General features: G+C 37.8%; 3 protein-coding genes across 8 annotated transcripts in view; 2 read left to right on the top strand and 1 right to left on the bottom strand.

Annotated features, from left to right (window-relative positions):
* Nucleotides 1–9,150, top strand: part of LOC148188607 (abl interactor 2-like) — a 39,716-nt gene extending 30,566 nt beyond the window's left edge. For 3 of the 6 annotated variants that reach the window (XM_088083805.1, XM_088083806.1, XM_088083804.1), the window contains 5 exons: nucleotides 1,468–1,779; nucleotides 3,576–3,740; nucleotides 4,005–4,085; nucleotides 4,485–4,661; nucleotides 5,140–9,150. In XM_088083805.1, coding sequence (XP_087939931.1) covers nucleotides 1,468–1,779; nucleotides 3,576–3,740; nucleotides 4,005–4,085; nucleotides 4,485–4,661; nucleotides 5,140–5,315 — 911 coding nt within the window. In that variant the 3' untranslated portion in view covers nucleotides 5,316–9,150. The remainder of the gene's footprint in view (nucleotides 1–1,467; nucleotides 1,780–3,575; nucleotides 3,741–4,004; nucleotides 4,086–4,484; nucleotides 4,662–5,139) is intronic. The other 3 variants (XM_088083808.1, XM_088083809.1, XM_088083807.1) reach the window with 1 other exon arrangement.
* A 981-nt stretch (nucleotides 9,151–10,131) lies between these two features.
* On the top strand, nucleotides 10,132–17,263 carry cnot11 (CCR4-NOT transcription complex, subunit 11). Its single transcript, XM_088083803.1, has 7 exons — nucleotides 10,132–10,859; nucleotides 12,705–12,869; nucleotides 14,218–14,370; nucleotides 14,443–14,645; nucleotides 15,123–15,325; nucleotides 15,480–15,576; nucleotides 16,918–17,263. The coding sequence occupies exons 1-7, from the start codon at nucleotides 10,541–10,543 to the stop codon at nucleotides 17,113–17,115; spliced, it is 1,338 nt and encodes a 445-aa protein (XP_087939929.1). The 5' UTR covers nucleotides 10,132–10,540; the 3' UTR covers nucleotides 17,116–17,263.
* A 1,312-nt stretch (nucleotides 17,264–18,575) lies between these two features.
* lcp1 (lymphocyte cytosolic protein 1 (L-plastin)) lies at nucleotides 18,576–70,546 on the bottom strand. Its single transcript, XM_088083802.1, has 16 exons — nucleotides 70,402–70,546; nucleotides 64,169–64,250; nucleotides 63,405–63,553; nucleotides 62,466–62,589; nucleotides 61,843–61,975; nucleotides 60,606–60,687; nucleotides 59,527–59,692; nucleotides 58,710–58,852; nucleotides 57,722–57,817; nucleotides 56,679–56,874; nucleotides 55,735–55,813; nucleotides 55,223–55,337; nucleotides 54,714–54,847; nucleotides 54,352–54,472; nucleotides 53,208–53,332; nucleotides 18,576–19,078 (listed from the first exon to the last, which is right to left on the bottom strand). The coding sequence occupies exons 2-16, from the start codon at nucleotides 64,233–64,235 to the stop codon at nucleotides 18,946–18,948; spliced, it is 1,863 nt and encodes a 620-aa protein (XP_087939928.1). The 5' UTR covers nucleotides 64,236–64,250; nucleotides 70,402–70,546; the 3' UTR covers nucleotides 18,576–18,945.
* Nucleotides 70,547–71,648: the final 1,102 nt, after the last annotated feature.

The raw sequence follows: 71,648 nt of genomic DNA, 5'->3' as shown, positions 1-71,648 counted from the left end.
TGTGTGTTTGTGTGTGTGTGTTTGTGTGTGTGAGTTTGTGTTTACTGTCGACGTGTTCAGGCTCCAGGTAAAAATATCTGTTTTAATGAAACCTACAATGATTTCAGGATTCATACTGTCATTAAAAAAAAACCTGGAAAAGTCATGGAATATGTAAATAGCAATTTCCAGGCCTGGAAAAGTTTTGAAAAACTAAATATACCTTGGAAGCTTTGGAAAAGTCTTAGAATTTTTTTGACAGACGGGTATAATAATGCAGGATGTGTTCAAGGACAGTCTCTGTTCGTGCAGCTGCTGGCTCTGATGAAATGCGTCATTTTTTGGTGATTTGTTGATTTTGATGATCAATAAAAATGTATAACAAAGAAAACCTTTTTTTCTTTAAGAATCACCAAATTTTTTAATTAAAAAAATGGCCAAAAGTTTTCCATTACAATTACATTTAAATCCAAATTTGAAGTTGTATGTCCTCCCCTAAACCAAAATAACAAACACAAGTCCCTCCCCCAAAAACGTCACGAAAAAATGGCCGAAAAATTCGTCGTTCCAAATGTCAAAAAAAGTCATAGATTAGTATTTTGAAGAATTTTATTTCGTGCAGAATTTCAGTCCAAAAAGTCAACATTTAAAATGTTGAAATAAGTCATACTATAACATTTGGTAAAAACGGTCAAAAGTCGTTGATGTCGATAAAAGTTATGTCACAGCGTTTAACGTGTCGAAGTTTATCGTGTCGAATTTAAAGAGCGGACCAAAAATTCAACATTTAAGCCCTTATGTGGTGGAGTCTGTGTGAGCCGTTTTTAGTGTTTACGAAAAGAAAAATGGTGATTGATTCGTCTCATCGTGTCTGAAAACAGGATTCCCACCGATCCTTAAAAAGTCTTAAAAAGCTTTAAATCCATTAATCCAAAAAAATTAGCCTTAATTTGTATTAAAGAGTCTTAGATAGATATTTCAGAAATCTTAAAAATGACAAGAAAAGTAATATTTATTATTATTATTATAAGTTGTTTTTGTAAAATATTAAAAAAATCCTCTCTTGCATTAATGTCACCAAAAAAAATCATATTTTATGTGATAATTAATATTTATTTTATCCTTTCACTTATTTCCTTCAGTTTGTGCTGCTGTAAAATTGTCTTGAATTTAATTTTGTCTAGTGACGCTTAAAAAAGTCTTAAAAAGTTTGTCGTAATGAAAATTAATTTTTATTTTTATATTAAACTGCAAAAACAGATGATTAAATCACATAAACAGCTGATATTTCTGGTTGTGATGTTTCACTTTAGTCGAGATGCCTTCAGTAAAGTTGTGGTTTCCTCACTCCCTGCCTCCTTCCCTCTTTCCTTCCTTCCTTCCTTCCTTCCTTACCTCCTTCGTTCCTTCCTTCCCTCCTTCCTTCCTTCCTTCCTTCCTTACCTCCTTCCTTCCTTCCTTCCTTGCCTCCTCTCCTCCTCCTGGAAGTTTCTCCGACTGCTGGACCTGCGAGCTCCTCCTCCACTGCTCCTAACTCCTCCCCCTCGCCCTCCCCCACTCCTTCCTCCTTCTCCTCCTCCTCCTCCACCACCACCTTAACACAACCCAACGCCGCCCTGCCGCCAAACTCACCCGCGCAGCACGCCGACTCACCTCCTCTGACACACACGCAATCAAACGCACCCGCCGCCTCCTCTAACCCCGCCCCCGCCTCCTCTGACGTGGAGCTGTCTCTCCTCCCTCCTGCTCCTCCTCCTCCTACACTCTCCTCCTCCTCCTCCTCCTCATCACCTGCTGAAGGTGAGTTCCTGTCACTGCCTCTTTCTTCCTCTTTTCTCTGTTTTCCCACAGAAAAGTGTCACAGTTGGATATTTTTTTTATAGTTTTTGTTCACTTTTTTATCTCCTCAGCATCAATCCTCAGCCTGCTTTTCTTAGGGGCCGTGTTTAAAAAATGATTCAGGAGGTCAGGTTTTTTTTTATTTGTTTTTAAATTTTTTTTTACATTTTTCTACAAGTTTAGGATTTTCTAGGATTTTTGTAAAAGTTGAATTTTGTCTGACAAACCTGTAAACAACACGATGTGTTCAAGGACCGTCATGAATTTAAAACACCAACGATGATTTCTGTTCATATAGTTTCGAGGTTGTGATATATGGTGTCATTTTTGGTGATTTTTATTTTGTTTTTTTATTTTAGTTTAGTTTAAAACACGTTTTCTTTAAAAATCACCCAAAAAAAGTCAAACAAATTCTGACAAAAAAGGCCAAAGTTTTTAAGTTGTGTGTGTTTTCTTCTGAAGAAATGTCCACATTTTTTTAAGGAAAAAAAATCAATTTTTTTAAAGAAAACTTGGTGGTTTGGAAGGCATGTTTTTGTGGGGAAAAAACATTTTTAAAATGTTTTCTTTAAAAATGGCCAAAAGTTTATAAGGGGGAAAAATGCCATTTTTTTTTAAGAAAACATGCCCGAAGGTTTGGAAAGAATTTCAAAATAAAAAAAAAACATTCAAAGAAAATAAAACAAAGAATAAAACACCAAAAATGTTTTATTTAAAAATCACTGAAATCATTAAAAGGAAAAATAGAGTGAGCAAAAATTTTGGAGGAAAAAAAGCCAAAACTTTCTTTAAAAAAAACGAGAGAAAATGTGTAGGAAAAAAGAAGATCCTCACCCAGAGGGGACAGTCCACCGGTTTCCGGCGGAGAACAGCGGCCTCAGATTTGGACTAACCGGACCTCTTCCTCCCCCTGGCTGCACCTTGAGATCCTGTATCAGAGACAAGGGACATCCCTGCGGAGACAGACACCCTCTGAGAACCTGTTTGACTTCACGCCAAGTCTGCGGACACACCTCTCACCGGGTTGTACAGGGACTGGATGGCTCGCAGACACGACCCCGGCACCCCGTACTCCCACAGGACCCCCCACAGGACTCCCCACAGGACTCCCACAGGACCCCCACAGGACCCCCACAGGACCCCCACAGGACTCCCACAGGACCCCCACAGGACCCCACAGGACCCCACAGGACTCCCACAGGACCCCACAGGACCCCCACAGGACCCCCACAGGACTCCCACAGGACCCCCACAGGACCCCCACAGGACTCCCACAGGACCCCCACAGGACCCCCACAGGGATGCGATTTAGGTCTTCTCCAAGTCCACAAAGCACATGTCTACCATCGTTCTTCAGGGGGACTTCACGATCACGTGGGCCATGACGGAGAAACCTGATTGGGAGGACCGGCCTGGTGATCTGAACCCGGGTAGTGTTTTGTTTTTGGACTTTGGTGCCGGTCGTGGACTTCTGTAGCTGCCGTGATTGCGTGGTCGTACCACGATTGCGTCGTTAAAATCATGTTACAGGACGTCCGTACGTTTGCTTTTCAAGCTTTTCTGTGTTTGTTCTCTGAATAATTTTCGGGTAATGGTTCGGAAATTTTCTTCTACTTTTCGTTCATTTCTTTTAATGTTTTGCTCATTTCTTTTGGGGAAAGTTTTTCTCGTTAATGTTTCCTGTTTACGACCAGTTCTGAACCGGATTCACAAACGTGGACCTCACGTCCGTCCCCGTCCTGTGTCCTCTGTCTCAGGTCCCATCGTCCCTCAGTTCTTCAGTATGAACCGTCCTCAGCCCCGACAGCAGGCTCCTCAGGTCGGGGGGTCGCTGCCATACCGCCGCCCCCCCTCTGTGACCGGCCAGCCAATAGAAACGCAGAACCAGGTCAACGGGGGCCCCTACTTCAACCAGAGCCCAGGTACACACACACACACACACACTCACAGGACACACACACACACACACACACACAGGAGACACACACACACACTCACAGGACACACACACACACACACACACACAGGAGACACACACACACACACACACACACACACACACACACAGAGGAGACACACACACACACACACACACACATGGATGAACGGGGTTAATTATTTTATTATTTACACAGCTTTAATGTGTGTGTGTGTCTCGTGTGTGTCTCGTGTGTGTGTGTGTGCAGCGTCCCCCCCGCCCCCCTCCCTCCTGCAGTTCACTCCTCAGCTTCCTCTGATGGGATTCGTCGCTCGAGTTCAGGAGTCCAGTAAGTCTCAGAGTTTTGTTTCATTTTGGAGATTTTAAGTTTTTACTTTTTATTTTTATTTATTTATTTTTAAAGTTTTACTTTAATCAGTTCATATGTTTACTTACTTACAACATGACTTATATTATTTCTGGGTGTCATTCTGGGATTTTGACTATTTTCCACCTGATGAGGTCATTTTGACCATATTTGGCATATGGAGGAAATACATGCTATTTCCACTAGGTGACCTGTCACAGTCAATGTAGCTGCTGATCTGTGTGTGTGTGTGTGTGTGTGTGTGTGTGTGTGTGTGTGTGTGTGTGTGTGTGTGTGTGTGTGTGTGTGTGTGTGTGTGTGTGTGTGTGTGTGTGTGTGTGTGGTTTTTTTTGGATGTTTGACGTCTTTTCTCCCCTCCAGTCTCAGACGTCCCTCCTCCCCCGGCCCCTGAGAGCCAGTCAGGTCCCGAGGAGCCCCTGCCGACTCCTCAGCCGGTGGAGGACGGCGCTGAAGAGGAGGACTCTGCAGTGGTGGAGTACAGCGACCCGTACGCTGAGGAGGACCCGCCGTGGGCCCCCAGGAGCTACCAGGAGAAAGGTACGGAGACACGGAGTCCCAAATCAGCTGCAGCAGGGAGGCACAACCTGCTTCACTGGGGGCCACTATTTAAAAATGACAGGAGGCCAGGGGCCAATCACAGCAGCCTCATGGATTTTAGGACATTTCTAAGATTTTAGGACGTGTTCCTGATTTTAGGGCATTTTTTGGATTTTAGGACAGTTTTAGGATCTCAAGATGTTTCTTGGATTTAAGGACATTTCTAGGATGACCTTGACCCTGTCAGGGGCCAGATTTGGCCCTCAGGCCATAAGTTGAGTATCACTGATTTAAAATGCTCACTGATTCTGCAGGACGAACTCAAAGTGTCCTCCCTGCGTGTCCTCCCTGCGTGTCCTCCCTGCGTGTCCTCCCTGCGTGTCCTCCCTGCGTTTCCTCCCTGCATGTCCTCTATCAAATCGATCTGAAACACATTGTTGATTATGAATGATATTTTGGGCTGTTTGTCGCCCCCCAGTGGTCGCCATCTACGACTACACGGCGGACAAAGAGGACGAGCTGTCGTTCCAGGAAGGAGCCATCATCTACGTCATCAAGAAGAACGAGGACGGCTGGTACGAAGGCGTGATGAACGCCACCACCGGCCTCTTCCCCGGAAACTATGTGGAGTCCATCATGCACTACGCCGACTGAGGACAGAGAGGACGTCTCCGCGGCGTCTCACTGCGGCCCGCTGTCTCCGATCTGAGCCGGGAGGGAAAAAAGACGACTCGGCTCTGTTTGTTTTTCAGTTTAGATTCACAATAATCGATCATGAGCAGATCAGAAAATCACTAATAATTTAACGTGAGTGTTCGTTCTGTGAGCTGCAGACGTCTCTGTTTTTACCCATCAGGCCTTTCTTTCAGGGCGTCTCTGCTGAGTCAGTGTTGATGAGCTGTTGGAGGACTGAGCGGCGTTTCAGGTGTCTTCATGTTTCAGCTCAGAGGAGACGTTTTTCTTTTGATCGCAACAACTTTAAATCAAAGTCGTAAAACTCACCAAAAAAACAGAGAAACACGTCGAGACTCGATAACGAGAAGCAGAAAAAAACTTTAAATCACATCCTGACGGCCGTGGAAACGTTTTTTTTTTCAGCTAAATTTTTCAGTCTTGGAAAAATAATCTCACACTTGCAGGAAAACAAATGTATTAAGTTAAGATTTTTTTTGTTGTGATCAAAAAAAAAACATTGAAACACAGTTTGTCTCCTCTGGGCTTCCGTATTTGTGTCCTCTTGTCCGTCCCTCGACCCTCAGCAGAGGACGCTCAGTGTTTCTGCCCGAAGTGACGAGATTATTTTTAGTTTCAGCATATCGGAGCCCAGATTAACGTTTAGAGATTAAATAGACAGAATGAAATGAAGCTATGCAAAAGACACTTTTCATCAAACACTAAATTCAGAGATTTTCTCGACATTAACGATTTACTCTCGTTTTTTACTCTCCTGCTCGTTTTCTCTGCAAACAGTAAAATCCAAACAGTTATTTCGACTCTTTTCATCAATTAAACTTTTAAAAAAAATCAAAACTTAATTATAGAAACACTGAAGTTCGCTTTACTGACAATCACACACTGTTTCCTGTGGCTGCGTCACAATAAAAGCCACCAGATAAAGCTTTTAACCCTTTGAAATCTGAAATGACACCTGAGAAAATTTGATTTGATTTGTTTGATTTCTTTTGAAAACTTGTCTAAAAAGGCAATGAGCAACTTGGCAAGAAATGTCACACAAATTGCAAGAAATTAGGAAAAGAAAATTGCCTAAAAATTAGTTTTAAAAAAAGGGAAATAATTCAAAGTTAATTATAACTGAATTAAATTATTAGAAATTAAGGGGAAAGAAATATAATCAAAAATATTTTTTAACTTTTTTGATTATTAAGTTTTTTTATGTCTATTTGTTTGCATTTTTATTTTCCTTTCCTTTTCTTCTTTTCTTTCTTCTTCTTATTATCATCATTGTTGCTAAATTCCAGGTTATTTTCTTGTAACTTGTAACTTGGTTTTAAAGGGTTAATGTGAAGCAGCAGCAGTAACAGCACCAAAATTGAATCTTTGTAAATATTTCTTTGTAAAGAAAAAAAATGAAATATTTTTTAAGAAGGAAAAATCAGCATTTATATCTTTAGATTATTTTTTTTTAAGAAAACGTTAAACTTCAACTTCCGTTCAACGGAGGCCATGTTTTGTTAATCACCCCAAAAAAGATTGTCAGTCTTTTTTTGTGTGCCAAAAATGGCTTTTTTCCCTTTAAAATCGACAAATATTGTAAAGGGAAAATTGCCTTTTTTTAAAGTTCGCAGTAAAATAAATACAAATTGAAGCCATTTAAAGCTGTATACTCGTCCCCTAAAGTCAAGCCCCTTTTTGCGTCCGTCCCGCTCTTAAATAATGAAAAAAATGCCTTAAAGTCCTGAAAGAAATCCTGGAAACTTAAAGGTAAAGATGTGACTTTGTGTTCGGATTAAATCAGCTCAGAGGTTTTCCTCCGAAGCGTTTGCGCCAAACTTCAGAACACGGACCGATTGAAGTCAATCTCAGGCGTGTTTGAAGCGTCCTCCTCTCCGTCCTCTCCGTCCTCCTCACCGTCCTCTCCGTCCTCCTCTCTGTCCTCTCCGTCCTCTCCGTCCTCTCCGTCCTCTCTGTCCTCTCTGTCCTCTCAGTCCTCTCTGTCCTCTCTGTCCTCTCTGTCCTCTCAGTCCTCTCTGTCCTCTCCGTCCTCTCTGTCCTCTCTGTCCTCTCCGTCCTCTCTGTCCTCTCAGTCCTCTCTGTCCTCCTCTCTGTCCTCTCAGTCCTCTCCGTCCTCTCAGTCCTCCTCTCAGTCCTCCTCTCTGTCCACCTCTCTGTCCTCCTCTCCGTCCTCTCAGTCCTCTCCATCCTCCTCTCAGTCCTCTCCGTCCTCTCTGTCCTCCTCTCTGTCCTCTCTGTCCTCTGTCCTCCTCTCAGTCCTCTCCGTCCTCTCTGCGCGTCGGTCGTGGTGTTGTCATGGAGACGTGGCCCTGAACAGAGCGCCTGTGCCGGTGTTGAAGTTTACAGTGTGTTTGCCTGCATGCCTGAATATATAACTGACATTTTTATTCACAGTGTTTCATATCTTTATATTTTTTATTTCTGGTGTTTGTTTGACGAGCTGGAGGTGATGATGATGTTTCTGTTCTGTGCTGTTTGGTTGTAAAAAAGCCCTTTAAAGAGACGTCCAGCTGACTGTCCGCTGCAGCTGGAGGTTATTGTGCCATATATATATATATATATATATACAGGTGTGTGTGTGTGCGTGTGTGTGTGTGTGTGCGTGCGTGCGTGCGTGCGTGCGTGCGTGTGTGTGTGTGAAGCAGTATGAACCAAACGTTCCCTCGTGGACTGACGTGGACCTGAAACAGTGTTTCCTTGTTGTACAGTTTGATATTTAAGAGGCTCAGAAACTGAAGTGTGTTGAAGTCTGAGAGCGAAAATTAATGTTTTACAGCCACAAACTGAGTCTCTGTGTTCACTGAAGAGCTGCAACTGATTATTTTCATTCTTGATTAATATGCCAATAATTTCTCCATTAAAGGTTTTAAGAAAAATCTAATATCCAATATTCATTCAATCCAATAAATCCAATATTTTCAAAAAAAAAGCAAAAAACACCCATATTTTTAAACAAAAAAATTATCACTGAAATGTTTTCTCCAAAAATTGCCTTTTTTAAAAAAATGGCCAAAATTCTAATTTTACAGAGAAAAGGTTTCTGTCAAAAAATGTAAAGAAGAAAAATTTCTTTAAAAAAAATCTTTGAAGAAAATGTTTTTCTGTAAGAATTACCAAATGTTTAAAAGAAATGGACAAAATTAAAAAAAATATTTTTTTTTTCCAATTATTTATTTAATTATTCAAATTTCTTAATTGATTATCAAATTAGTTTAATAGTTGGCAACTAATCAATAAATCGTTGCAGCTCTAATCCTATGGAGAGCAAGTTTTGGCATCAGAAATAAAGTTTTGCATTAATCAAGAAAAAAAATGTTGCAGAAAAGAAATCATTGAAAAATAAAACAAGGGCATCCAAAATAATTATTTCACTTTTTCAATAACAAACTTGAGATTTCTTTTGTCAGTTAAAATTGCTAAATGTAAAGAATGACAGAAAGTTGAAACTGAAAAAAAACAACCTAAAATTAAAAAATAATCTGTCACTAAAAAAATTGACATGATTATCACAATAAAACAACAGAATTTAAAACAGCAAAATAAAATCAAACTCCTTTTTGATGCCCGTGTTTTATCTTCCAGAGTCGAACCTGAGACTCGCAGGTGTGTTTCAGGTGTCGTCTCGCTCTGGTTCGTGTTCGGCCGGCAGGTGTCCTTTAACTCAGAGTGAAGACAGAAATGAGACGGACGGCGTCTCTCAGGCTGCGGACGTTTCCCGCCTCTTCATCAGAGTTCAGACAGACTGTGGATCTGTGTGCACAAACTCATTAAACTCCAACAAAATTCAAATATCTGACCTTTAACCTCCCGCCTTTCTTTTTACAGCGTTCAGAAGTGAGCCGGAAACACGAGAAATTACTGAGAAAACGACAGTCATTAAAAACCGGATTTGGCAATTTTGCAAAACTATATATACCCTGAAAGTTTTGGAAAAGTCCTGAATTTTGTTCTACGAACCTGTATAATAACACATGGTGAGGGCCGTTTAAAGTTTGAAAATCCAGCGATAATTTCTGTTTTACAGTTTCTGGCTAATAATTCATTTTTGGTGATTTATAAAGAAAACATACTTTACAAACCTGCAGGTGGAAGGCATGTTTTCTTTTAAAAAATTACCCTTTTCCTCTTATAAATTACCAAGATTTTAAAGAGAAAAAACACCAAAACTATTTTAAGAAAAAAAAGGCATTTATTTCAATGATACAAAATAACAATAATAATTATCACTGCTAATGTTGTTGTTTTTTTTTTTATATAACCTATTTATGTCCATTTTAAATTATATATGTCTATTGTAATCATTGGTTTTACATTCCACGATAAATAATCATTATATAATGATGATATATTCTAATAATATGCATTATTATTGATATTTGAATTTAACTTTTTTTGTTTATAAATTTCCATATCATTATTATTATTATTTCCTTCTCCTTTACGTTATTTTTTGTATGTTGTTTTATTAATTATAATTGTTATATATTATAATCATTAATTTGGTTACGTTCAAGAAGTCCACGAGTTACAACTTTTACTTTGATAGCGCCGTGAACCGGAAGTACTTCGCGTGGGCTTATGGGTAAAGAAGTTGTCAGTGAGTCGATTTTTTAATTTATTTATTTCAGGTCAGTTTCAATTTTAAAATTAACTGCTGATATATTCATGATTAATGATGATTTAGTGCCGTTTAAAATCATTAATTGGAAGATTTATTTAAATTAAAAATGGGCGGGAAGTGAAACCCCGGAGCCGGAAACTACACTACCCACACTGCACTGCGCATGCGGGGTCAAACCAGAATTTAAACGGCTAACGTTAACGCAGGAGGTCCGTGAGGAGTCACTCCAACAAACTGGACTAAATCTGGGCGGATTTTTGAGCTCAGTCGGTGTTTTTCGGTTTTATAAGGCGGTTATGAAGCTACCGGAGCGGCGCGCGGAGGTTTTGTCGGTCGGGCTCGTCGGTTTGTGACATGTCTTTGCCGGGGTTTGTGAGTTAGCGCTGCTAGGCTAAGCTAACTGTTTGCTAACGCCGCTCGGGCTGTTTGTTGACATGTGTTAGCAGAGGAGGACAGGTGGACATTAACGCGCCACAGGTGAGGACAGGTGAACTGTCGCGACAGAAAATAGACGTTAATAAGACACCAGATCCCCGGAGAGCTAGCTGACCGAGGCGGGAGGACCATGACTCTCGCCCCGAAGGAGCTGTCCAACCTGCTGAGCATCATCTCGGAGGAGGCGTGCACCAACACCTTCGAGAGCCTGTCCACGCACTTCCACCACTACTTCGGCAAGGCGGAGCACTTCAGGGTGGGCTCGGTGCTGGTGATGCTGCTGCAGCAGCCCGACCTGCTGCCCAGCTCCCCGCAGCGGCTCACCGCCCTCTACCTGCTCTGGGAGATGTACCGCACCGAGCCGCTGGCCGCCAACCCGTTCGCCGCCGTGTTTGCTCACCTGCTGAACCCCTCACCTGCCGGGGAGGAGCCGGAGAAGGTGCTCTCAGGTACGTACAGGGTTTTTTTTTTACACGCTGACAACCCTCAGTGACTGTTTCTCATTTTAGTCTCTTTTCCTCTCCCTGTTGTGATAACTGTGTGTGTGTTGATGCATGTGTCCTAAATGTAGTCCAGATTGTGTATTTGAGTGTAATCAGTGAATTTGCAGCTCAGCTCCTACAATAAGTCTAAAATACACTGTGGAAACTAAATAGTTACATTCAGACTGTTCAGGTCCAAAAATGCTCCATTGAAACCCATTCAAACTGACATTTTTGATCCCACAGCCATCAGAGCAGAAAAACAGGACTTGTATTATTTCTGGGTGTCATTCTGGGCTTTTGACTCTGAATTTGTCATTTTGACTATTTTCCACCTGATGAGGTCATTTTGACCATATTTGGCATATGGAGGAAATACATGCTATTTCCACTAGGTGACCTGTCACAGTCAATGTAGCTGCTGATCACTGACATATCCCAGACTGTCAGCAGCTACACTCACACACTGACATATCCCAGACTGTCAGCAGCTACACTCACACACTGACATATCCCAGACTGTCAGCAGCTACACTCACACACTGACATATCCCAGACTGTCAGCAGCTACACTCACACACTGACATATCCCAGACTGTCAGCAGCTACACTCACACACTGACATATCCCAGACTGTCAGCAGCTACACTCACACACTGACATATCCCAGACTGTCAGCAGCTACACTCACACACTGACAGATCCCAGACTGTCAGCAGCTACACTCACACACCGAGGAGGAGACTGAAAAAAAGCTCTTTATTTTCTTTTATTTTAATCTGAAAACACAGTGGAATTATGAAACTTTGCATTTAAAGGGTTAAAATTCTGAAAATTAATGAATATTTGATTGTTATGATTAGGACTGATGTCAGTTGGCAAATACATGCAGTGAAAATAAAAAAATAATATTAATCTATATTATTTTTTAAAACTTGATTTTGAGAAGTGCATTTTGTGGGCAGAGCGTTATGAGTGTGTTTGATATTAAAGTGGGCCCTAAGGGGTTAAACATGAAGGAAACAGAACAAAGTTACAGGGTGGTTTTAATCTATGCCATATGCATCAACACAGCCAAAATGATCAAATCATTGACAATCCCAGGCTATCAGTAAAAAAAGTCATCTTTGCATGACAATAATTATTATTTTTTGGCGTGTGTGTGTGTGTGTGTGTGTGTGTTTTCATCTAAAAACATAATGCAATCATGACAAAAACCTGGCATTTAAAGGCTTAAAATTCTGAATATTAATGAATATTTGATATTTATGATTAAGGCTGATGTTGGTTAAAAAAATAAACTCAATGAAATCAGAGAATTATATAATAAAATGATACTAATATACAGTATTTTTTTTAAAGCTTTATATTTAAAAAGTGCATTTTGTGTGCAGAGTGAAACGATTGTGTGTGATATTAAAGCAAGCTCTAAGGGTTAATGTTTTCAATGCCACATCGTATTTAGGATCGAATTCACTCTTTTCTCGTCTCTAGAAATAAAAACAGTCTTAGATGTTTACAAAAGAAAAGAAATGTCATCGGTGAATCTCAGAAAAACATTATATTTCCTTTTTTGTAAACGTTGTATTTATTTGTGTACTTTTTTATTTACTTGAATATCTAATAGCAAAATGATGCAGGATGCCCAAATTCTGTTGAACAGCAGCACATGTAAAATAAAAGTGATGCTAAAACAGATATGAAGAACATAAAACGTTTTTTTTTGTTTTTTTTTCATGGAAAGGCCACGCGTGTTCTCCTTCAACATTTTATACCCATAAGTCTGTTCTGTGTCATGTGACCTCTCTGCAGGCTTCCTGCCTCCCATCACGCAGCCCGAGAAGTTCTTCCTGTCGCAGCTGATGTTGGCGCCGCCCAGAGATCTCTTCAAGAAGACGCCGAGACAGGTGTCCTGCATGGACGTCGGCAACATGCCGCAGGCCATCGATATCAGCGGGCTGCAGCTGGCGTTAGCAGGTCAGAGCGCAGCTGCACACGCGTCACACTTACACACGGCTGCACCGCTTTAAATGCTGTATTTTCCTTAATTTTATGCATTTTGTTGACTATTTTTAGCTTTATTTTTATGAATATTGTCTCAGTGGGTTTTATTTTCCATCTCATTATCTTACTTTTACTAGAATTATCATGTGAAGATGTTTTCTGTGTGTTCTGTTCTGATCTTCTGTCATTTTTATTTGCATGTTTCAGTATGTCTTTATGTCTTTTGATGTGAAGCACTCAGGACATGATTTTTTTCATTGGGCTGCATTTCTTGTATGAACGTTGCTATACAAATAAAGCTTATTATTTTTATTAGTATTATTATTATTACTAAAAGCGACAACACTCATGTTTAAAACTTTAGAACTGAAGGCAATCAAGGAATTACCCAAAAATTAGCAACAAATTAGAAAAAAAAGTGCAAGAAAATTACCTGAAAATTAGTAAAAACAAAAAAGAAAAGAACAAAAGTAAAATACAATAAAACAATGGATTGACCTTAAAAAAGGTCTAATTTTGTAACATATTTTGAAGTAATCAAGATATTTGTAAATGACATTTTTTTCTAGCTTTTTCCTCAGACATTTCCCCAGTTTTTTTAGAAATAATTTTCTAAATCTGCTAATTTATTAAAATTTGTGGAGCATCTCTTGCCGAGTTACTCTTTGCCTTTTTTCCTGATGTTTTTTTAAAAATTTGGCTGCGAGGAGCTTAAAAAGTAATGACCCCAAAAATAAGCAAGAAATTAGGGGGAAAAAGTTAAAAGGAAATGACCTAAAAAAACTAAACCAAACAAAAAAATGTAAAGTAAAAAATGACCCGAAAAACTGTCTAAAACTATAACTATTCTGTAAAAAAAATTATGATAATTATAAATATTTAGTTTTCTAGACACTTTCCCTCACTCAAAAATGATTTCCTGAATCTACAATTTATTTTGCAGTTTGCAGGACATTTCCTGCCAAGTTGCCTTTTTTTCCATGTTTTTGAGAGAAAATCGATGTCGCTCCGGGTTTCAGACAGTTAAAGGCAGAAACTTAAAGTGTAGCTGAAAATATAAAAAATACTGAAAGTGTATAAAATATAACTTGAGTTGAGTTGTTGAAGTACGTGAAGCGTCAGACAGAACGACTCATGACTGATCAACTCAAACACAACTCTTGTTTAAAGTGAATCATTTTGGATAATCGTCCGTTTTTAATCTGCTCCTCAGAGTTTATAAAGTAACTCAGTGAGCAGTTTGTCCGCCGTCGGCCCTTTTTTATTTTTTTTATGTTTATTGAAGTATTAAAGGTTGTTGCTTGTTGTGTTTGTGCCGCAGAGCGTCAGTCGGAGCTGCCCACTCAGAGCAAAGCCAGCTTCCCGAGCATCCTGAACGACCCCGACCCAGACTCCTCCAACTCCGGATTCGACAGCTCCGTGGCCAATCAGATCATAGAGTCTCTGGTCACGGGGCCCCGCCCTCCTCTGGAGAGTAAGTGTTTCTGGTGAACGAGTTTTTAATATGAAGAAAACAGAACAGTCACAAGGCTTTCTCCGTCCGCAGGTCACTTCCGCCCCGAGTTCATCCGCCCGCCGCCGCCGCTCCACGTGTGCGAGGACGAGCTGGCGTGGCTGAACCCCACCGAGCCGGACCACAGCGTCCAATGGGATCGCTCCATGTGTGTGAAGAACAGCACTGGTGTGGAGATCAAACGCATCATGTCCAAGGCCTTCAAGAGCTCGCTGTCCGCCCAGCAGCAGTCACAGGTGAGCGCGGGTCACAGGTGAGAGCAGGCCACAGGTGAGCATGGGTCACAGGTGAGAGTAGGTCACAGGTGAGTGCGGGTCACAGGTGAGAGTAGGTCACAGGTGAGAGTGGGTAACAGGTGAGTGCGGGTCACAGGTGAGAGTAGGTCACAGGTGAGTGCGGGTCACAGGTGAGAGTAGGTCACAGGTGAGAGTAGGCCACAGGTGAGAGTAGGTCACAGGTGAGAGCGGGTAACAGGTGAGAGCGGGTCACAGGTGAACGCGGGTCACAGGTGAACGCGGGTCACGCTGCAGCAGGTCACATAATATTTATCCGTGCATGTGTTTCCAAGTGAAGGTCTGTTAGAAAATGATGATGTCATGATCGTGAAAAAACTAAATTATATAATTTAAAAAAAACAAAAGGCACTTTCTTCAAATTTGGACTCAAAAATTAACTCTGTCTTTGTCGCTGTCTCCGTCTCTCTGTCCGTCCAGCTGCTGGCGGAGCTGGAGAAGGACCCGAAGCTGGTTTACCACATCGGTCTGTCTCCGGCGAAGCTGCCCGACCTGGTGGAGAACAACCCGCTGGTGGCCATCGAGATGCTGCTGAAGCTGATGCAGAGCAGCCAGATCACCGAGTATTTCTCCGTGCTGGTCAACATGGACATGTCTCTGCACTCCATGGAGGTCGTCAACAGGTGAGGACGCCGCTCGCTTCGGCGTTTTTACATTTCACGATCAAATCGGTGAAGCTGCTGCGAAAAACACGCTCTGCTGCGTCGCGTCTGTGCTCCGCGTGTTTCGGTTCTTTCAGAGTTAAATCTGCTCTCTGTGGCGTTCGTGTGTCCTCAGGTTGACCACGGCGGTGGATTTACCTCCGGAGTTCATCCACCTCTACATCTCCAACTGCATCTCCACCTGCGAGCAGATCAAAGACAAATACATGCAGGTACAGTGCAACATTTTAACCCTTTCAAACCCAAACCAATTGGTTTGATCTCGTTCAAAAGCACAGAAGATAATCAGCAACTTCAGGAGAAAAGGCCGAACTTTGTTAAAAGAACTTTGTAAAAAGTTACAAAGAAATGACCTGAAAATAATCAAAGAAAATAAAAAATAAATAAGTACTGACAATTAATAATTAAAAAAGACCTTAAAAAGGACCGAAAATGATTTTAAAAATATATTTTAAATATGTAACTTCAAGATTTATTTTATTTTTTATTTTTTTAATTTCTTCTAATCACCTCCAGCTGTTTTTCAGGTCATTTCCTGCTCACCTTTACTATGTCTTTGTCATTTGTGGAACATTTTTTGCCAAGTTATCTTTACAAGAAATCACATTTTTGCAAGTTTGAGGGGTTAAAAACTTGTGAAAAGGAGGCTGAATACAGCACAAGAAAAGTGATGTTATGATAACGATGACAATATTGATAACACACAATAATAATACTAATAATAATGATGATGATGATGATGATGATAAAAATAATAATAATAATCACAATAACAATAATAACAATAGTCCTTAAAAACGATTTGATCAGATCAGAAAAGTCTTTAACCCTCAGAGCCGTTTTGATATCACACTCCTTCGTATCGTTCTGCACACAAAATCTTTTCAAAATCAAGGTTTAAAAATTATTATAAGTTGATATGAGTTTATTTTTTTAACCAGCATCATCAGTCCTAATCAGAAATATTAATTAATTTTCTGAATTTCAACCCTTTAAATGCCAGGTTTTTGTCATGATACCACTATGTTTTTAGATTTTAAAAAATGACAAATTCAGAGTCAAAAGCCCAGAATGACACCCAGAAATAATACAAGTCCTGTTTTTCTGCTCTGATGGCTGTGGGATCAAAAATGTCAGTTTGAATGGGTTTCAATGGAGCATTTTTGGACCTGAACAGTCTGAATGTAACTATTTAGTTTCCACAGTGTATTTTAGACTTATTGTAGGAGCTGAGCTGCAAATTCACTGATTACACTCAGATACACAATCTGGACTACATTTAGGACACATGCATCAACACACACACAGTTATCACAACAGGAAGAAGAAAAGAGACTAAAATGCAGCAAAAGGTTGGATTAAGGATCTTCAGGATCTCCGGTTTTAATGTTGAGTTTAAGTTTGGAGGCTGTAGATTTGACTTTTTTATATTTCTGTTGTTCGATGTTTGTCCTCACTGATGTTTGTCCTCACTGATGTTTGTCCTCACTGATGTTTGTCCTCACTGATGTTTGTCCTCACTGATGTTTGTCCTCACTGATGTTTGTCCTCAGAACCGTCTGGTCCGTCTGGTGTGTGTCTTCCTTCAGTCACTCATCAGAAACAAGATCATCAACGTTCAGGACCTGTTCATCGAGGTTCAGGCCTTCTGCATCGAGTTCAGCCGCATCCGAGAGGCTGCCGGCCTCTTCCGCCTCCTCAAGACCCTGGACACTGGAGAGACCGCGGCCGAGGCCAAACCTGCCAAATAACGATCCCCAAAGAGACGCTGCACAGACACGAGGCGCGGGCCAAGCTGCTAAATAACGCCCCCCTTCATCAGCCCGTCAGAGGGACACTCAGAGGGACACTCAGAGGGACACTCAGAGGGACACTCAGAGGGACACGGTTTGAATCTGGTTAAAAAAACTGTAAATAAGCTGTGAGGTTTTTCGGGTCCTGCCTCTGAACTCTGCCACCTCCTTCACGTTTCTTTTCCACGAGTCAAAGACGGATTAACTCGCATCACCTCCTCGTTTTTTTACCGGTGCTCTTTCCTTTGGAGATCTTTTTTCTTTCATTAAACAGATTGTTTAGTTCAATCTCGTTGTTGTGATTTCATTCATGTTTATTTGTCGTGTGAGTGTCGTCCCCGTCCTGTTTGTCTCAGCTGTGTGTGAATGTTTCGTCCGTCCGTCCGTCATGAACGCGGCTCAGCATTCACACAAACCTCCGACGGCTGTGGTGAGTAACCGAAAACTTTCCTACGTTTGATGTTTTGGGAAAAGAGTTTTTTTTGAGTCAGATGTTCACGTTGATTCCACTCTCACGTCTGTGCGATAAACATGAAGCTGCAGCTCTCAGATATAAATATTATTCATAAAAATATTAAAACGATATAAAAAAAGATATAAATATATATATAAAGATATAAAAACGTTTTATATATATATATATATAAGATATATATAAAGATTCCTGTGGATCTTTCAGAAGTCTGAAAAGGCATCACGTTAGTCTAAAAATGCAAAGACATTTAAGGAAGGATTTTCTAAATTGCTTTTTTTCTGATGCATTGTGAAATTTCAAAATAGTTATAACATCTTTTATTTTTTTAGAAACATTATTTGGTGTGCTATACTTTGACATTTTTAATAAAAGAAATTTAGCACTTTACCATGATACCAATACTGTTGTGTTTTTTCAAATTTTTGCCATACTAATGATTTTTTTGAATACAAAAATGATGTCCTACTAAACTCTGAGTGCATGCTTTAGGATGAAGTTTTGAATGAAACGGCAAACAAAACTTTTACATTGTCACAATAACATCTTAAGAGTATAACCTTCCACAAAATGTTAACATGACGTATATATATACCAAATATTTGCTCATACAAAATGTTAATCATTACACTCAAATTTTAGTGATTCTCTAAATCTGTCAGTGACTCTGACACATTTTCGTGACTGTGGGCGCCCTGAACTCTATTTTTGGTTCTTGGAAAGTCAGCAAAGTTTCAAAATTCTCTCCATGAAAATGAGTGAAAACCTTGTTTTGCCCTCTGTGGTTAAAAGTTTCTGTTTAACGTTTGACGAGTGTCTCAGTGTCCTGGAGTGCACCTGTCCATCACCGCAGCCAGGTGAGACAATGAACCGCTGCAGGTCTGCAACTTAAATAGTTAGTGAGGTTAAAGGACAATCTCTTAAATAACACCATGAAACAACACAATTTTTAATACAAAAATCTGTTTATTTGTTGCAAACATTTGGCGTAAAGTTTTGAATTCGTGTGATCAAAGTGAAACACCTGAGCAGGTGAGACAAAGACAATCCTTCCTTAACCTGCAGATAACAGAAATGTTTTAAAGAAAAATTATATTGCAACAAAAATGGTTAAACAGATTATTTCTACGTCTTCATGTTTGCAGAATAACATCCAGAAGTCTTGTTTGAGTTGAAAGCCTGAAGCCTTTTTTAAGTACATGTAAAAAAATATCAGTAACAGACTGCTGTGCGTTTGCCTTCAGGCATCACCACACGTTTCACTCGTGATCCCTGTTGGAAACTTGTGAATCTAATATTTTCTGTCGTTGTGCTCTTTAGACTCTCTTCATGCCGCGCGCCATCAGGCAGGCAAACACTGTCATCACCATCTTAGGTTTGACCTCCACCAGGTCCTCAGGCAGCGCGTACACCCGGGCGCCGATCTTCCTCGCCATGGAGATGGCATACCTGGAAACACAACAGGGGACACACCATGTGGTGAGAAAAACGTCTTTGACTTTCATGGTTTGATTTACTTTTAAATGAAATTTTTCATGACATATTTTATAGCATACTACTGTGTTTTTCTTTCTACGGTTTGAACAAAATGCTATAGTTTGACTGTTTGACGCCATTCTGGACCACATGTAGTATGATGGGTTTTTTGGAGGGGGGTTAAAGATATTTTTACATAGCACAGTGTCCAAAATCCCGCCAAAAAGTCATACGACAGAACAGGGTCCAAAATCCCGCCAAAAAGTAATACTGTAGCACAGGGTCCAAAATCCCGACAAAAAGTCTTATGACAGCACAGGGTCCAAACTCGCACTCAGATCCTAACGCAGGCAGCTCATTCCCCATAAGGGAGATGAAGCCCTTCATGAACATGAACATGAGCATGTTGAACATGATCATGAATCAGCAGCAGCAGCAAATGTTTGAACAATCGTTAACAGGAAACAACATGTTTCTACTTGAACAGGCCACCGTTAGCCCAGCCAGTGAGGAGAGTCAGAGGGTGGTGAGAGTGATGAAGCCACAGACTTCCGGATAACAGAGGAACAGCAGATCAATGTATGTGCTTTTTGCCTTATCTTACCTGGACGCTGTTAGACAGGATATGTAGCTCCTGTAAATACCAGTGAGGTAACTGTTGTCTTTAACTTAACGCTTTGAAATTTTTGTCAATAAAGCCTGCCTTGAGCAGTTTTAACCTTTTTTGAATCCTTTGGTGTTCGCCTTTCAATCAGTGGGAAACACTGAGTATGGCGTTTTGGGTCATTTATTCGACCTGCTATTTTATTGTGTTGCAACATCCTATGCTATTGCATGTCTTGGCATGCTGACAAATGTCGAAATATGATATGTCCCAAAAACCACTTAAAACAGTTGAGAACTGGCACTGACACACCATAGAATAAAACGCTGCAAAAACGGCCAGACACTGCATGATGTGGCATGTTAAAGAAATGACCCAAAAAGCAAGGCTATAGTATAGCAAAAATATGAAAAATGCCATGTCCCAAAAACTGCTGAAAACAGTTTAAGACTGCAGTAAACAGCTTGTTTAGACATGCTATAGCATAGAAAGTTGCAAAAATGGCCAAAAACTTGAAAATATTTCATGTCGAAAAAACGACCCAAAAAGCAAGGCTATAGTATGGCGAAGATGTCAAAAAATGGCATGTTCCAAAAACTGCTGAAAACAGTTTAAAACTGCAGTAAATAGCGTGTTTAGACACGCCATAGTATAGAAAGTTTCAAAAACAGCCAAAAACAATCAAATTTGGCATGTCGAAAAAATGACCCAAGAAGCAAGGCTATAGTATGGCAAAAACGTCAAAAAATGGCATGTCCCAAAAACTGCTGAAAACATGTTAAAACTGCAGTAAATAGCGTATTTAGACACGCCATAGCATAGAAAGTTTCAAAAACAGCCAAAAAGGATAAAATTTGGCATGTCGAAAACATCACCTAAAAAGCAAGGCTATAGTATGGCAAAAATGTCAAAAAATGGCATGTCCCAAAAACTGATTTAAACAGTTTGAAACTGCAGTAAATAGCGTATTTAGACTCGCCATAGTGTAGAAAGTTTCAAGAACGGCCAAAAACAATAAAATTTGGCATGACGAAAAAATCACCCAAAAAGCAAGGCTATAGTATGGCAAAAACGTCAAAAAATGGCATGTTCCAAATACATCTGAAAACAGTTTAAAACTAGAGTAAACAACGTGTTTAGACACGCCATAGCATAGAAAGTTTAAAAAAACAGCCAAAAACAATTAAATTTGGCATGTCGAAAAAATCACCCAAAAAGCAAGGCTATAGTATGGCAAAAACATCAAAAAATGGCATGTTCCAAAAACTATTTAAAACTGCAGTGAGTAATGTATTTAGACTCGCCATAGCGTAGAAAGTTTTAAAAACGGCCAACAACACTAAAGTTTATCATGTCGAAAAATTACCCAAAAAGCAAGGCTATAGTATGGCAAAAACGTCAAAAAATGGCATGTTCCAAAAATATCTGAAAACTGTTTAAAACTACATTAAATAATGTGTTTAGACTCGCCATAGCGTAGAAAGTTTTAAAAACGGCCAAAAACAATAAAATTTGGCATGTCGAAAAAATGACCCAAGAAGCAAGGCTATAGTATGGCAAAAACGTCAAAAAATGGCATGTCCCAAAAACTGCTGAAAACAGGTGAAAACTGCAGTAAATTGCGTATTTAGACACGCCATAGCATAGAAAGTTTAAAAAACAGCCAAAAACAATAAAATTTGGCATGTCGAAAACATCACCTAAAAAGCAAGGCTATAGTATGGCAAAAATGTCAAAAAATGGCATGTTCCAAAAACTTCTGGAAACAGTTTAAAACTGCAGGAAATAGTATGTTTAGACATGCCATAGCATAGAAAGTTTCAAAAACAGCCAAAAACAATAACTTCTGGAATGTCTAAAAAAATCACCCAAAAAGCAAGGCTATAGTATGGCAAAAACGTCAAAAAATGGCATGTTCAAAAAACTGCTGAAAACTGTTTAAAACTGCAGTAAATAGCGTGTTCAGACACACCATAGCATAGAAAGTTTCAAAAACGGCCAAAAACAATAAAATTTGGCATGTCGAAAACATCACCTAAAAAGCAAGGCTATAGTATGACAAAAACATCAAAAAATGGCTTGTTCCAAAAACTGCTGAAAACTGTTCAAAACTGCAGTGAATAATGTATTTAGACATGCCATAGCATAGAAAGTTTCAAAAACAGCCAAAAACAATAAAATTTGGCATGTCAAAAAAACTACCCAAGAAGCAAGGCTATAGTATGGCAAAAACGTCAAAAAATGGCATGTCCCAAAAATTGCTGAAAACTGTTTAAAACTGCAGTAAATAGCGTGTTTAGACTCACCATAGCATAGAAAGATTCAAAAACAGCCAAAAACAATAACTTCTGGCATGTCGAAAAAATGACCCAAGAAGCAAGGCTATAGTATGGCAAAAACGTCAAAAAATGGTATGTCCCAAAAACTGCTGAAAACTGTTTAAAACTGCAGTAAATAGCGTGTTTAGACTCGCCATAGCATAGAAAGTTTCAAAAATGGCCAAAAACAATAAAATTTGGCATGTTGAAAAAATGAGCCAAAAAGCAAGGCTATAGTATGGCAAAAACATCAAAAAATGGCATGTCCCAAAAACTGCTGAAAACAGTTTAAAACTGCAGTAAATAGCGTATTTAGACTTGTCATAGCGTAGAAAGTTTCAAAAACAGCCAAAAACAATACAATTTGGCATGTCGAAAAAATGACCCAAGAAGCAAGGCTATAGTATGGCAAAAACGTCAAAAAATGGCATGTCCCAAAACCTGCTGAAAACAGTTTAAAACTGCAGTAAATAGCATGTTTAGACACTCCATAGCATAGAAAGTTTCAAAAACAGCCAAAAACAATAACTTCTGGCATGTCTAAAAAAATAACCCAAAAAGCAAGGCTATAGTATGGCAAAAACGTCAAAAAATGGCATGTCCCAAAAACTGCTGAAAACTGTTTAAAACTGCAGTAAATAGCGTGTTTAGACTCGCCATAGCATAGAAAGTTTCAAAAATGGCCAAAAACAATAAAATTTGGTATGTCGAAAAAACTACCCAAGAAGCAAGGCTATAGTATGGCAAAAACATCAAAAAATGGCATGTCCCAAAAACTGCTGAAAACAGTTTAAAACTGCAGTAAATAGCGTATTTAGACTTGTCATAGCGTAGAAAGTTTCAAAAACAGCCAAAAACAATAAAATTTGGCATGTTGAAAACATCACCTAAACAGCAAGGCTATAGTATGGCAAAAATGTCAAAAAATAGCATGTTCCAAAAACTTCTGGAAACAGTTTAAAACTGCAGTAAATAGCATGTTAAGACACTCCATAGCATAGAAAGTTTCAAAAACAGCCAAAAACAATAAAATTTGGCATGTTGAAAAAATGACCCAAAATGCAAGGCTATAGTATGGCAAAAACGTCAAGAAATGGCATGTTCCAAAAACTGCTTTAAACAGTTTAAAACTGCAGTAAATGGCGTGTTCAGACACGCCATAGCACAGAAAGTTTCAAAAAAAGCCAAAAACAATACAATTTGGCATGTCGAAAAAATGACCCAAGAAGCAAGGCTATAGTATGGCAAAAACGTCAAAAAATGGCATGTCCCAAAAACTGCTGAAAACTGTTTAAAACTGCAGTAAATAGCGTGTTTAGACTCGCCATAGCATAGAAAGTTTCAAAAATGGCCAAAAACAATAAAATTTGGCATGTTGAAAAAATGAGCCAAAAAGCAAGGCTATAGTATGGCAAAAACATCAAAAAATGGCATGTCCCAAAAACTGCTGAAAACAGTTTAAAACTGCAGTAAATAGCGTATTTAGACTTGTCATAGCGTAGAAAGTTTCAAAAACAGCCAAAAACAATACAATTTGGCATGTCGAAAAAATGACCCAAGAAGCAAGGCTATAGTATGGCAAAAACGTCAAAAAATGGCATGTCCCAAAAACTGCTGAAAACAGTTTAAAACTGCAGTAAATAGCGTGTTTAGACTCGCCATAGCATAGAAAGTTTCAAAAATGGCCAAAAACAATAAAATTTGGCATGTCGAAAAAATGAGCCAAAAAGCAAGGCTATAGTATGGCAAAAACATCAAAAAATGGCATGTCCCAAAAACTGCTGAAAACAGTTTAAAACTGCAGTAAATAGCGTATTTAGACTTGTCATAGCGTAGAAAGTTTCAAAAACAGCCAAAAACAATACAATTTGGCATGTCGAAAAAATGACCCAAGAAGCAAGGCTATAGTATGGCAAAAACGTCAAAAAATGGCATGTCCCAAAAACTGCTGAAAACAGTTTAAAACTACAGTAAATAGCGTGTTTAGACTCGCCATAGCATAGAAAGTTTCAAAAACAGCCAAAAACAATAACTTCTGGCATGTCTAAAAAAATAACCCAAAAAGCAAGGCTATAGTATGGCAAAAACATCAAAAAATGGCATGTCTGAAAAACTGCTTTAAAGAATTTAAAACGACAGTAAATAGTGTGTTTATACACACCATAGCATAGAAAGTTTCAAAAACAGCCAAAAACAATAAAATTTGTCATGTCGAAAAAATGACCCAAAAAGCAAGGCTATAGTATGGCAAAAACGTCAAAAAATGGCATGTCCCAAAAATTGCTGAAAACTGTTTAAAACTGCAGTAAATAGCGTGTTTAGACTCACCATAGCATAGAAAGATTCAAAAACAGCCAAAAACAATACAATTTGGCATGTCGAAAAAATGACCCAAGAAGCAAGGCTATAGTATGGCAAAAACGTCAAAAAATGGCATGTCCCAAAAACTGCTGAAAACTGTTTAAAACTGCAGTAAATAGCGTGTTTAGACATGCCATAGCATATAAAGTTTCAAAAACAGCCAAAAACAATAAAATCTGGCATGTCTAAAAAATGACCCAAGAAGCAAGGCTATAGTATGGCAAAAACGTCAAAAAATGGCATGTCCCAAAAACTGCTGAAAACAGTTTAAAACTGCAGTAAATAGCGTATTTAGACTTGTCATAGCGTAGAAAGTTTCAAAAACAGCCAAAAACAATACAATTTGGCATGTCGAAAAAATGACCCAAGAAGCAAGGCTATAGTATGGCAAAAACATCAAAAAATGGCATGTCCCAAAAACTGCTGAAAACAGTTTAAAACTGCAGTAAATAGCATGTTTAGACACTCCATAGCATAGAAAGTTTCAAAAACAGCCAAAAACAATAACTTCTGGCATGTCTAAAAAAATAACCCAAAAAGCAAGGCTATAGTATGGCAAAAATGTCAAAAAATGGCATGTTCCAAAAAACTGGTGAAAACTGTTTAAAACTGCAGTAAATAACGTGTTTAGACTTGCCATAGTATAGAAAGTTTCAAAAATGACCAAAAACAATAAAATTTCGCATGTCGAAAAAATGACCCAAAAAGCAAGGCTATAGTATGGCAAAAACATCAAAAAATGGCATGTCCCAAAAACTATTTAAAACTGTTTAAAACTGCAGTAAACAGCGTGTTTAGACTCGCCATAGCATAGAAAGTTTCAAAAACAGCCAAAAACAATAACTTCTGGCATGTCTAAAAAAATAACCCAAAAAGCAAGGCTATAGTATGGCAAAAACGTCAAAAAATGGCATGTCCCAAAAACTGCTGAAAACAGTTTAAAACTACAGTAAATAGGGTATTTAGACTCGCCATAGCATAGAAAGTTTTAAAAACGGCCAAAAACAATCAAATTTGGCATGTTGAAAAAATCACCCAAAAAGCAAGGCTATAGTATGGCAAAAATGTCAAAAAATGGCATGTTCCAAAAAACTGGTGAAAACTGTTTAAAACTGCAGTAAATAACGTGTTTAGACTCGCCATAGTATAGAAAGTTTCAAAAATGACCAAAAACAATAAAATTTCGCATGTCGAAAAAATCACCCAAAAAGCAAGGCGATAGTATGGCAAAAACGTCAAAAAATGGCATGTCCCAAAAACTGCTGAAAACTGTTTAAAACTGCAGTAAACAGCGTGTTTAGACTCGCCATAGCATAGAAAGTTTCAAAAACAGCCAAAAACAATAACTTCTGGCATGTCTAAAAAAATAACCCAAAAAGCAAGGCTATAGTATGGCAAAAACATCAAAAAATGGCATGTCTGAAAAACTGCTTTAAAGAATTTAAAACGACAGTAAATAGTGTGTTTATACACACCATAGCATAGAAAGTTTCAAAAACGGCCAAAAACAATTAATTTTGGCATGTCGAAGAAATGACCCAAGAAGCAAGGCTATAGTATGGCAAAAACGTCAAAAAATGGCATGTCCCAAAAATTGCTGAAAACTGTTTAAAACTGCAGTAAATAGCGTGTTTAGACTCACCATAGCATAGAAAGATTCAAAAACAGCCAAAAACAATACAATTTGGCATGTCGAAAAAATGACCCAAGAAGCAAGGCTATAGTATGGCAAAAACGTCAAAAAATGGCATGTCCCAAAAACTGCTGAAAACTGTTTAAAACTGCAGTAAACAGCGTGTTTAGACTCGCCATAGCATAGAAAGTTTCAAAAACAGCCAAAAACAATAACTTCTGGCATGTCTAAAAAAATCACCCAAAAAGCAAGGCTATAGTATGGCAAAAACGTCAAAAAATGGCATGTTCCAAAAACTTCTGGAAACAGTTTAAAACTGCAGTAAATAGCTTGTTTCGACACGCCATAGCATATAAAGTTTCAAAAACAGCCAAAAACAATAAAATCTGGCATGTCTAAAAAATGACCCAAGAAGCAAGGCTATAGTATGGCAAAAACGTCAAAAATGGCATGTTCCAAAAACTGCTGAAAACTGTTTAAAACTGCAGTAAATAGCTTGTTTAGACACGCCATAGCATATAAAGTTTCAAAAACAGCCAAAAACAATAAAATTTGGCATGTCTAAAAAATGACCCAAAAAGCAAGGCTATAGTATGGCAAAAACATCAAAAAATGGCATGTCCCAAAAACTGCTTTAAACAGTTTTAAACTGCAGTAAATGGCGTGTTTAGACACGCCATAGCATAGAAAGTTTCAAAAACAGCCAAAAACAATCAAATTCGGCATGTCAAAAAAATGACCCAATAAGCAAGGCTATAGTATGGCAAAAACGTCAAAAAATGGCATGTTCCAAAAACTGCTGAAAACAGTTTAAAACTGCAGTAAATAGCTTGTTTCGACACGCCATAGCATATAAAATTTCAAAAACAGCCAAAAACAATAAAATCTGGCATGTCTAAAAAATGACCCAAGAAGCAAGGCTATAGTATGGCAAAAATGTCAAAAAATGGCATTTTCAAAAAATTGCTTTAAACAGTTTAAAACTGCAGTAAATAACGTGTTTAGACACGCCATAGCATAGAAAGTTTCAAAAACGGCCAAAAACAATAAAATTTGGCATGTCGAAAAAAATCACCTAAACAGCAAGGCTATAGTATGGCAAAAACGTCAAAAAATGGCATGTCCCAAAAACTGCTGAAAACAGTTTAAAACTACAGTAAATAGCGTGTTTAGACTCGACATAGCGTAGAAAGTTTCAAAAACTGCCAAAAACAATACAGTTTGGCACGTCGAAAAAATGGCCCAAGAAGCAAGGCTATAGTATGGCAAAAACGTCAAAAAATGGCATGTTCCAAAAACTGCTGAAAACTGTTTTAAACTGCAGTAAATGGCGTGTTTAGACACGCCATAGCATAGAAAGTTTCAAAAACAGCCAAAAACAATAAAATCTGGCATGTCTAAAAAATGACCCAAGAAGCAAGGCTATAGTATGGCAAAAATGTCAAAAAATGGCATTTTCAAAAAATTGCTTTAAACAGTTTAAAACTGCAGTAAATAACGTGTTTAGACACGCCATAGCATGGAAAGTTTCAAAAACGGCCAAAAACAATAAAATTTGGCATGTCGAAAAAATCACCTAAACAGCAAGGCTATAGTATGGCAAAAACGTCAAAAAATGGCATGTCCCAAAAACTGCTGAAAACAGTTTAAAACTACAGTAAATAGCGTGTTTAGACTCGACATAGCGTAGAAAGTTTCAAAAACGGCAAAAACAATACAGTTTGGCACGTCGAAAAAATGGCCCAAGAAGCAAGGCTATAGTATGGCAAAAACGTCAAAAATGGCATGTTCCAAAAACTGCTGAAAACTGTTTAAAACTGCAGTAAATGGCGTGTTTAGACACGCCATAGCATAGAAAGTTTCAAAAACAGCCAAAAACAATAAAATTCGGCATGTCAAAAAAATGACCCAATAAGCAAGGCTATAGTATGGCAAAAACGTCAAAAAATGGCATGCTCAAAAAAATGCTGAAAACTGTTTAAAACTGCAGTAAATAGCGTGTTCAGACACGCCATAGCACAGAAAGTTTCAAAAAAAGCCAAAAAACAATAAAATCTGGCATGTCTAAAAAATGGCCCAAGAAGCAAGGCTATAGTATGGCAAAAACATCAAAAAATGGCATGTCCCAAAAACTGCTTTAAACAGTTTTAAACTGCAGTAAATAACGTGTTTAGACTCGCCATAGCATAGAAAGTTTCAAAAAAAGCCAAAAACAATTGAATTTGGCATGTCGAAGAAATGACCCAAGAAGCAAGGCTATAGTATGGCAAAAATGTCAAAAATTGCATTTTCAAAAAATTGCTTTAAACAATTTAAAACTGCAGTAAATAGCGTATTTAGACACGCCATAGCATAGAAAGTTTCAAAAACGGCCAAAAACAATAAAATTTGGCATGTCGAAAAAATGACCCAAGAAGCAAGGCTATAGTATGGCAAAAACGTCAAAAAATGGCATGTCCCAAAAACTGCTGAAAACAGGTTAAAACTGCAGTAAATAGCGTGTTTAGACTCGCCATAGCATAGAAAGTTTCAAAAACGGCCAAAAACAATAAAATTTGGCATGTCGAAAAAATCACCTAAACAGCAAGGCTATAGTATGGCAAAAACGTCAAAAATGGCATGTCTCAAACATTGCTGAAAACAGTTTAAAACTACAGTAAATAGCGTGTTTAGACTCGACATAGCGTAGAAAGTTTCAAAAACAGCCAAAAACAATAAAACCCAAAAAGCAAGGCTATAGTATGGCAAAAACGTCAAAAAATGGCATGCTCAAAAAAATGCTGAAAACTGTTTAAAACTGCAGTAAATAGCGTATTCAGACTCGCCATAGCACAGAAAGTTTCAAAAAAAGCCAAAAAACAATAAAATCTGGCATGTCTAAAAAATGACCCAAGAAGCAAGGCTATAGTATGGCAAAAATGTCAAAAAATGGCATTTTCAAAAAATTGCTTTAAACAGTTTAAAACTGCAGTAAATAGCGTATTTAGACACGCCATAGCATAGAAACTTTCAAAAACGGCCAAAAACAATACAGTTTGGCACGTCGAAAAAATGGCCCGAGGAGCAAGGCTATAGTATGGCAAAAACGTCAAAAAATGGCATATTCAAAAAACTACTGAAAACCTTTGAAAACTGCAGTAAATGGTGTGTTTAGACACGCCATAGCATAGAAAGATTCAAAAACAGCCAAAAACAATACAATTTGGCATGTCGAAAAATGACCCAAGAAGCAAGGCTATAGTATGGCAAAAAAAACGTCAAAAAATGGCATGTCCCAAAAACTGCTGAAAACAGTTTAAAACTACAGTAAATAGCGTATTTAGACTCGCCATAACATAGAAAGTTTCAAAAACAGCCAAAATCAATAAAATTTGTCATGTCGAAAAAATCACCCAAAAAGCAAGGCTATAGTATGGCAAAAACGTCAAAAAATGGCATGTTCAAAAAACTGCTGAAAACTGTTAAAAACTGCAGTAAAAGGCGTGTTCAGACACACCATAGCATAGAAAGTTTCAAAAACGGCCAAAAACAATTGAATTTGGCATGTCGAAGAAATGACCCAAGAAGCAAGGCTATAGTATGGCAAAAACGTCAAAAAATGGCATGTCCCAAAAACTGCTGAAAACTGTTTAAAACTGCAGTAAATAGCGTATTTAGACTAAGCCATAACATAGAAAGTTTCAAAACAGCCAAAAACAATAAAATTTGTCATGTCGAAAAAATCCCCAAAACAGCAAGGCTATAGTATGGCAAAAACGTCAAAAAATGGCATGTTCAAAAAACTGCTGAAAACTGTTTAAAACTGCAGTAAATAGCGTGTTCAGACACACCATAGCATAGAAAGTTTCAAAAACGGCCAAAAACAATTAATTTTGGCATGTCGAAAAAATGACCCAAGAAGCAAGGCTATAGTATGGCAAAAACGTCAAAAAATGGCATGTCCCAAAAACTGCTGAAAACAGTTTAAAACTACAGTAAATAGCGTATTTAGACCCGCCATAACATAGAAAGTTTCAAAAACAGCCAAAAACAATAAAATTTGTCATGTCGAAAAAATCACCCAAAAAGCAAGGCTATAGTATGGCAAAAACGTCAAAAAATGGCATGTTCAAAAAACTGCTGACAATTGTTTAAAACTGCAGTAAATAGCGTGTTTAGACTCGCCATAGCATAGAAAGTTTCAAAAACGGCAAAAAACAATAAAATTTGGCATGTCGAAAAAATCACCTAAACAGCAAGGCTATAGTATGGCAAAAACGTCAAAAATGGCATGTCTCAAACATTGCTGAAAACAGTTTAAAACTACAGTAAATAGCGTGTTTAGACTCGACATAGCATATAAAGTTTCAAAAACAGCCAAAAACAATAAAATTTGGCATGTCTAAAAAATGACCCAAAAAGCAAGGCTATAGTATGGCAAAAACGTCAAAAAATGGCATGTTCCAAAAACTGCTGAAAACAGGTTAAAACTGCAGTAAATAGCGTATTCAGACACGCCATAGCACAGAAAGTTTCAAAAAAAGCCAAAAAACAATAAAATCTGGCATGTCTAAAAAATGACCCAAAAAGCAAGGCTATAGTATGGCAAAAATGTCAAAAAATGGCATTTTCAAAAAATTGCTTTAAACAGTTTAAAACTGCAGTAAATAGCGTATTTAGACACGCCATAGCATAGAAACTTTCAAAAACGGCCAAAAACAATACAGTTTGGCACGTCGAAATAAATGGCCCGAGGAGCAAGGCTATAGTATGGCAAAAACGTCAAAAAATGGCATATTCAAAAAACTACTGAAAACCTTTGAAAACTGCAGTAAATGGTGTGTTTAGACACGCCATAGCATAGAAAGATTCAAAAACAGCCAAAAACAATACAATTTGGCATGTCGAAAAATGACCCAAGAAGCAAGGCTATAGTATGGCAAAAAAAACGTCAAAAAATGGCATGTCCCAAAAACTGCTGAAAACAGTTTAAAACTACAGTAAATAGCGTATTTAGACTCGCCATAACATAGAAAGTTTCAAAAACAGCCAAAATCAATAAAATTTGTCATGTCGAAAAAATCACCCAAAAAGCAAGGCTATAGTATGGCAAAAACGTCAAAAAATGGCATGTTCAAAAAACTGCTGAAAACTGTTAAAAACTGCAGTAAATGGCGTGTTCAGACACACCATAGCATAGAAAGTTTCAAAAACGGCCAAAAACAATTGAATTTGGCATGTCGAAGAAATGACCCAAGAAGCAAGGCTATAGTATGGCAAAAACGTCAAAAAATGGCATGTTCAAAAAACTGCTGAAAACTGTTTAAAACTACAGTAAATAGCGTATTTAGACCCGCCATAACATAGAAAGTTTCAAAAACAGCCAAAAACAATAAAATTTGGCATGTCGAAAAAATGACCCAAGAAGCAAGGCTATAGTATGGCAAAAACGTCAAAAAATGGCATGTCCCAAAAACTGCTTTAAACAGTTTAGAACTGCAGTAAATAGCGTGTTTAGACATGCCATAGCATAGAAAGTTTCAAAAACAGCCAAAAACAATAAAATTTGGCATGTCGAAAAAATGACCCAAAAAGCAAGGCTATAGTATGGCAAAAACGTCAAAAAATGGCATGTTCCAAAAACTGCTTTAAACAGTAAAACTGCAGTAAATAACGTGTTTAGACTCGCCATAGCATAGAAAGTTTCAAAAACAGCCAAAAACAATGAAATATGGCATGTCGAAAAAATCCCCCAAAAAGCAAGGCTATAGTATGGCAAAAACGTCAAAAAATGGCATGTTCAAAAAACTGCTGAAAACTGTTTAAAACTGCAGTAAATAGCGTGTTCAGACACACCATAGCATAGAAAGTTTCAAAAACGGCCAAAAACAATTAATTTTGGCATGTCGAAAAAATGACCCAAGAAGCAAGGCTATAGTATGGCAAAAACGTCAAAAAATGGCATGTCCCAAAAACTGCTGAAAACAGTTTAAAACTACAGTAAATAGCGTATTTAGACTCGCCATAACATAGAAAGTTTCAAAAACAGCCAAAAACAATAAAATTTGTCATGTCGAAAAAATCACCCAAAAAGCAAGGCTATAGTATGGCAAAAACGTCAAAAATGGCATGTTCAAAAACTGCTGACAATTGTTTAAAACTGCAGTAAATAGCGTGTTCAGACACACCATAGCATAGAAAGTTTCAAAAACGGCCAAAAACAATTAATTTTGGCATGTCGAAAAAATGACCCAAGAAGCAAGGCTATAGTATGGCAAAAATGTCAAAAAATGGCATGTTCCAAAAACTGCTGAAAACAGTTTAAAACTGCATTAAATAGAGTGTTTAGGCACGCCATAGCATAGAAAGTTTCAAAAATGGTCAAAAAACAATAGAATCTGGCATGTCAAAAAAATGACCCAAAAAGCAAGGCTATAGTATGGCAAAAACGTCAAAAAATGGCATGTTCCAAAAACTGTTGAAAACAGTTCAAAACTGCAGTAAATAAGCGATATAGACACGCCATAGCATAGAAACTTTGAAAAACAGCAAAAAACAATAAAATCTGGCATGTCGAAAAAACTACCCAAGAAGCAAGGCTATAGTATGGCAAAACGTCAAAAATGGCATGTCCCAAAACTGCTTTAAACAGTTTAAAACTGCAGTAAATAGCGTGTTTAGACATGCCATAGCATAGAAAGTTTCAAAAACAGCCAAAAACAATAAAATTTGGCATGTCGAAAAAATGAGCCAAAAAGCAAGGCTATAGTATGGCAAAAACGTCAAAAAATGGCATGTTCCAAAAACTGCTTTAAACAGTTTAAAACTGCAGTAAATAACGTGTTTAGACATGCCATAGCATAGAAAGTTTCAAAAACAGCCAAAAACAATAAAATTTGGTATGTCGAAAAAACTACCCAAGAAGCAAGGCTATAGTATGGCAAAAACGTCAAAAAATGGCATGTCCCAAAAACTGCTGAAAACGGTTTAAAACTGCAGTAAATAGCGTATTTAGACTCGCCATAACATAGAAAGTTTCAAAAACAGCCAAAAACAATAAAATTTGTCATGTCGAAAAAATCACCCAAAAAGCAAGGCTATAGTATGGCAAAAACGTCAAAAAATGGCATGTTCAAAAACTGCTGACAACTGTTTAAAACTGCAGTAAATAGCGTGTTCAGACACACCATAGCATAGAAAGTTTCAAAAACGGCCAAAAACAATTAATTTTGGCATGTCGAAAAAATGACCCAAGAAGCAAGGCTATAGTATGGCAAAAACGTCAAAAAATGGCATGTCCCAAAAACTGCTGAAAACTGTTTAAAACTACAGTAAATAGCGTATTTAAACTCGCCATAACATAGAAAGTTTCAAAAACAGCCAAAAACAATAAAATTTGTGATGTCGAAAAAATCACCCAAAAAGCAAGGCTATAGTATGGCAAAAACGTCAAAAAATGGCATGTTCAAAAAACTGCTGAAAACTGTTTAAAACTGCAGTAAATAGCGTGTTCAGACACACCATAGCATAGAAAGTTTCAAAAACGGCCAAAAACAATTAATTTTGGCATGTCGAAAAAACTACCCAAGAAGCAAGGCTATAGTATGGCAAAAACGTCAAAAAATGGCATGTCCCAAAAACTGCTGAAAACTGTTTAAAACTGCAGTAAATAGCGTGTTTAGACATGCCATAGCATAGAAAGTTTCAAAAACAATAAAAACAATAAAATTTGGCATGTTGAAAAATGACCCAAAAAGCAAGGCTATAGTATGGCAAAAACGTCAAAAAATGGCATGTTCCAAAAACTGCTTTAAACAGTTTAAAACTGCAGTAAATGGCGTGTTCAGACACGCCATAGCACAGAAAGTTTCAAAAAAAAGCAAAAAACAATAAAATTTGGCATGTCGAAAAAATGACCCAAGAAGCAAGGCTATAGTATGGCAAAAACGTCAAAAAATGGCATGTCCCAAAAACTGCTGAAAACTGTTTAAAACTACAGTAAATAGCGTATTTAGACCCGCCATAACATAGAAAGTTTCAAAAACAGCCAAAAACAATAAAATTTGTCATGTCGAAAAAATCACCCAAAAAGCAAGGCTATAGTATGGCAAAAACGTCAAAAAATGGCATGTTCAAAAAACTGCTGAAAACTGTTTAAAACTGCAGTAAATAGCGTGTTCAGACACACCATAGCATAGAAAGTTTCAAAAACGGCCAAAAACAATTAATTTTGGCATGTCGAAAAAATGACCCAAGAAGCAAGGCTATAGTATGGCAAAAATGTCAAAAAATGGCATGTTCCAAAAACTGCTGAAAACAGTTTAAAACTGCATTAAATACAGTGTTTAGGCACGCCATAGCATAGAAAGTTTCAAAAATGGTCAAAAAACAATAGAATCTGGCATGTCAAAAAAATGACCCAAAAAGCAAGGCTATAGTATGGCAAAAACGTCAAAAAATGGCATGTTCCAAAAACTGTTGAAAACAGTTCAAAACTGCAGTAAATAGCGTATATAGACACGCCATAGCATAGAAACTTTGAAAAACAGCCAAAAACAATAAAATCTGGCATGTCGAAAAAACTACCCAAGAAGCAAGGCTATAGTATGGCAAAAACGTCAAAAAATGGCATGTCCCAAAAACTGCTTTAAACAGTTTAAAACTGCAGTAAATAGCGTGTTTAGACATGCCATAGCATAGAAAGTTTCAAAAACAGCCAAAAACAATAAAATTTGGCATGTCGAAAAAATGAGCCAAAAAGCAAGGCTATAGTATGGCAAAAACGTCAAAAAATGGCATGTTCCAAAAACTGTTTTAAACAGTTTAAAACTGCAGTAAATAACGTGTTTAGACTCGCCATAGCATAGAAAGTTTCAAAAACAGCCAAAAACAATAAAATATGGCATGTCGAAAAAACTACCCAAGAAGCAAGGCTATAGTATGGCAAAACGTCAAAAATGGCATGTCCCAAAACTGCTGAAAACTGTTTAAAACTGCAGTAAATAGCGTATTTAGACTCGCCATAACATAGAAAGTTTCAAAAACAGCCAAAAACAATAAAATTTGTCATGTCGAAAAAATCCCCCAAAAAGCAAGGCTATAGTATGGCAAAAACGTCAAAAAATGGCATGTTCAAAAAACTGCTGAAAACTGTTTAAAACTGCAGTAAATAGCGTGTTCAGACACACCATAGCATAGAAAGTTTCAAAAACGGCCAAAAACAATTAATTTTGGCATGTCGAAAAAATGACCCAAGAAGCAAGGCTATAGTATGGCAAAAACGTCAAAAAATGGCATGTCCCAAAAACTGCTGAAAACTGTTTAAAACTACAGTAAATAGCGTATTTAGACTCGCCATAACATAGAAAGTTTCAAAACAATAAAAACAATAAAATTTGTGATGTCGAAAAAATCACCCAAAAAGCAAGGCTATAGTATGGCAAAAACGTCAAAAAATGGCATGTTCAAAAAACTGCTGAAAACTGTTTAAAACTGCAGTAAATAGCGTGTTCAGAGACACCATAGCATAGAAAGTTTCAAAAACGGCCAAAAACAATTAATTTTGGCATGTCGAAAAAACTACCCAAGAAGCAAGGCTATAGTATGACAAAACGATCAAAAAATGGCATGTCCCAAAAACTGCTGAAAACTGTTTAAAACTGCAGTAAATAGCGTGTTTAGACATGCCATAGCATAGAAAGTTTCAAAAACAGCCAAAAACAATAAAATTTGGCATGTTGAAAAAATGACCCAAAAAGCAAGGCTATAGTATGGCAAAAACGTCAAAAAATGGCATGTTCCAAAAACTGCTTTAAACAGTTTAAAACTGCAGTAAATGGCGTGTTCAGACACGCCATAGCACAGAAAGTTTCAAAAAAAAGCAAAAAACAATAAAATTTGGCATGTCGAAAAAATGACCCAATAAGCAAGGCTATAGTATGGCAAAACGATCAAAAATGGCATGTCCCAAAAACTGCTGAAAACAGTTTAAAACTACAGTAAATAGCGTATTTAGACCCGCCATAACATAGAAAGTTTCAAAAACAGCCAAAAACAATAAAATTTGTCATGTCGAAAAAATCACCCAAAAAGCAAGGCTATAGTATGGCAAAAACGTCAAAAAATGGCATGTTCAAAAAACTGCTGACAATTGTTTAAAACTGCAGTAAATAGCGTGTTCAGACACACCATAGCATAGAAAGTTTCAAAAACGGCCAAAAACAATTAATTTTGGCATGTCGAAAAAATGACCCAAGCAGCAAGGCTATAGTATGGCAATAATGTCAAAAAATGGCGTCTTTCAAAAACTGCTGAAAACAGTTTAAAACTGCATTAAATAGAGTGTTTAGACATGCCATAGCATAGAAAGTTTCAAAAATGGTCAAAAAACAATAGAACCTGGCATGTCAAAAAAATGACCCAAAAAGCAAGGCTATAGTATGGCAAAAACGTCAAAAAATGGCATGTTCCAAAAACTGTTGAAAACAGTTCAAAACTGCAGTAAATAGCGTATATAGACACGCCATAGCATAGAAAGTTTCAAAAATGGTCAAAAAACAATAAAATCTGGCATGTCGAAAAAACTACCTTAGAAGCAAGGCTATAGTATGGCAAAAACGTCAAAAAATGGCATGTCCCAAAAACTGCTTTAAACAGTTTAAAACTGCAGTAAATAGCGTGTTTAGACATGCCATAGCATAAAAAGTTTCAAAAACAGCCAAAAACAATAAAATTTGGCATATCGAAAAAATGACCCAAAAAGCAAGGCTATAGTATGGCAAAAACGTCAAAAAATGGCATGTTCCAAAAACTGCTTTAAACAGTTTAAAACTGCAGTAAATAACGTGTTTAGACTCGCCATAGCATAGAAAGTTTCAAAAACAGCCAAAAACAATAAAATTTGGCATGTCGAAAAAACTACCCAAGAAGCAAGGCTATAGTATGGCAAAAACGTCAAAAAATGGCATGTCCCAAAAACTGCTGAAAACTGTTTAAAACTGCAGTAAATAGCGTATTTAGACTCGCCATAACATAGAAAGTTTCAAAAACAGCCAAAAACAATAAAATTTGTCATGTCGAAAAAATCCCCCAAAAAGCAAGGCTACAGTATGGCAAAAACGTCAAAAAATGGCATGTTCAAAAAAATGCTGAAAACTGTTTAAAACTGCAGTAAATAGCGTGTTCAGACACACCATAGCATAGAAAGTTTCAAAAACGGCCAAAAACAATTAATTTTGGCATGTCGAAAAAATGACCCAAGAAGCAAGGCTATAGTATGGCAAAAACGTCAAAAAATGGCATGTCCCAAAAACTGCTGAAAACTGTTTAAAACTACAGTAAATAGCGTATTTAGACTCGCCATAACATAGAAAGTTTCAAAAACAGCCAAAAACAATAAAATTTGTCATGTCGAAAAAATCACCCAAAAAGCAAGGCTATAGTATGGCAAAAACGTCAAAAAATGGCATGTTCAAAAAACTGCTGAAAACTGTTTAAAACTGCAGTAAATAGCGTGTTCAGACACACCATAGCATAGAAAGTTTCAAAAACAGCCAAAAACAATAAAATTTGTCATGTCGAAAAAATCACCCAAAAAGCAAGGCTATAGTATGGCAAAAACGTCAAAAAATGGCATGTTCAAAAAACTGCTGAAAACTGTTTAAAACTGCAGTAAATAGCGTGTTCAGACACACCATAGCATAGAAAGTTTCAAAAACGGCCAAAAACAATTAATTTTGGCATGTCGAAAAAATGACCCAAGAAGCAAGGCTATAGTATGGCAAAAACGTCAAAAAATGGCATGTCCCAAAAACTGCTGAAAACTGTTTAAAACTGCAGTAAATAGCGTGTTTAGACATGCCATAGCATAGAAAGTTTCAAAAACAGCCAAAAACAATAAAATTTGGCATGTTGAAAAAATGACCCAAAATGCAAGGCTATAGTATGGCAAAAACGTCAAAAAATGGCATGTTCCAAAAACTGCTGAAAACAGTTTAAAACTGCATTAAATAGAGTGTTTAGGCACGCCATAGCATAGAAAGTTTCAAAAATGGTCAAAAAACAATAGAATCTGGCGTGTCAAAAAAATGACCCAAAAAGCAAGGCTATAGTATGGCAAAAACGTCAAAAAATGGCATGTTCCAAAAACTGCTGAAAACAGTTTAAAACTGCATTAAATAGCGTATATAGACACGCCATAGCATAGAAAGTTTCAAAAACAGCCAAAAACAATAAAATTTGGTATGTCGAAAAAACTACCCAAGAAGCAAGGCTATAGTATGGCAAAAACGTCAAAAAATGGCATGTCCCAAAAACTGCTGAAAACTGTTTAAAACTGCAGTAAATAGCGTATTTAGACTCGCCATAACATAGAAAGTTTCAAAAACAGCCAAAAACAATAAAATTTGTCATGTCGAAAAAATCACCCAAAAAGCAAGGCTATAGTATGGCAAAAACGTCAAAAAATGGCATGTTCAAAAAACTGCTGAAAACTGTTTAAAACTGCAGTAAATAGCGTGTTCAGACACACCATAGCATAGAAAGTTTCAAAAACGGCCAAAAACAATTAATTTTGGCATGTCGAAAAAATGACCCAAGAAGCAAGGCTATAGTATGGCAAAAACGTCAAAAAATGGCATGTCCCAAAAACTGCTGAAAACTGTTTAAAACTGCAGTAAATAGCATATTTAGACTCGCCATAACATAGAAAGTTTCAAAAACAGACAAAAACAATAAAATTTGTCATGTCGAAAAAATCCCCCAAAAAGCAAGGCTATAGTATGGCAAAAACGTCAAAAAATGGCATGTTCAAAAAACTGCTGAAAACTGTTTAAAACTGCAGTAAATAGCGTGTTCAGACACACCATAGCATAGAAAGTTTCAAAAACGGCCAAAAACAATTAATTTTGGCATGTCGAAAAAATGACCCAAGAAGCAAGGCTATAGTATGGCAAAAACGTCAAAAAATGGCATGTCCCAAAAACTGCTGAAAACTGTTTAAAACTACAGTAAATAGCGTATTTAGACTCGCCATAACATAGAAAGTTTCAAAAACAGCCAAAAACAATAAAATTTGTCATGTCGAAAAAATCACCCAAAAAGCAAGGCTATAGTATGGCAAAAACGTCAAAAAATGGCATGTTCAAAAAACTGCTGAAAACTGTTTAAAACTGCAGTAAATAGCGTGTTCAGACACACCATAGCATAGAAAGTTTCAAAAACGGCCAAAAACAATAAAATTTGTCATGTCGAAAAAATCCCCCAAAAAGCAAGGCTATAGTATGGCAAAAACGTCAAAAAATGGCATGTTCAAAAAACTGCTGAAAACTGTTTAAAACTGCAGTAAATAGCGTGTTCAGACACACCATAGCATAGAAAGTTTCAAAAACGGCCAAAAACAATTAATTTTGGCATGTCGAAAAAATGACCCAAGAAGCAAGGCTATAGTATGGCAAAAACGTCAAAAAATGGCATGTCCCAAAAACTGCTGAAAACTGTTTAAAACTGCAGTAAATAGCGTGTTTAGACATGCCATAGCATAGAAAGTTTCAAAAACAGCCAAAAACAATAAAATTTGGCATGTTGAAAAAATGACCCAAAATGCAAGGCTATAGTATGGCAAAAACGTCAAAAAATGGCATGTTCCAAAAACTGCTGAAAACAGTTTAAAACTGCATTAAATAGAGTGTTTAGACATGCCATAGCATAGAAAAGTTTCAAAAATGGTCAAAAAACAATAGAATCTGGCATGTCGAAAAAATGACCCAAAAAGCAAGGCTATAGTATGGCAAAAACGTCAAAAAATGGCATGTTCCAAAAACTGTTGAAAACAGTTCAAAACTGCAGTAAATAGCGTATATAGACACGCCATAGCATAGAAACTTTGAAAAACAGCCAAAAACAATAAAATCTGGCATGTCGAAAAAACTACCCAAGAAGCAAGGCTATAGTATGGCAAAAACGTCAAAAAATGGCATGTCCCAAAAACTGCTGAAAACTGTTTAAAACTGCAGTAAATAGCGTATTTAGACTCGCCATAACATAGAAAGTTTCAAAAACAGCCAAAAACAATAAAATTTGTCATGTCGAAAAAATCACCCAAAAAGCAAGGCTATAGTATGGCAAAAACGTCAAAAAATGGCATGTTCAAAAAACTGCTGAAAACTGTTTAAAACTGCAGTAAATAGCGTGTTCAGACACACCATAGCATAGAAAGTTTCAAAAACGGCCAAAAACAATTAATTTTGGCATGTCGAAAAAATGACCCAAGAAGCAAGGCGATAATATGGCAAAAACGTCAAAAAATGGCATGTCCCAAAAACTGCTGAAAACTGTTTAAAACTACAGTAAATAGCGTATTTAGACTCGCCATAACATAGAAAGTTTCAAAAACAGCCAAAAACAATAAAATTTGTCATGTCGAAAAAATCACCCAAAAAGCAAGGCTATAGTATGGCAAAAACGTCAAAAAATGGCATGTTCAAAAAACTGCTGAAAACTGTTTAAAACTGCAGTAAATAGCGTGTTCAGACACACCATAGCATAGAAAGTTTCAAAAACGGCCAAAAACAATAAAATTTGTCATGTCGAAAAAATCACCCAAAAAGCAAGGCTATAGTATGGCAAAAACGTCAAAAAATGGCATGTTCAAAAAACTGCTGAAAACTGTTTAAAACTGCAGTAAATAGCGTGTTCAGACACACCATAGCATAGAAAGTTTCAAAAACGGCCAAAAACAATTAATTTTGGCATGTCGAAAAAATGACCCAAGAAGCAAGGCTATAGTATGGCAAAAACGTCAAAAAATGGCATGTCCCAAAAACTGCTGAAAACTGTTTAAAACTGCAGTAAATAGCGTGTTTAGACATGCCATAGCATAGAAAGTTTCAAAAACAGCCAAAAACAATAAAATTTGGCATGTTGAAAAAATGACCCAAAATGCAAGGCTATAGTATGGCAAAAACGTCAAGAAATGGCATGTTCCAAAAACTGCTTTAAACAGTTTAAAACTGCAGTAAATGGCGTGTTCATACACGCCATAGCACAGAAAGTTTCAAAAACGGCCAAAAACAATTAATTTTGGCATGTCGAAAAAATGACCCAAGAAGCAAGGCAAAAGTATGGCAAAAACGTCAAAAAATGGCATGTCCCAAAAACTGCTGAAAACGGTTTAAAACTGCAGTAAATAGCGTATTTAGACTCGCCATAACATAGAAAGTTTCAAAAACAGCCAAAAACAATAAAATTTGTCATGTCGAAAAAATGACCCAAGAAGCAAGGCTATAGTATGGCAAAAACGTCAAAAAATGGCATGTCCCAAAAACTGCTGAAAACTGTTTAAAACTACAGTAAATAGCGTATTTAGACTCGCCATAACATAGAAAGTTTCAAAAACAGCCAAAAACAATAAAATTTGTCATGTCGAAAAAATCACCCAAAAAGCAAGGCTATAGTATGGCAAAAACGTCAAAAAATGGCATGTTCAAAAAACTGCTGAAAACTGTTTAAAACTGCAGTAAATAGCGTGTTCAGACACACCATAGCATAGAAAGTTTCAAAAACGGCCAAAAACAATAAAATTTGTCATGTCGAAAAAATCCCCCAAAAAGCAAGGCTATAGTATGGCAAAAACGTCAAAAAATGGCATGTTCAAAAAACTGCTGAAAACTGTTTAAAACTGCAGTAAATAGCGTGTTCAGACACACCATAGCATAGAAAGTTTCAAAAACGGCCAAAAACAATTAATTTTGGCATGTCGAAAAAATGACCCAAGAAGCAAGGCTATAGTATGGCAAAAACGTCAAAAAATGGCATGTCCCAAAAACTGCTGAAAACTGTTTAAAACTGCAGTAAATAGCGTGTTTAGACATGCCATAGCATAGAAAGTTTCAAAAACAGCCAAAAACAATAAAATTTGGCATGTTGAAAAAATGACCCAAAATGCAAGGCTATAGTATGGCAAAAACGTCAAAAAATGGCATGTTCAAAAAACTGCTGAAAACTGTTTAAAACTGCAGTAAATAGCGTGTTCAGACACGCCATAGCACAGAAAGTTTCAAAAAAAGCCAAAAACAATACAATTTGGCATGTCGAAAAAATGACCCAAGAAGCAAGGCTATAGTATGGCAAAAACGTCAAAAAATGGCATGTCCCAAAAACTGCTGAAAACAGTTTAAAACTACAGTAAATAGCGTATTTAGACCCGCCATAACATAGAAAGTTTCAAAAACAGCCAAAAACAATAAAATCTGGCATGTCCAAAAAATCACCCAAAAAGCAAGGCTATAGTATGGCAAAAACGTCAAAAAATGGCATGTTCAAAAAACTGCTGAAAACTGTTTAAAACTGCAGTAAATAGCGTGTTCAGACACACCATAGCATAGAAAGTTTCAAAAACGGCCAAAAACAATTAATTTTGGCATGTCGAAAAAATGACCCAAGAAGCAAGGCTATAGTATGGCAAAAACGTCAAAAAATGGCATGCTCAAAAAACTGCTGAAAACTGTTTAAAACTGCAGTAAATAGCGTGTTCAGACACACCATAGCATAGAAAGTTTCAAAAACGGCCAAAAACAATTAATTTTGGCATGTCGAAAAAATGACCCAAGAAGCAAGGCTATAGTATGGCAAAAACGTCAAAAAATGGCATGTCCCAAAAACTGCTGAAAACTGTTTAAAACTGCAGTAAATAGCGTGTTTAGACATGCCATAGCATAGAAAGTTTCAAAAACAGCCAAAAACAATAAAATTTGGCATGTCGAAAAAACTACCCAAGAAGCAAGGCTATAGTATGGCAAAAACGTCAAAAAATGGCATGTCCCAAAAACTGCTGAAAACTGTTTAAAACTGCAGTAAATAGCGTGTTTAGACTCACCATAGCATAGAAAGATTCAAAAACAGCCAAAAACAATACAATTTGGCATGTCGAAAAAATGACCCAAGAAGCAAGGCTATAGTATGGCAAAAACGTCAAAAAATGGCATGCTCAAAAAACTGCTGAAAACTGTTTAAAACTGCAGTAAATAGCGTGTTCAGACACGCCATAGCACAGAAAGTTTCAAAAAAAGCCAAAAACAATTGAATTTGGCATGTCGAAGAAATGACCCAAGAAGCAAGGCTATAGTATGGCAAAACGATCAAAAATGGCATGTCCCAAAAATTGCTGAAAACTGTTTAAAACTACAGTAAATAGCGTATTTAGACTCGCCATAACATAGAAAGTTTCAAAAACAGCCAAAAACAATTAATTTTGGCATGTCGAAAAAATGACCCAAGAAGCAAGGCTATAGTATGGCAAAAATGTCAAAAAATGGCATGTTCCAAAAACTGCTGAAAACAGTTTAAAACTGCATTAAATAGAGTGTTTAGGCACGCCATAGCATAGAAAGTTTCAAAAATGGTCAAAAAACAATAGAATCTGGCATGTCGAAAAAATGACCCAAAAAGCAAGGCTATAGTATGGCAAAAACGTCAAAAAATGGCATGTTCAAAAAACTGTTGAAAACAGTTCAAAACTGCAGTAAATAGCGTATATAGACACGCCATAGCATAGAAAGTTTGAAAAACAGCCAAAAACAATAAAATCTGGCATGTCGAAAAAACTGCCCAAAAAGCAAGGCTATAGTATGGCAAAAACGTCAAAAAATGGCATGTCCCAAAAACTGCTGAAAACTGTTTAAAACTGCAGTAAATAGCGTGTTTAGACATGCCATAGCATAGAAAGTTTCAAAAACAGCCAAAAACAATAAAATTTGGCATGTCGAAAAAATCACCCAAAAAGCAAGGCTATAGTATGGCAAAAACGTCAAAAAATGGCATGTTCCAAAAACTGCTGAAAACAGTTTAAAACTGCAGTAAATAACGTGTTTAGACTCGCCATAGCATAGAAAGTTTCAAAAACAGCCAAAAACAATAAAATTTGTCATGTCCAAAAAATGACCCAAAAATCAAGGCTATAGTATGGCAAAAACGTCAAAAAATGGCATGTTCAAAAAACTGCTGAAAACTGTTTAAAACTGCAGTAAATAGCGTGTTCAGACACACCATAGCATAGAAAGTTTCAAAAACGGCCAAAAACAATTAATTTTGGCATGTCGAAAAAATGACCCAAGAAGCAAGGCTATAGTATGGCAAAAATGTCAAAAAATGGCATGTCCCAAAAACTGCTGAAAACTGTTTAAAACTGCAGTAAATAGCGTATTTAGACTCGCCATAACATAGAAAGTTTCAAAAACAGCCAAAAACAATAAAATTTGTCATGTCGAAAAAATCACCCAAAAAGCAAGGCTATAGTATGGCAAAAACGTCAAAAAATGGCATGTCCCAAAAACTGCTGAAAACTGTTTAAAACTGCAGTAAATAGCGTGTTGAGACACACCATAGTATAGAAAGTTTCCAAAACAACCAAAAACAATAAAATACGGCATGTCGAAAAAAATGACCCTAGAAGCAAGGCTATAGTATGGCAAAAACGTCAAAAAATGGCATGTTCCAAAAACTGCTTTAAACAGTTTAAAACTGCAGTAAATGGCGTGTTCAGACACGCCATAGCATAGAAAGTTTCAAAAAAAGCCAAAAACAATACAATTTGGCATGTCGAAAAAATGACCCAAGAAGCAAGGCTATAGTATGGCAAAAACGTCAAAAAATGGCATGTCCCAAAAACTGCTGAAAACAGTTTAAAACTACAGTAAATAGCGTATTTAGACCCGCCATAACATAGAAAGTTTCAAAAACAGCCAAAATCAATAAAATTTGTCATGTCGAAAAAATCACCCAAAAAGCAAGGCTATAGTATGGCAAAAACGTCAAAAAATGGCATGTTCAAAAAACTGCTGAAAACTGTTTAAAACTGCAGTAAATAGCGTGTTCAGACACACCATAGCATAGAAAGTTTCAAAAACGGCCAAAAACAATTAATTTTGGCATGTCGAAAAAATGACCCAAGAAGCAAGGCTATAGTATGGCAAAAACGTCAAAAAATGGCATGTCCCAAAAACTGCTGAAAACTGTTTAAAACTGCAGTAAATAGCGTGTTTAGACATGCCATAGCATAGAAAGTTTCAAAAACAGCCAAAAACAATAAAATTTGGCATGTCGAAAAAACTACCCAAGAAGCAAGGCTATAGTATGGCAAAAACGTCAAAAAATGGCATGCTCAAAAAACTGCTGAAAACTGTTTAAAACTGTGGTAAATAGCGTGTTTAGACACGCCATAGCACAGAAAGTTTCAAAAAAAGCCAAAAACAATTGAATTTGGCATGTCGAAGAAATGACCCAAGAAGCAAGGCTATAGTATGGCAAAAACGTCAAAAAATGGCATGTCCCAAAAACTGCTGAAAACTGTTTAAAACTGCAGTAAATAGCGTGTTTAGACATGCCATAGCATAGAAAGTTTCAAAAACAGCCAAAAACAACAAAATTTGTCATGTCGAAAAACTCACCCAGAAAGCAAGGCTATAGTATGGCAAAAAACGTCAAAAAATGGCATGTCCCAAAAACTGCTGAAAACTGTTTAAAACTACAGTAAATAGCGTATTTAGACTCGCCATAACATAGAAAGTTTCAAAAACAGTCAAAAACAATAAAATTTGTCATGTCGAAAAAATCACCCAAAAAGCAAGGCTATAGTATGGCAAAAATGGCAAAAAATGGCATTTTCAAAAAATTGCTTTAAACAGTTTAAAACTGCAGTAAATAGCGTATTTAGACACGCCATAGCATAGAAACTTTCAAAAACGGCCAAAAACAATACAGTTTGGCACGTCGAAAAATGACCCAAAAAGCAAGGCTATAGTATGGCAAAAACGTCAAAAATGGCATATTCAAAAACTGCTGAAAACTGTTTAAAACTGCAGTAAATAGCGTGTTTAGACTCGCCATAGCATAGAAAGTTTCAAAAACAGCCAAAAACAATAAAATTTGGCATGTCGAAAAAACTACCCAAGAAGCAAGGCTATAGTATGGCAAAAACGTCAAAAAATGGCATGCTCAAAAAACTGCTGAAAACTGTTTAAAACTGCAGTAAATAGCGTGTTCAGACACACCATAGCATAGAAAGTTTCAAAAACGGCCAAAAACAATTAATTTTGGCATGTCGAGAAAATTACCCAAGAAGCAAGGCTATAGTATGGCAAAAACGTCAAAAAATGGCATGTCCCAAAAACTGCTGAAAACTGTTTAAAACTGCAGTAAATAGCGTATTTAGACCCGCCATAACATAGAAAGTTTCAAAAACAGCCAAAAATAATAAAATTTGTCATGTCGAAAAAATCCCCCAAAAAGCAAGGCTATAGTATGGCAAAAACGTCAAAAATTGGCATGTCCCAAAAACTGCTGAAAACTGTTTAAAACTGCAGTAAATAGCGTGTTTAGACTCACCATAGCATAGAAAGATTCAAAAACAGCCAAAAACAATAAAATTTGGCATGTCGAAAAAATGACCCAAGAAGCAAGGCTATAGTATGGCAAAAACGTCAAAAAATGGCATGCTCAAAAACTGCTGAAAACTGTTTAAAACTGCAGTAAATAAGCGTGTTTAGACACGCCATAGCACAGAAAGTTTCAAAAAAAGCCAAAAACAATTGAATTTGGCATGTCGAAAAAATGACCCAAGAAGCAAGGCTATAGTATGGCAAAAACGTCAAAAAATGGCATGTCCCAAAAACTGCTGAAAACTGTTTAAAACTGCAGTAAATAGCGTGTTTAGACTCGCCATAGCATAGAAAGTTTCAAAAACAGCCAAAAACAATAAAATTTGTCATGTCGAAAAAATCACCCAAAAAGCAAGGCTATAGTATGGCAAAAACGATCAAAAATGGCATGTTCAAAAAACTGCTGAAAACTGTTTAAAACTGCAGTAAATAGCGTGTTTAGACATGCCATAGCATAGAAAGTTTCAAAAACAGCCAAAAACAATAAAATTTGGCATGTCGAAAAAACTACCCAAGAAGCAAGGCTATAGTATGGCAAAAACGTCAAAAATTGGCATGTCCCAAAAACTGCTGAAAACTGTTTAAAACTGCAGTAAATAGCGTGTTTAGACTCACCATAGCATAGAAAGATTCAAAAACAGCCAAAAACAATACAATTTGGCATGTCGAAAAAATGACCCAAGAAGCAAGGCTATAGTATGGCAAAAACGTCAAAAAATGGCATGCTAAAAAAACTGCTGAAAACTGTTTAAAACTGCAGTAAATAGCGTGTTCAGACACGCCATAGCACAGAAAGTTTCAAAAAAAGCCAAAAACAATTGAATTTGGCATGTCGAAGAAATGACCCAAGAAGCAAGGCTATAGTATGGCAAAAACGTCAAAAAATGGCATGTCCCAAAAACTGCTGAAAACTGTTTAAAACTGCAGTAAATAGCGTGTTTAGACATGCCATAGCATAGAAAGTTTCAAAAACAGCCAAAAACAATAAAATTTGGCATGTCGAAAAATTACCCAAGAAGCAAGGCTATAGTATGGCAAAAACGTCAAAAAATGGCATGTCCCAAAAACTGCTGAAAACTGTTTAAAACTGCAGTAAATAGCGTGTTTAGACATGCCATAGCATAGAAAGTTTCAAAAACAGCCAAAAACAATAAAATTTGGCATGTCGAAAAAACTACCCAAGAAGCAAGGCTATAGTATGGCAAAAACGTCAAAAAATTGCATGTCCCAAAAACTTCTGAAAACAATTTAAAACTGCAGTAAACAGCGTTTCTAGATACGCCATGGCATAGAAAGTTTCAAAAAACTGCCAAAAACAGTAAAACATGGCATGTCGAAAAAATGACTCAAAAAGCAAGGCTATAGTATGGCAAAAACGTCAAAAAATGGCATGTTTCAAAAACTCCTGAAAACAGTTTAAAACAGCAGTAAATAGCGTTTCTAGACACGCCATAGCATGGAAAGTCTCAAAAACGGCCAAAAACAATAAAATATTTCATGTTGAAAAAATGACTCAAAAAGCAAGGCTATAGTATGGCAAAAACGTCAAAAAATGGCATGTTTCAAAAACTGTTGAAAACAATGTAAAACTACATTAAATAGTGTGCTGAGACACGCCATAGCGTAGAAAGATTCCAAAATGGCCAAAAACAATAAAATATTTCATGTTGAAAAAATGACTCAAAAAGCAAGGCTATAGTATGGCAAAAACGTCAAAAAATGGCATGTTTCAAAAACTCCTGAAAACAGTTTAAAACTGCAGTAAATAGTGTTTCTAGAAACGCCATAGCGTCGAAAGTTTCCAAAACGGCCAAAAACAATAAAATATGGCATGTCAAAAAAATGACACAAAAAGCAAGGCTATAGTATGGCAAAAACGTCAAAAAATGGCATGTTTCAAAAACTCCTGAAAACAGTTTAAAACAGCAGTAAATAGCGTTTCTAGACACGCCATAGCATGGAAAGTCTCAAAAACGGCCAAAAACAATAAAATATGGCATGTCAAAAAAATGTCCCAAAAAGCAAGGCTATAGTATGGCAAAAACGTCAAAAAATTGCATGTCCCAAAAACTTCTGAAAACAATTTAAAACTGCAGTAAATAGACTTTCTAGACACGCCATAGCAAAGAAAGTTTCAAAAAACTGCCAAAAACAGTAAAATATGGCATGTCGAAAAAATGACTCAAAAAGCAAGGCTATAGTATGGCAAAAACGTCAAAAAATGGCATGTTCCAAAAACTGTTGAAAAGAGTGTAAAACTACATTAAATAGCGTGTTGAGACACGCCATAGCATAGAAAGTTTCCAAAACGGCCAAAAAACATAAAATATGGCATGTAGAAAAAAATGACTCAAAAAGCAAGGCTATAGTATGGCAAAAACGTCAAAAAATGGCACGTTTCAAAAACTCCTGAAAACAGTTTAAAACAGCAGTAAATAGTGTTTCTAGACACGCCATAGCATGGAAAGTCTCAAAAACGGCCAAAAACAATAAAATATTTCATGTCGAAAAAATGACTCAAAAAGCAAGGCTATAGTATGGCAAAAACGTCAAAAAATGGCATGTTTCAAAAACTCCTGAAAACAGTTTAAAACAGCAGTAAATAGCGTTTCTAGACACGCCATAGCATGGAAAGTCTCAAAAACGGCCAAAAAACATAAAATATGGCATGTCAAAAAAATGACTCAAAAAGCAAGGCTATAGTATGGCAAAAACGTCAAAAAATGGCATGTCCCAAAAACTTCTGAAAACAATTTAAAACTGCAGTAAATAGACTTTCTAGACACGCCATAGCAAAGAAAGTTTCAAAAAACTGCCAAAAACAATTAAATATTTCATGTCGAAAAAATGACTCAAAAAGCAAGGCTATAGTATGGCAAAAACGTCAAAAAATGGCATGTTTCAAAAACTCCTGAAAACAGTTTAAAACAGCAGTAAATAGCGTTTCTAGACACGCCATAGCATGGAAAGTCTCAAAAACAGCCAAAAAACATAAAATATGGCATGTCAAAAAAATGACTCAAAAAGCAAGGCTATAGTATGGCAAAAACGTCAAAAAATGGCATGTTTCAAAAACTCCTGAAAACAGTTTAAAACAGCAGTAAATAGCGTTTCTAGACACGCCATAGCATGGAAAGTCACAAAAACGGCCAAAAAACATAAAATATGGCATGTCAAAAAAATGACTCAAAAAGCAAGGCAAAAGTATGGCAAAAACGTCAAAAAATGGCATGTTTCAAAAACTCCTGAAAACAGTTTAAAACAGCAGTAAATAGCGTTTCTAGACACGCCATAGCATAGAAAGTTTTAAAAAACTGCCAAAAACAATAAAATATTTAATGTCGAAAAAATGACCCAAAAAGCAAGGCTATAGTATGGCAAAAATGGCAAAAATTGACATATCACAAAAATCCCTGAAAACAATTTGAAGCTGCAGTAAATAGCGTTTCTAGACACGCCATAGCATAGAAAGTCTCAAAAACTGCCAAAAACAGTAAAATATGGCATGTCGAAAAAATGACTCAAAAAGCAAGGCTATAGTATGGCAAAAACGTCAAAAAATGGCATGTTTCAAAAACTCCTGAAAACAGTTTAAAACTGCAGTAAATAGCGTTTCTAGACACGCCATAGCATAGAAAGTTTCAAAAATGGCCAAAAACAATAAAATATGGCATGTCAAAAAATGACCCTAGAAGCAAAGCTATAGTATGGCAAAAACGTCAAAAAATGGCATGTTCCAAAAACTGTTAAAGACAGTGTAAAACTACATTAAATAGCGTGTTGAGACATGTCATGGCATAGAAAGTTTCAAAAACGGCCAAAAACAATAAAATATGGCATGTCGAAAAAATGACCCAAAAAGCAAGGCTATAGTATGGCAAAAACGTCAAAAAATGACATATCTCAAAAACTGTTGAAAACAATGTAAAACTACATTAAATATAATGCTGAGACACGCCATGGCATAGAAAGTTTCAAAAGCGACCAAAAACAATGAAATATGGCATGTCGAAAACATGACCCAAAAAGCAAGGCTATAGTATGGCAAAAACGTCAAAAAATAACATATCTCAAAAACTGTTGAAAACAATGTAAAACTACATTAAATAGTGTGTTGAGACACGCCATAGCATAGAAAGTTTCCAAAACGGCCAAAAACAATAAAATATGGCATGTCGAAAAAATGACCCTAGAAGCAAGGCTATAGTATGGCAAAAACGTCAAAAAATGGCATGTCCCAAAAACTGCTGAAAACAGTTTACAACTCCAGTATTTACCGTGTCTAGAAACGCCATAGCATAGAAAGTTGCAAAAACGAATGAAAACACCTAAATGTAGAGTGTTTAAAATATGACCCAAAAAGCGGCCCGATCCGGCGGGGGTAGGACCCAAAAAGCAAGGCTATAGTATGGCAAAAAAGTCAAAAAATGACATATGACAAAAACCCCTGAAAACATTTTAAAACTGCAGTAAATAGCGTTTCTAGACACGCCATAGCATAGAAAGTTTCAAAAATGGCCAAAAACAATAAAATATGGCATGTCTAAAAAATGACACAAAAAGCAAGGCTATAGTATGGCAAAAACGTCTAAAAAGGACATATTACAAAAACTGTTGAAAACAGTGTAAAACTACATTAAATAGCGTGTTGAGACACGCCATAGCATAGAAAGATTCAAAAAACTGCCAAAAACAATAAAATATTTCATGTCAAAAAATTGACCCAAAAAGCAAGGCTATAGTATGGCAAAAATGTCAAAAAATAACATCTCCCGAAAAAGGCTAAAAAACTGCATTAAAAAGCGTGTTGAGACAAGCCATAGCATAGAATGATGCAAAAAGTGCAATAAACATCATAATGTGGAATGTTAAAAAAAATTACCAAAAAAGCAAGACCACAATAATGCGAAAAATGTCAAAAAATGCCATTCATCCATCCAGACTTTCCTCTCCCCGGCCACTTCATCCAGCTCTTCCTGGGGAATCCCGAGGCGTTCCCAGGCCAGCTGAGAGACAAAGTCTCTCCAGCATGTCCTGGGTCTTCCCTGGGGCCTCCTACCAGTGGGACGTGTCCTGAAGACCTCACTAGGGAGGCATCCTAATTAGATGCCCGAGCCACCTCATCTGGATCTTCTCAATGCGGAGGAGCAGCGGCTCTACTCCGAGCTCCTCCCGGATGACTGAGCATTTCACCATTTCTCGAAGGGAGAGCCCAGCCGCCCTACGGAGGAAGCTCATTTCGCCTGCTTGTTCCTGCGATCTTGTTCTTTCGGTCACTACCCAAAGCTCGTGACCATAGGTGAGGGTAGGAACGAAGATCGACCAGTAAATCGAGTGCGCATCACTGCAGACGCTGCACTGATCCACCTCTCGATCTCCTGCTCCATCCTTCCCTCACTCGTGAACAAGACCCCGAGTTACTTAAACTCGTCCACTTGGGGCAGGATCTCCTCCCCAATCCGGAGGGGGCACTGCACCCTTTTCCAGCTGAAAACCATGACCTTGGATTCGGAGGTGCTGATTCACATCCCGGCCACTTCACACTTGGCTGTGAACCGATCCAGTGAGAGCTGAAGGTCACGGCGCGATGAAGCCAATAGGACCACATCATCTGCAACAAGCAGCGACCCCATCCTGAGGTCACCAAACCGGACCCCCTCAACACCCTGGCTGCACCTAGAAATTCTGTCCATAAAAGTTATGAACAGAATCAGTGACAAAGGGCAGCCCTGGCGGAGTCCAACCCTCACTGGAAACAAGTCCGACTTACTGCCGGCAATGTGGACCAAGCTCCGGCACTGGTCGTACAGGGAACGGACAGCCCGTATCAGGGGGTCTGATACTCCATACTCCCGGAAAACCCCCCACAGGACTCCCCGAGGGACATGGTCGAATGCCTTCTCCAAGTCCACAAAGCACATGTGGACTGGTTGGGCAAACTCCCATGCACCCTCAAGGATCCTGCCAAGGGTCCAGAGCTGGTCCACAGTTCCACGACCAGGACGAAAACCGCATTGCTCCTTCTGGATCCAAGGTTTGACTATCCGGGCGGACCCTCATCTCCAGTACCCCTGAATAGACCTTACCAGGGAGACTGAAGAGTGTGATCCCCCTATAGTTGGAACACACCCTCCGGTCCCTCTTCTTAAAAAGAGGGACCACCACCCCAATCTGCTAGTCCAGAGGCACTGTCCCCGATGTCCACGCAATGTTGCAGAGTCGTGTCAACCACGACAGCCCCACAACATCCAGGGCCTTAAGGAACTCTGGGCGGACCTCATCCACCCCTGGGGCCCTGCCAGCAAGGAGCTTTTTGACCACCTTGGCAACCTCAGCCCACCCACCCCCGAGTCCCCAGGCCCTGCTTCCTCACCGGAAGGCGTGTCGGTGGGATTGAGGAGGTCTTCGAAGTATTCCTAACTTGTGAATTTCTTGGCATTTTATTTCATAAATTTATATTCATAAAATGTTTCATGTTTTAATTGCACAGTATACACATAGGCAGGGTGTATATAGTGTTTTATTCTCTTCTCTATTAAATTTTAATAGTGTTTTTGATAACACAACATGTCTCGGATTAGATGGTTTCACGTGAAATACCACTTACTATATACTATGACCTTTTTTTGAAAAAGTTTATGACGTACTGTACTGTGACATTTTTGCAAAGTTTGCACTCTGACCAGGTTTTCTCTGGCCCTCTCTGTGTGTGGCTCTCTTTAGTTCTCCAAGAGGTCAATTTTGTGAAATAATTACCAAATAAATGTGTTCTTACTTTGCGTTGTTGAGCTTCTCTTCTTCAGTCAGGTCTTCTGTCTTCAGCAGGTCGTATCTGATGGATCCCGGCTGGATGGCATCGATCAGGTCCAGAACCGGCATACTGCTGCTGATCGATCCGTCCTACACACACAAAAATACTGCTTACAGTCAAACTGCTCCTTAAAGCAAAAAGTACACATTTATTGGGACTTCATTAAGATGTGGTGGGCATTCTTTTTGCCTGTATGACCTAAAACATGATATAAATACTTAAAAAAATTCAGGTCATAATTGAACATCTGATCTAATACATAGGATATTTTTTCCTGGCAGTTTTTAAAAATATAGTGGTTTATAAAACCTTCAAACTTCTGTATTTGGTTTTGTACACGGCTTCAGTTGTGGACAGTTTATTGACACCATATTACATCATTTCTAGGCAACAAAATCCTTAAAACATTACAAAACATTTTGCAAATTCTTACATTTTGGAGCCAGGACTTTGGCACAGAAAAAAGCGCTTAACTAAAAAAGAAAACACTGAAAAATCCCAAATAATGTGAGCTTATAATTAACAACAAAATGATTGTAAAATATATCTGTAAAACACATTTTAATGACAAATTTTCATGACTGAAGTTAATGCTTCCGTGACTTTGAGGCAAATTTTGAAGACCATACAGTCTCTGAAATGACTACTGATTTTCACACTTTTAGCTATTAGAAAAAATCAATAAATAAAAAACAAATTGGTGATTTTTAAAGAAAACATTTAGGCAATTTTCCTTTTTTAGAAATTTGAGGTTTAGTAGCCATTTTTACTTTTAAAAATATTGGCCTTCTTCTTTTTCATTAAATTTTTTTGGCGATTCAAAAAAAAAAAGTTAATATTTCAAGCAAAAATAAATGAGGCTTTTTTTTCTTCTTTTCTTCTTTTTTTTGGCAATATTTAAAGGAAAAGGCTATGTTTTCTTTAAAAATCAACGAAAAATGACAATTTATAAGCAGGAAACTGTAAAAACAGGAATTATCGTTTGATTTTCACATTTCCAACTGTCCTTGAACACATCATGTTTTATTCTATTAAACTTCAGGGTATGTTTAGTTTTCCAAAAGTTTTCCAGGGCCTAGATATTGCCTGAATGAAGAACGAATGTTACCTTGAAGCTGGAGATGGTGGGTTTTCCGGCCTGTGTGAGCGTGTCGTTCACCCAGGACACAATGGTGTCGTCGTTCACTTTCTGCCCATCGCCGAGGTCCTCCAGGATGTTCAGGGTGTATCTGAGGAAACAGACAGCAGCCGGGGGACGGGTTTCAAAATAAAAGCTTCTTCAGATGCCTTCCAAGGTCTCTTTAATTCACGGTTTTTAAAGACGTGCAGATACTTCTGAAACTGAGCTCCAAATCTGACTCTCGGTATATAAATTTTTGGCAGAGTATTCCTTTAAAGGAGTTTTTTTGGACAATGAAGCAGAGCAATTACTCTCTTTACCTCTCCGAAAATACAAAGACGTGTTGTTACCTCCTCATGAGCTGCCAGAGCAGAGCGAGGGTGAGGGTTCGATTCCCTGCGTTCAGGTCCTGACCTGCGATTCCCACCAGAGAGAATTTGGCCTTCGTCTTTCCCAGCTCGACGGCGTAGTTACAGTTCTCCAGCTGGAACAGACAGGAAGTTCAGATATTTGAATGTGTTTTTACCGGAGGGGGTCTGTGACACCCACAAACGTAATAAACCCAAAAGGTGAAACAAATCTGCAGGCTTAAGGTAATTATCCCACAAACGTCATAAATTTCCCACAAACGTAATAGCAGTCACCAACTATCGGATCGGATCAGACCGCCAAGGCCCCCGCCTTCGACCGACGCCCAGCTCACATCGCACCCGACCCCTTTGGCCCCTCCTACAGGTGCTGAGCATCAACTATAATCTCTCTGAGGGAAACATCAGCTCCTGCAGTCTGTCTGTACTTTGTTAATTCACATTCTTCCTATTAAATAAATAAATTAAATTAATTAATGTTTCAGTCGTACTTTCTTCATGTTGCTGCCCAGTTTGGGGTAGGGGGGCTTGTTGACTTTGTCCCAGTCCACCGGCACCTTAATCTTCTCGTACAACTGGAAGATCACCAGAGCGTCGTCGATGTCTCTGTAACACACACACACACACACACACACACAGAGTTTACATCACATGACCCTTCTGCAGCTCTATTTTGGCAGTTTTTTACACAAAAACATTTTTGTCAAAATTTGGAGACAACATTTTGACAATTTTTGTCCTTTAAATTTTTGGTGGATTTTTCAGGAAAACATTCTGCCTTTTTTTTCCTTGAATCTTTTTAAGAAAAAAAAGAAAAAGAAAAACATGTCCTCCAAACCCTCGGCTGTGGATCCGGAGGGCATTTTTTCTTCAAAAATCACCAAATCACATGAGCTGTCCTGCAGCGCCACCATCAGGACAATTATTAAACTCCATCTGCTTTTGAAGATATGAAATGTGAAGCAGATTTAAAAACAGGGAGGAAGAAGAAGAAGAGCGTTACGCGTAGAGGTGGTTGACCCGAGGATTGACCCCCAGAGAGTTCATCCAGTTCCTGAAGGTCCGCTCCTCCCTCGTCTCACCTGAAACATCAACAGGAAGTTTTCTTTGTTTTAATTTTATTTTAAAAATATCTCTTTTACAAGAGAGAGTAGGCCACTGATTTAATAAAGATCAGAGATCCCTGTGTGCAGCTGAGATCTGTTTTTTCCACTGACGGATGAATCTGAACAGTTTATGAATTTAAAAAAAAAGCAGATTTGTTGTGTTCGTTGTTTGACAGGAAACTACTTTCATTTTGTTTCTGCTTGTTTCGTAACATAAAATCAGATACAGATTTGAAACATACGGATGATGCTCAAAGATTAAGGTGGTTATTGTCGTATGAAGTATTTAGATGAGCTCGTTATCTGGATGAAGCATGAGAGATGAGAAAAAAAGCTCTTAATCAACATAAACTGCAGATTTGGATTTTTTTAATGATTTTTTTGCTAGAACATTGGTAATTTATATATATTTCTCTCACATTTATTTAATGTATGTTTTTTTTGCTGGTATCTGTAAAAACCTGAAGATAACACTTGCTTTGTATTGTGTTGTAATCTCAAATGGGATGCGATAAAAAAAATAAATAAATAAAAACGAACTGCAAGCGTACAAAATCATGAGATAAAACAACATTAAAATACAAAATAGGACATAATGCACAAAAATTCACAACGCTGTTTTAACACAGTGACCCCTCGTTAAAAAGACGACACACACACATTCCTTCATCAATACTTTTTGACAACTTTTATGGAGTTATTTCAAAAATGAATAAAGATATAACAGGAAAAAAGGCTGTTCTGTTTGTTCTTGTTCCATCAGACCCTGACCTTTGACCTTCACACGGACACTTAAACAGTGACGGAGGCGAGTGGAGAGAGAGGACAAAGTCTGATTTACCTTCGATGGCGCTCCAGTCGATGTCCTGGTTCTCGGGTTTCTTCAGAGCCGGGTACTTGTTGAACAGATTGGCAACGAAAGCCAGGTTCAGTTTTGGGTTTCCGCGGACGACGTCTGTCGGCATGACGAACTGTCTGCAGCCGAGCCGGTCGGCCTGATCCAGCATGAGCTCGGCTCGCTTCAGGTCCTCCTTCTCCTGCAGAGAGACCACGAGGACGACGTCTCAGCTTCAGGTCAGTCCACACGTCTCATCAGAACGCTTTAAATGAACGCTGAACTTTATTTCTGTGACACACACTTAATGTTTGTCTCAGAGCGTCGACGAAACGAATTTATTGGCTACGTTTCTGTGAGTTTGATACACTTTTATAATACAATATTTCAACTGACCTGATGAGATCATTAATTAAACTCAATAATTATATCTCCATATCAATAATAATAATAATATATGACTTTATAACATAATAAAATTCTTACTATTGTAAATTATTATTTTATATATTTATTATTATTATTTATTAATAATATTATAATTTCAATATTAATATCATGACAGCAGTGACATGGAAAGACTAATAGACTATAACGCTATTATTTAAAATATACAGTTATTAGAATTTGCTTTTGTTTGTTTTTAGAAAAAAAAATAAATTTAAATTTTTTTTTTTACATTTACTTGCGGGTAAATTAATTGTTATGTAAATCTGACCATAAAAATATCATATTTAGTATATTTGACTAAGTATTTGTTGGATTAATCATGAAAAAGTATTGAAAGTATTTTATGTGTTTTCTCTCGTCATGTTTCAGCTCCACACGAGAGACATCGTGACATTTACTCAAACTAAAGAATATTCCAGGTGTTCGGTTTTCTGCGTTAAATCCAGATTTCCCTAAAATGTGGTTATTTCTGGAAGCTCTGGCAACTCAGAGAAAATGTCAAACAGAGAGCTTCAGTTTTGGGAGAATGTTTTGGCTGCATCAGTTTATACGGCGCGTCGGCCGGCGACGTGAGCGCCGGCGACGTGCGAGTGTCTCACCCGCAGTCCTGATATGTCGATGGCGATCGGGGGGACGCCCTCCTCGTCTCCTTTGGGGGCCACCTGGTTCAGCAGGTTGTAGTACGCCTTTGAGTCCTGAAAAACACACACAAAAAAAGTTTGGAAACGACTGCAGATTCAAGAGATCTGACCTCAAACAGAAGAAATAAAAACGTATTTAACCCCTTAGGGCCCGCCTCAATATCACACACACTCGTATCGCTGTTTTTTAACCAACATCAGTCCTAATCATAATTACCCACAGTGCACCTGTCCTGGTGTGTGTCCTGCAGCAGAGATGAGCTGCACCTCTTTGAATTCATGATTTTAGGACATTTTAGCAATTTTAAGACATTTTTTTAGATTTTATCATTTTGAGATGTTTCAAGGACTTCATGACATTTCTAGGATTTTAGGACATTTCTCAGATTTTAAGGTTATTTCTAGAGCTTTAGGACATTTCTAGGACTTTTTGTAGGATTTCAAGACATTGCTAGGATTCTGGATTTAGGATTCTGTGTCCTCTGTGGGGGTGTGGGGGATCCTCCTCTGGCTCTTTTTTTGATCAACAAGCTCTATTTTGATGCTGTTTTATGTCTCTGACACCTTATGGAGACTAAAAGGACAAAAACTTTTCACAGTGTGAATCACTTTATTTTTTTTTAATGATTTAGAAAATGTTTGGGGGGCCACCCGGCAGCCTGTCAGGGGCCAGATTTGAGCATGTAGTTGAGTATCACTGCTTCGTATTAACTGACAGTTGATGAGGTTTGTGAGCGTGCTCTCTGTCTGTCTCTGCCTTGAGTCAGAGGTTTAGAAACTGTTTATAGTTTCAATTTTTATGTGTTTGAATTTATTTGCATTGAATCATGTTTCTGTTTATGAGGCAGAGTGATCACATGACTCAGAGCATTTATTTCAGTCTGTGATGATTCACTCTGTGTTTGTGTGTGTGTGTGTGTGTGTGTGTGTGTGTGCGTGCACTCACCTTGATGTCGGAGCTGAAGTTGTTGATTTTGGTGCAGCCGGCCTCCTCCAGGTGATAGTTGGCCCAACGCAGCAGCAGCTCCTCGGGGGAAAGTTTCATCAGATCCTCCAGACTCTCTCCGTCACGCAGCAGAGCCACCAGAGCTGCACACGCACGCACGCACGCACACACACACACACACAAACACACACACGCACGCACACACACACAGACACACACACGCGCACACACAAACACACAGACACATACAAACACACAGACACACACACGCACGCACACACAAACACACAGACACACACACGCACGCACACACAAACACACAGACACACACGCACGCACACATATTCAAACCAATATGAGGATCTGCACTTTGAGAACTAAACTTCTGTGTGAGAACGAGACGAGACGAGACGGCGTTTCGTCTCTTTGTGCTTCAGTTCTGGTTTTCAGCTTCTCGTGCGACTTTTCTCTTTAGACTGTAAACAGCAAAGTTGGAGGTTTGTCGAATTAAAAGTACTTTCTGAGAAGTAATACTACCACTGAATATGTACTTAGTAATGCTGAAGATGGATGTGAAAAGACCAAAAATATGCTAAGTATGTAAACTCACTGTGAACATTTCCTCTGTGTCGTGTTTTTAATGTTATATTTATGTTAAATAAAAGTTAAAAAAAAGATAAAAAATAAATAATAATCTCTGCACAAAAGCATCGACGTGACAAAATGTTGAACTGTCATGTCATGATGAGAGCTGCTGATGCTCTCACACACACACACACACACACACACACACACACACACACACACACGGACTGACCTTCGTTCTTGCTCAGCTCGATGTCGGCGAACAGTCCGATCTTGATGACCTGCCACAGCAGACCGAGGACCAGGTGCTGCCTGCCCTCCTTCAGGTCCTCGGCTCCGATGTTCACCACGTGGCAGCCGATGGCCGACGCCGAGTTCAGAGCCAGATTCAGGTTCTCCTGTCGGACGCAACGACACGAGGCAGGATGTAAACACAAAGAGCCGTGCATCGCTGCGGCGGCTGCCTGCTCCGCCTCACGGTCCGATTCACCTGATATTTGTCTTCACGATGTTACAGAACAAACACGGCGCAAAGTTCAGCTGAATCTGCCCTTTTTTTTGGGTCCGATTGTAATTATCTGTGACAAAAAATACCGGCAGTTCCCAAACATCATGGACGAAGTTTCACAGCTTCAACCCCTTTTTAGCTAATAAATGGTGTCATTTTGGCATTTTTTTTTAAAGAAAACATGCCTTTTAAAAAAGATTTTAGAAAAGATTGCCTAAAATTTTAAGTTAAGAAACGTCACAAAATAAAAAGTAAAATTGCCAAAAACTGTTAATGAAAACAGGCAATCCAAACCCGCTTTCCTAAAAGAAGAGAAAGAATAAATGGAGAGAAAAGAAAAAAAATCATCCCAAATTTTAAGTTTTGTACAAAATAGCAAAAAAACAAAAAAAATCAAATTCTGTTTTCCTAAACAAAAAAAATCACCCAAATCTAAAGTTCGGTTTAAAAATCGCCAAAATAGTTAAAGAAAAACAAAAAAACACGCTTCTCAAACCCGCTGGCTCGCGGGTTTGTTTTCTTCACCAAAGCCAAAATGAAAACTCACGTCCCTCCTCAGTGCGTATGTTGTTTTTAACACAGCCCCGCCCCCCTCATAAATAACAGACAGTCCCTAACCACAGAGGGAGGCCGGCGGGCGACAAGGAGCGCGCTCAGAACGCCGAGTCCGGTTAAATAACTCGACTTCCTGTCCAATTTTCTGAGCGTGTTTGTGCGACTCAGATTTCAGAGGGACGAACACGTTTACGGGATTTTACAGTCCAGTTTTTGTGGCTCTGACGTCACGTGACTTCCTGTCTCACCTGGATGGTGAACGGCGTGAGCTTCTTCTTGTTGATGGTCCTCTCGTCGATGGTGTCGGGGACAGAAAGGTTGATCATCTTACTAACGACAGAGAACATTTAACTGTTAGGACGCGTTCACACGGTGAAGCACAGCTTTACAGGAACACTCTGACATTTTGGGAATCACACGTCGTCTCTTTGTCTCCGAGAGTCACGCGTTCACACCGACTCGCACGTCTGCTCACGCTCTTCATTAACCCTTTAAAACCTGAGCAAACTGGCTTGATTTCTTTCATGAAAAAAACACAACAAGCAACAAGAGAAGTGACTGAAAATTAGCAAGAAATTTGTAGAAAGTAAAAGAAAATTACACTGAGAAAAAGAATAAAATAAAATAAATTAAAATAAAGTTAAAAACACAGACTTGACCTTGAAAAAATCCTTTAAAAACTTATAATAATAATGTGACATAATTTTACAAATGTAATTATGATAATTATAGTTTTTTTCCGTGCTGTTTGCCATGGTAATTTTTCTTTAGCTCTCTTTAAAAAAAATCTAAATCCGCTCATTTCTTGCAATTTGAAAGAGATGTATTACTAAGTTGCTCATTGCCTTTTTTCATGTTTGAAAGAAATCACACCAATTTACTCGAATTCAAAGGCTGAAATACTCGCTCCAGGTTTCTTAAATGTCTTGTTTTGTTCAACAAAAATTGGCTAATTCAAAAATATTAAATCGACTGTAAAGTCAGACCAAAGAGAGCCTAAAACATCGAACATTCGCATTTAAAATGACGGCAAGAGACAAAATTAGAAAAAAACAAACAGATTTTCACCGAGCTCAAACGGACTGTCATGGAAAAAAATGTCAAACTTTTCCATGATTTTTCAAGAATTCGCCGCACAGACGGCTTTCACGTGGACATGAATAACCTGTTTATGAGGTTGATTCTGGTTATTCTCATATTCAGAATTTGGAGTTTACGCCAGCACAGAGAAATCGGGTTTTTCTGTAAAGACGTCTTTTTTCTTTCAGAGTCCGTGAGCAGATTCTGGTTTCTCTTCAGCAGAATCTGCCGTTTACAGGCTCAAACTCAGAAATGAAACAGCGAATTCGTGTCCGCGTAAACACAAAGATTGTGTCTGCAGCACTTGCCGGCCTGGTTACAGTTTTCCAGGTTTTCCATGACCGTGGGAATGACCGTTTCCAAAATGTCAAACTGTTTCTCTACTGAGACGTGTAACTCTGGTACCAGAGGACGATGCCGTCTCCCATGGCGGTGAACAGGTCGTTGCTGTTGGGGTCCATCGGCAGGACGTGTTTACAGTCGGCATCCTTCTCCAGAGCTTTGTTGATCCAGTTCACAAAGGCCACCTTCTCCTCCTCTGCAGGCGGAGAAACCTCACGTCAGATCACACAGACGAAAATAAGATAAAAAAAAAAAAAATGTTCAAAAAACAAATTAAAAACGTTTTTTTTTTTTTAATCGGCAAAAAGTATTTAAGAAACAAAAAAACGACTAAATGTATTCCTGAAAAACCTTTTGAAGAAAAAGTCTCTTTTTTTTATTTAAAAGAAAACATGCTGTCCAAACCGGCAACATGCTGTCTTTAAAAAATTGTGAAAACAAAAAAATAGAAAAAAAAGAAAAGAAAAAAAATATCTAAGGAAAAAGGGAAAATGTTTTTTGTTAAAAACTGCCATAAATTTTAAAGAAATTTTCCAAAAATTCACTAAAAGTGTTTAAAGAAAAAAGGAATCACTATAAGTATTTTAGAAACAAACAAAAAAAATGCCAAAATGCATTCCTTAAAAATCACCAACGCTTTGAAACGTGGACTCATCAGACGCCGAATATGAAGGAAACGGTTTTACCGGAGTACGAGTGCTGAGTGCCCGACTGCTCTGAGGTTCCCGCCACGTTACAGATTCCCTCCTTCTTATTGATCGCCTTCCTGAAGGTCTTCGCCACCTCGCTGCTCTTCAGTCCGTGGACCACCTGGAGGAACAAACGAGACAGAAAGTGTCATCTTCTCATGTCAAAGACGGTTTTAAAAAAATGGGGGACGGGCGCCTGGTGGCTCAGTGGACAGAGCGGCGCCCCATGTACAGAGGTTATATCCTCGCCACAGCGGCCGCGGGTTCGATTCCGGCCTCGACCCTTTGCTGCACGTCGCCCCCTCTCTCTCTTTCTCCCCCTTTCACGCTTAAACTGTCCATTACAGGTTAGAAAAGCCCAGAAAACCCCCCCCCCCAAAAAAAACAGTTGGGAGAGTAATGCAAATATGTTTTAATTATCAGGTTTTTTTTGGATTATTTTTAATCCCTGCTATTTTTAATGATTTTTAAAAAAAATTATTGTTGTATTTTTAAGTCCTGCAAAACTGTTTTTTGTTCTTTTTCATTTTATTGACTTTATATTTTTTAAATTTCATTGTTGCAATTTTTTTGTCCTGCAAAATGGCATTTTTTGTTAATTGTTTTTGATTATTGACTTTCTTTATTTTTAATATTTTTACTGTTGTAACTTTTTGTCTTGTACTACATATTCAATGATTTTCAGCATTTTATTGTTGCAAGTTATAGTTTTGCAACATTTTATTTATGGTTGTTTCTTTAATTTTATTGACTTCGTATTTATTGATTTTTAACATTTTATTCATTTGTTCGTAGTTTATTTTTTTGTGTGTGTTTTTATATACTGTCGATCTTTCAGTAGATTTCTGAGTTACGTCAGAAAGTCTTTTAATTTGGAGGAAACAGCTTCATCCTGCCTGTGTATGAGTCCATGTGACCTTTGACCTGCAGGCTCACCTGAGTGAACTCGTCAAAGGTGAGCTGGTCGCTGGTCTGGGTCAGCTCCTGGACGATCTCTCGGACCTTGTAGCCCGGCAGCGCCAAGTTAGCGGCTTTGAAAAGCTCCGTCAGCTCGTCTTTACTGATGAAGCCGTTGTTGTCCACATCTGGAGGACAGAGGGGTCAGAGGTCACACACGGGGGACAGAGGACAAAACCTTCACGCCACTTTCATACAGGACACCTGCAGTGTGGAGCTTAAGTGAATACACTGAGCACAACTTTTAACCCTTTCAGACCTGGAGATTTCAGAAAATATCAAAATGTTTTCTGGAAATTTCACCAAAAGTTTAAAAAAAAAAACCACACAATAGCCAAAATGTCTCCTTTCAAATCACCAATTAACAATTTTAAAACAACTGAAAAGAAAACCTTTTCTTTAAAAATCACCAAAAAATGTAAGAAAAACAAATCACACAATATGTTCAAAGAATTTTTTTAAATATTTAAAAAAAAAATCAAAATGTATTCAAAATGTATGACCTGCACAATCTGCTTCTATGTTGTTGTTTTGCTGTTTTGATTTTAATTGTGCAAATAAATGATGAAGAAAAAAAAAAGGATTTGCTCATTTCATTTGTGTTTTACACAAAGTCACAACTTCTTTGGAATTGTAATAGTATAAACTGGTGAAAATCAGAAATGTTTTTTGAATGTTTCTGCTGCTCTGCTCTCAGGTTGAATCAAAAACAAAAGAGGAAATGACATCGTTGGCTCTCTTACCAATTTTGGCAAAAGCTTCTCGGAGTTCCTCCAGCTCCTCGGCAGAGATCGGCGTTGTGGCGGCCATATTTGGAACCTGAAACTGACACAGAACACAAAAACATCCTTAAATGTAAAGTCAGAGCCTGCAGGACGCGCTGGCTGCAGGACGCGCTGGCCGCAGGACGCGCTGGCCGCAGGGACGCGCTGGCCGCAGGGACGCGCTGGCCGCAGGGACGCGCTGGTCAGGGACGCAGCTGGTCGCAGGGACGCCGCTGGCCGCAGGGACGCCTGGCAGAGGGACGCTGGCCGCAGGGACGCGCTGGCTAGATTTTGTTTGCTGACAGATTTTATTTAAAGCTAATAAACTTCTGCCTGCAGCTTCATGTTTGGTGTTTTCATCTCCACAAGACGGCAAAAATGTTGGACTCTTCCTTTAAAGCTCATAAAGAGACGATCAGAGGTTTAAAAACTGTTTATAGTTTTAATTTTGTACATTATGTGTTTTAATTGAACTGCATTTAATCGTGTTTCACCGATGAGGAAGAGTGAAGCGATTCAGAGGAGTAAGTGATCTCATGACGCGCCGGCATTTTATTTCAGTCTGTGATGATTCACTCTGTGTGTGTGTGTGTGTGTGTGTGTGTTAGTGTGTGTGTGTGTGTGTGTGTGTGTTAGTGTGTGTGTGTGTGTGTGTGTGTGTTAGTGTGTGTGTGTGTGTGTGTGTGTGCAGATCCTTTTTTGGTGGTGTCGGCGTTAAATGTGAAGATGGAGGAGGACGTTAAAAAAAGGCTGGTTGTTTGTTTTCCACTTTAAACCACAAAGAAAAGGACTGACTTTAACTCTGCAGACGAGCGGTCGACTTCCTGACGGTGACACGTGACGAGAGGACACACACCCTGTGAAGTCATTCAGACATTCTTACATCACACACGTAACATACTGACAGGTCTGTGCTGCTCATTCAATTTTTTTGTCTTTTAGAAATTTTGTTTGGCCAGAAACAAAATTTCACCTAAATCCAGTTTTTCTTTCAAAAGAAATATTTAAATAAAACCACGATCTTTCCCAAACTGGAAAAAGTGCCTTCGTTGCTTAAAACTCTAAAACTCTTCACACAGAACTCAGGACGTGAACGTCGGTCCTGCGGTTTCTTCAGCCTCCGTCCATCTCACACACCTCTGCACCACAAACAAAACGCTTTCTTCTCTGGAAAATCGTCACTGAACATTAACCAGCCGGCAGATGTTAAAAACGAATTCATCATTTCTTACAACAAATATTTGGTAAAATAAATTTGCTGTATAAAAACAATAGTTATGGGACAGGTCGAGGGAAATTTGTAATATTACAAATTCTAAATTTAGACAGAAATATTTTCAGTTTCAGTGTAAATGCAGATCAGGTCTAAACATCATTTATCAGTCTCATTAACTACAAATAATCGGTATTGACCCTGAAAAACACGATATTGGTCGACCCCTAAAACAAGAGTGAAAATCTTGTTGTCCTCTAAGACATAATCTACAGTTGAAAAATAACTCGGAATAAATCATAATATATGTAGCAACAAAAAATCACAATGATATTGTATCCTGACTGAAATATTGTGATAATATCGTGTCGTTAATTAAAGTATCGTGATTATTTTCTTTAGTGACGAAGGTATCGTGGAGCCTTTGGTGATTCCCTAATTTCTCGATGTCTTTATCACATTTGCATCGCTCTCCAACCGACTGAAAGATCATTGAACTCAAACATGTTCATTCTCAACTGATTCAGACAGCAAGAAGCTTTACCGAAGAACAAACAACCGCAGCGGAAAAAACAGCGGTAAATATCACTGTTTAACCCTTAAGGCCCCGCTTTAATATCCCACACACATCGCTCAAAATGTGCTTTTCAAAGTAAAGCTCTAAAAAATATTATACATTAATTGTATTTCCTATTTTCACAACTTTATTTTTTAACCAGCATCAGTCCTAATCATAAATATCAAATACTCAGTAATTTTCAGAATTTAAACCCTTTAAATGCCAGGTTTTTGTCTCGATGCCACTATGTTTTCAGATGGAAAAAAACACAAAAATGACTGATGTTGAGTCTCCTCCTCCTCAGTGTGTGAGCGTAGCTGCTGACAGTCTGGGATCTGTCAGTGTGTGAGTGTAGCTGCTGACAGTCTGGGATATGTCAGTGTGTGAGTGTAGCTGCTGACAGTCTGGGATATGTCAGTGTGTGAGTGTAGCTGCTGACAGTTTGGGATATGTCAGTGTGTGAGCGTAGCTGCTGACAGTCTGGGATATGTCAGTGTGTGAGCGTAGCTGCTGACAGTCTGGGATATGTCAGTGTGTGAGGTAGCTGCTGACAGTCTGGGATATGTCAGTGTGTGAGGTAGCTGCTGACAGTCTGGGATATGTCAGTGTGTGAGCGTAGCTGCTGACAGTCTGGGATATGTCAGTGTGTGAGGTAGCTGCTGACAGTCTGGGATATGTCAGTGTGTGAGTGTAGCTGCTGACAGTCTGGGATATGTCAGTGATCAGCAGCTACATTGACTGTGACAGGTCACCTAGTGGAAATAGCATGTATTTCCTCCAAATGCCAAATATGGTCAAAATGACCTCATCAGGTGGAAAATAGTCAAAATGACAAATTCAGAGTCAAATAAAATCCAAGAAGGGAACAGAGTGAAACGTCGATGTGTTACTGAGCAGATTAAACGTTTTATTTTGTCAAACACGTGCAGCTGCAGACACTGACGATAAGATCACATCGATCCCATCAGCTCAACTGAGAAACCGAAACCAAAGACATTTTTGGAAACTTTGCCAAAAAACATATACAAAAACAGATTCTTTTTTTTCTGTCAACCATCAAATCGTTGCACTTTTATTTGAAACTGAATCGAATGAAATGACTGAACCTCATCGTCCATTTGCCACCTGCACTGAAATCTGACGCATTTCTGTTGTTTCCTCCTTTGAAATTCAGTGAACTGTTGCAGCAGCTCGTCGGCTGAGAGGACGGAGGATTTATCACAAGTCGACAGCTTCCTGCTCAGCTCGGCCTTCGCTGTCGGATCCTTGCTGATAAAATGTATCTGATTTCAGACGTCTCATCGGAAATGTTTTCATGCATCAGACTGCAGATCAAACTACAGCAGCTGAGAGGATTTCATGTGTGCAAATGGCTTTTAAGAGATATTTGGTGTTTTTGCAGCTTCGCAGTGTAAATGTGGCGCCGGCTGTCTGCAGAGTGGAGCCGCTGTTTTCTGCCGGCGCTGCAGACGCAGAACTGAAATAAACGCGGCAGCAGTTTGAAACTCGTCTTCAGTTTGAGCTCTTTGTAGTGAAATGACTCAGTGTGACATTTAAACCGCTGCACTTCTACTTTATTTCTCAACTTCCTTCATTAACTCTTTTCAGCAGCAGGTATTATTTAAATGACTTCAGAATTAATATCAATGTTTCTGCTGTTTTAGTGACTATTTACATATCAGACACATCAAACATCGCAGCGAAAGGTGATTATATACGTGGTTCTGTGCAGAGGGAGGCTTTTATATGGTTATTCGGTTCTCACAGGAACTTTATTTAATCTAAATTTAAGAAGCGTTTCTGCATCTTAGGGCAAGTGAGATTTAAGCCTTTATAAAACTTTTTCACGACACTTGGAAAGAGTTTCAACAGTAGCCAAAAACATGTTCCCAGGTTGAATATTTAAGGTTAGGGGGAATTTTATTCCATTTTTCAAGTAATTATTGTACATAAAGCGTGTTTATTTGGTGATGTTAATGCAAGAGGCATTCTGTAAATTATTATTAATATTGTATTTTTTAATGTTACCCAATTATTTGGGGCTCTTTTTTTTAAAAAAAAAAAAGAATGTCAGAAAAAAAAGAAAAGATTAACCCTTTAGGGCCCAATTTAATATCACACACACTCGTATCACTCTGCACACAAAATGCAGTTTTTAAAAACAAGCTATGAAAAAATATCATACATTAATATTATTTATTTATTTATTTATTTAACCAACATCGATCCTAATCATAAATATCAAGTATGTATTAATTTTCAGAATTTAACCCTTTAAATATCAGGTTTTTAGCATTTAAAGGCCAAAAACCTGATATTTTAGACTCACTGTCGGAGCTGAGCTGGAAACTCACAGATAAAACTAAAATAAACAGTTTTACCGACATGTATGCCGGATGCATGAACACAGACAAAATTATCAAAAAATGACAAGCACCTAAAATGCACCAAACAGTCTTCAAGGGGTTAATAAAAAAATCTCACCTCCAATGTGAAAGCATCAGAAACTTTCAGTCAGAGGAGCTCGACTCATTTTAACTTTTAGACTGTTGAATGACTTTTCGGGAAGTGAAGGCGTTTTTTCGGCTCATTGATGAGCCGCAGACAGTTTCTTTCCTTTTAGCTGCATCTGTTTTGTTCTTTAATGGATTCATGGTTGCAGCTCTATAAACAATTAAATGATTATCTGTTTTACAAATTCATCAGAAAAGACAAAAACAGCCGTTTGTTCTTGTTTCTCAAACTTGCTGCTTTTTTCTAGTATTGTTGTTTTTTTAATCACTATAAACTGGATATGACTGAGTTATAAAAATAACACTTTTGAAGTCGACTTGGGAAAATTTTAGATTTACATTTTTACATTTTTGGTACATTTTAAACACACACTGGTTAATTAATTAAAAAAAGAAACTGTCGCACACAGCATGCCAGCTTTTACTGGGAACAAACCTCCAAAATCATACGCAGCTACAACGAAACAGGAAGTCTTCTGTTGGAAATGCAACTTGCAAAATAAAATGTAAAGTTTTCTGTTTAAAAAAACAGATTCTCCTTTGATCTGATTTCACAAAAAATATTCACTAACTGATGAACTGTTTCATACGCTGGGTAAAAATTAAAAATACAAAAAAATAGTTGGTTTCAGCGTTTCTCAAGTTCTCAAATGTGAGAATATGCTTTTTTTCCCTTTCTTTTTTAAATCACTTTAAGATGAATATCTTTGAGGTTCATACAAAAAATGGGACACAAAATGGGGGGGGGGGGGTTGTTGGGACAAAATTTTTATTTTTCATATATTCATATATTTTTTTGTTTGGTTGTTTTTTACACTCACTTTATTTGGTTTATTTGCTACTTTTCAGATTATTTTCTTGTATTTTTTTACTAATGTGTTGCTGTTTTTCGGACATGTCTTGTTAAGTTGCTCTCTGTCTTCTCCTCATGTTTTCATCAAACCACAGTTGCTCTGGTTTCAAAGGGTTAAGTATTATAGATGACTTATCGACAGTAGTAACTATAACCTGCAGCTGTCAGATTAATGTGGAGGGAAAAGGTTCATATTTCTGTCTGAAGTGTGTGAAGCTGAAGCATCAAGTACCAGAAAGTATAAAACTGTTTACAACGTTTGATTTCTTAAAGAAACAACGTTTGAATGACGAAGCAGAAAACTGCACCTGAGTGCAGTATTTGAGTAAATGTACTTGATTACTTTGCACCTCTGCAATCAAAATGAGACAATTAAACAGGAGTGTGTGTGAGCAGCGTGGTGTGTGTGTGTGTGTGTGTGTGTGTGTGTGTGTGTGTGTGAGCAGCGTGGCGTGTGTGTGTGTGTGTGTGTGTGTGAGCGTGCAGCAGATTTGCATGTGCAGAGCCTCATCAGCCTCACACGTGTCTCACTTTTCTGAACTAAATCTAAGAAATAAAGAAGAACCTGAGGATGCTCAGCGAGCTGAGCTGTTGGCGGAGGGATTTTTCTGCAGTTGAAGTGAAGCTAACCACAAACTTCCTCCTCGGCTCGCTGCACTGGTTTAACTTCTGCTTCCTCCCCCTGAAGGCCTCACTCTGCCTCCAACTGCTGGCTGCAGTTTCAGCTCTTTAAAACGCTTTGAAACTGTTTCTGTGTCAAACGTGCAAAGATATCAAAACGTAGGCGATGCAGGTTGAAATTTTAGCTGCTGCTGTGGTCTTTGTTTAAGAATTTGGACTATTTGTGCGCACAAACCTGGAGCGCAGAGACGGACGGCCGAGGTCCGCGTTATGAAAATACATTCACTTGCAAAATCATGGGATTACAGACTCGCGGCTTCCTCCTCTGATCTCTTCTGCCTTTGCAAACACACTGAATCGAACAGAAATCTTTTCTAGAGTCTTTGAACGCACCGTGAGGCCTTCAGGAGCACCTGCGTGGACGCGAGGCCGTCTGATGTCGTGTGCAGTTACCTGAGAGGTGAGGCGAGGCGGCTGCTGGGTCTCTGCTGCGTCTGGCTGCTGTGCTGCTCACTGCTTGACAGGCAGTGCACTGAGTCACCGCCGACAACGCGTCTATTCAAATCTACGAGGAAGGAAGTGACATGCAACACTTCAGAAACAGGAATCAAAGGCGTTTTGTCTTTATATGGCGATGCACGCTGAAGGAGAGTCAAGGTGACCCCCAGTGCGGGATTCTGGGTGTTAGAGACCAGTTTTACATTTTCAGAGCGCCAGAGGACAATCTAGAAAAGTTCATTTTTAGTGTCTCATCATAAACAAGGCAGAGACAGACAGAGAGCACGCTCACAAACCTCATCAACTGTCAGTTAATACGAAGCAGTGATACTCAACTTACGGCCCGCGGCTCAAATCTGGCCCCTGACAGGCTGCCGGGTGGCCCCCCAAACATTTTCTAAATCATTAAAAAAAAATAAAGTGATTCACACTGTGAATAGTTTTTGTCCTTTTGGTCTCCATAAGGTGTCAGAGACATAAAACAGCATCAAAATAGAGCTTGTTGATCAAAAAAAGAGCCAGAGGAGGATCCCCCACACCCCCGACAGAGCTGAGACACTGATGACACTGAAGTCCGAAAATCCTAGAAACAACCTTAAAATCCTAGAAATGTTCAAAAATAAAAAAAAATCCTAAAACCCTACAAACATCCAAAAATCCTAGAAATGTCCTAAAATATTTTTAAAAAGTCCTAAAACCCTAGAAATATCCAAAAAATCATGAAGCGTCGCAAATCCAAGAAATGACAAAAAATCATGAAATGTACTAAAAATCCTAAAAAATGTACAAGATTTTAGACACATCCTATAATCCTGGAAATGTCCTAAAATCTTTGTGACATCACAAAATCCTAGAAATGTCCTAAACTTGTCTTTAAACTCAAAAAACGGCCTCTTATATCACAGCCAGAAACTGTAAAAACTGAAATTATCGTTGGTCCTTGAACACATCATGTGTTAATGCACAGATTTGAGGAATAACATTTCATGCCCCTTCCAAAACTGTCAAGGCCTGGAAATTGCTATTTGTAAATACCACGAGTTTTCTGGGTTTTCCATGACCGTATGAACCCCGAACAATGAAAAACAGACAGAAAAATTAAAAAATGCACTTCAGTATATGGACAGGGGTGTCCACATACTTTTGTCCGGATACTGTAACAATCAGAAACGTGTAATGACGTAAAAACGTAAAATACACGC

Source organism: Plectropomus leopardus, chromosome 10, assembly GCF_026936395.1.
Source record: "Plectropomus leopardus strain MGB_pleo_1.0 chromosome 10, ASM2693639v1, whole genome shotgun sequence".
Taxonomy (NCBI): Eukaryota; Metazoa; Chordata; class Actinopteri; order Perciformes; family Serranidae; genus Plectropomus; species Plectropomus leopardus.
This window is presented reverse-complemented; position numbering and strand designations above follow the sequence as displayed.

Excerpts from the sequence above, each read along its gene's own strand:
- cnot11 (XM_088083803.1), top strand. The coding sequence starts at position 10,541 with ATGACTCTCGCCCCGAAGGAGCTGTCCAACCTGCTGAGCATCATCTCG. Across the intron at positions 14,371-14,442 it reads GCCCCGCCCTCCTCTGGAGA|GTCACTTCCGCCCCGAGTTC; the intron begins GTAAGTGTTTCT and ends CTCCGTCCGCAG. Across the intron at positions 15,326-15,479 it reads TCCATGGAGGTCGTCAACAG|GTTGACCACGGCGGTGGATT; the intron begins GTGAGGACGCCG and ends GTGTGTCCTCAG.
- lcp1 (XM_088083802.1), bottom strand. The coding sequence starts at position 64,235 with ATGGCCGCCACAACGCCGATCTCTGCCGAGGAGCTGGAGGAACTCCGA. Across the intron at positions 60,688-61,842 it reads GGAGACGGCATCGTCCTCTG|TAAGATGATCAACCTTTCTG; the intron begins GTACCAGAGTTA and ends CTCTGTCGTTAG. Across the intron at positions 55,814-56,678 it reads CGACTGGAGCGCCATCGAAG|GTGAGACGAGGGAGGAGCGG; the intron begins GTAAATCAGACT and ends TTGATGTTTCAG.